The 72,089-nt window shown below is 38.3% G+C and overlaps 1 protein-coding gene and 1 pseudogene across 4 annotated transcripts; both read right to left on the bottom strand.

The window, feature by feature from the left end:
- Positions 1-8,394: 8,394 nt before the first annotated feature.
- LOC102512139 lies at positions 8,395-9,388 on the bottom strand (annotated as a pseudogene).
- A 3,138-nt stretch (positions 9,389-12,526) lies between these two features.
- On the bottom strand, positions 12,527-54,819 carry VGLL3 (vestigial like family member 3). 4 transcript variants are annotated; one of them, XM_032477481.1, is made up of 4 exons: positions 54,017-54,819; positions 42,042-42,330; positions 32,954-33,490; positions 12,527-16,520 (listed from the first exon to the last, which is right to left on the bottom strand). In XM_032477481.1, the coding sequence occupies exons 1-4, from the start codon at positions 54,140-54,142 to the stop codon at positions 16,477-16,479; spliced, it is 996 nt and encodes a 331-aa protein (XP_032333372.1). In that variant the 5' UTR covers positions 54,143-54,819; the 3' UTR covers positions 12,527-16,476. The 4 variants fall into 4 exon arrangements, with proteins under 4 accessions (XP_032333372.1, XP_032333368.1, XP_032333378.1 ...); XM_032477477.1 differs by having other exon boundaries at positions 42,042-42,327; positions 54,017-54,452; XM_032477487.1 differs by having other exon boundaries at positions 42,042-42,159; positions 54,017-54,192.
- Positions 54,820-72,089: the final 17,270 nt, after the last annotated feature.

A 72,089-nucleotide genomic window follows, 5' to 3' on the forward strand; every position in this document is an offset into this window, starting at 1 on the left:
GTAGAGACCAAGGCTGAATAAACCTGTTATGTCTATAGAGATGTGTGTCTGTAACTTTATCAACTGTGTGGGACATAATTAGTGATAGGAATACTATAAATTTTTCTTTAATTCTACATTTCTATTTTCCAATGATTGAGTAATTCAAACCAGCACAGTGGAACACGTGGGATGAGCAAAATATCTTAATTATACACATGTTTGAATATTGGCTCCTTGAAGGACAGGCTGTGTTAAAAATAAAAATTCCAGGATGTCGAATTCCTAAGGGAATTGTCTCTCTTTTGCTTTTTTTTTTCCCCCCTTAAGATTACACAAACACCAATGGTATTTGTTGCAGAGATTCTTTGGAGTTTTTCTTTGTTCCACTGTGTTCAACATTGTTATTACTGAGTTTTTATAGTCCAGTCTTCCACTGACATCTGAAGAATTGTCAAGAAATCTTTTTTCAAATTAGATTATGCTTTCCAAAATACTCTAGCTCCAGGAAAATGTTAATTCTGATGTCTGAATAGGTTATAGCATTATATTAAAAAAAAAATACATGTAGAATCAGAGAGCTTCTAGAACTAGAAGAAGTCTTAGAGATTGTCCGGTTTTATTTTCCCTATTTTACAGATGAGGAAACACAGCAAGAATATTTAGTCATTTTTTCCAGAAGCACATAGGTTGTTAGTAACAGAACTAGGTCAGGAATCTTTTCTTTTTCAGATACTTTAAGAAAGCATTCTTTCAGGAATATTTCATTATACACTAAGACTTCATTTTTTTTTTTTTGAGCATGTGATATGGTTCTGCTTCATGGTCATAAATACTTGCAAACATCACATAGTCTTTTATTATTCTTAAGAAAAAAAAAAGACTGCTTTATCCAGGGGTATCTCATTCTTCACTTTTCTCAGCTTCAGGTTATTTGCACATAAATTCTTCAGTTCAGAGTCATCTTACAAACTGTTTTTCTCTTGTTTGTCTATGTGGATTCAAATATTTCACTTCTGCCTTCCCCTCTCAATTTGAATCCTTTTCAAGCTTGGCTATTCAACAGGGAACTCTCTAATCATCTTTGAATTTTTATTTTAATAACTGCAACCGATAGGAACCAGAAGCTTAAAATAAATGCAAAGCCAAGAGAGCCCAGGAATAAACTCACATATTTATGGTCAATTAATCTATGACAAAGGAGGCAAGAATACAATGGAGAAAAGACAGTCTCTTCAATAAGTGGTGCTGGGAAAACTGGACAGCTATGTGTAAAAGAATGAAATTAGAACATTCTCTAATACCACATATAAAAATAAACTCAAAATTGATTCAAGATCTAAATGTAAGACCGGAAACCATAAGACTCTGAGATGAAAACATAAGCAGAACACTCTGACATAAATCCTAGCAGTAGTTTTTTGGATCTGTCTCCTAAAGCAAAGGAAATAAAAGCAAAAATAAACAAATGGGACCTAATGAAACCTATAAGATTTGCACAGCAAAGGAAACCATCGACAAAACCAACAGAATGAAAAGGCAACCTACTGAGCGGGAGAAAATATTTGCAAATGATATGACAATAAAGAGCTAATATCTAATGTATACAAACAGCTCTTACAACTCAACATCAAAAAAACAAACAATCCAATTATAAAATGGGCAGAAGACCTGCAGAGACATTTTTCTAAAGAGGACATGCAGATGGCCAACATGCACATGAAAAAATGCTCAAAATCCTAATCAGGGAACGCAAATCAAAAACACAATGAGATATCACCTCACACGTGTCAGAATGGCTATCATCAAAAAGAAGGCAAATAACCAATGTTGGAGAAGATGTGGAAAAAGGGAACCCTCATACAATGTTGGTAGGAATATAAATTGGTGCAGCCATTATGAAAAACAATATGGAGGTTTCTCAAAAAACTAAAAGTAGAACTACCATATGGCCCAGAAATTCCACTCTGGGTAGATACCTAAAAAAACAAAACACAAATTCAAAAAATACACTCTTCCCAATGTTAACAGCAGCATTATTTAAAATTGCCAAGATATAGAAGCAAAATCTAAGTGTCCGTTAACAGATGAATGGATAAAGAAGATGTGATATATACACATACAATAGATTATTACTCAGCCATAAAAAAGAATGAAATTTTGCCACTTGCAACAGCATGGATGGACTTGGGGGTACAATGCTAAGTGAAATAAGTCAGACAGAGAAAGACCAGTTCTGTAAGCTTATCACTTATATGTGGAATCTAAAATATACAACAAACTAGTGAATATAGCAAAAAAGAAATAGACTCACAGATACAGCGAACAAACTAGTGGTTACCTGTGGGGGGAGGGAAGGGGAGAGGGAAACGTACAGGTAGGGGATTAAGAGTAATAAACTATTAGGTCTAAAATAAGCTACAAGGATATGTTGTGCCACACAGAGAATATGGTCAATATCTTAGAAAAACTATAAATGGAGAAAAACCTTTAAAAATTTTGCACCACTATATTGTATACCTCTGACATATAATATTGTACATCAACTATACTTCAACTTAAAAAAATAAGTAGTTGAAAACCACCTCACTAGGCAGGAACATCAGAAGTAGAGAACTGCGTTTTGCAGGTCCTCAATCCACGGCCTTTCAGAAGGAGAAACAGACACAGCCTCTGAGCCAAGACAGGGCACTTACCTGACAACCGGCCCCTTCCTCCTCCTCCTCCTGCTTTGGGTTGTCTTCTCAGGCAATAATCACATCTGCATCTTGAGAAAATACTTTCAAAAGCATCAGCACAGCTCCTTCACTGGCTCCCTCCACACCCAGAGGCAGGAGGGCCTCTACACGCTGGAGAGTCCAACCCTCTAGTCTCTTGTCTCAGGAGAGATTCAGGAACAATGAAGACCCAACTGTGATTTTTTTTTTTCTTTCCTGTCTACAGGTGCTCACCCCTCAAACATCCAAAAATTCTGCTGCAGCAGGAAGCAGGGGGCTGCACCGATCTGCCTCTTCCAAACCCACATAAAGCAGATACTGCTGTCTCCCCTTGGACCAAAGCCGGGACGCAGCTCTCACAGAGTACCCAGTAGCTCTTGTGCTTCCTCCTAGCCGCACCTTAGAATCACCTGGGGCACTTAATTAAAATATCATTGACGCTTCCACCTACATCAAAGACAGATGCTGAGGGGAGGGCACAGGTGATGTTTGTTGTTAATTCTCACCAGGTGATCTTAATGGAAAACCTGATGGGAACCACTTAGCTACACATTTCTCCTGAAGCTTTAAAGTGCCCACAGGTCCCTTGAGGCTCAGGAATCCCCTCTAAGAGGCTACGATTCTGCAGGTTTGTAGTGGGGTCCATGTCATGGCATCTTTAACAAGTTTCTTGCTGTTGCTGGTGTGGCTCTCCCTGGACCCGATTTCAGTAGCACTGAGCTAGAGATGTCACGCCTGGCACACCTGAGTCCTCTGCATGGTGTGAAGGTTTGGGAAGGGAACATCTAGAACCATGGTGTCCCTTGGCCAGCTCCTGGTTTCAGAGCTTATCCTGGAATTGGTGTGGCTGTGTTGTTGTCTAGGGCACATGCTGCAGGCGTGGAGAGAACTATGTGGTGGCTTCAGGGTTGTGTGAAGGGTTGCCCTCAGAATTCTCCCCAAAGTTACCCTTTGTCCTCAAGTCCTTTAGCCCCCTGTCTCCTCAGGGCCCACTTGAGTCACAGGAAGATCCATGGTGTGACCCCCTGCCCACAGGTGAGCAGAGCCTCCGTCCCCAGGAGACTGGAGGTGCGAAGGTGTTGACATCACAGCTGTGCTTGAAAATAAACTAAAGATAAACTGCAGCAGAGGATGGATTCATATTTTATGCTGGGAATGGAGAGAAGCCTTTGTAAATGAGGCCATGAATGTCTGTTTAATGATACACAAAGGAAGCTGTGATACATGCTAAGTAATAAGGGAGATTATAACTGAAAAAAATGCAAAGCCACACAGCAGTGTTCTTGTAAGTCAGATTTCCCCTTTTACTGTTGGGGACATATCTGAGTGGCGTGTGCTGAGAGAGATTTGCCCTGAAGCCAATGAGGCGAAGTCTTCAGAGCCCCTTCCAAAGCCCTGAGATGCATCCTAGCATTCATGTTGACATATGTTTTTGCAAATTTTTTCAAAAATAAGCTATTTTAGCCACAATGCTTTAAGAGCATCCTCCTTTTCACTCAGATGTCCCCATCATACTTTCCCTGTGTCGGGTGGTGGGGATCAAGTTAAGGGAAAATTGAGCTGGTAGCCACCTACTGTTTGGACTTGGATTCAGTGGGATGTATTTACACCACTGTCACACCCTGCCGGGTATAGGTAAGTCATCATATCCCAATGTGTGGATGGCTTCTAGGAACACTCCAGCCCCTGTCTGCGCCCTTTCAAAAGGAGCTGGGAGTATATTACGCTATGGGCAGGTCCTATGAAGGTTCTGTTACCAAGTATAAGAAGGTACTGGAAAAGGAACGTGTTTGAAACGGGACGATAAAACCAAGTTGTTTGAAGAGTACTACGTTATACCATGCTTGCATCTTAAGCAGGTAGTTAATACAAATTACATGGTTTTTCTAAATTTGGTGTTTATGGTATGCATCACATTTTCAAAATTTGTCAGTTGTGTTTCTCATTCTAAACACATATTCACTTTAATACAGAATTTAGTATTCGTTTTGTATTCTTTTCCTTAAAAAGCCCTCCCTCCCCACAACTTCTATGTTTCAGGCCCCACGAATCACAGATCAGTCCCTGGGTGATTAACTTTCCAGAAATAAGCTTCAGGGAAGCCTGATCATGCCTCATTCCAGGAGCCAGAGCTCAGCAGGGCTGGGGCAGGAAAGGCCTATAATGAGCAACCGAAGTCAAAACAGGTGAAAACCTCTTCTGAGACGTGCAATCAATGGATCAACATCAGAGAAGTTGAATTCTGTTGACAAGTCTAAGGGGATCGACATGGGGCCAGGAAACAGACAAGTTCAGAAGCGTCACAGGCCCAGATGTATGTATCTCAAAGAGCGAGGAGCAAGTTTGCATCAAAGAACATTTCCATGAAAAAGCTGGCATTTCTAAGACTTGTTTTTATGAATGTGCACTGCCTAAGAGGAAGGTCGTTTGATCTGTTTCAAACAGTCAGCACAGACACAATGTCCACTGTCCATTGTCAAGGGAAAAGGATTTAACACATACATGACTTCAAGACTGCAATCAAAGTAGGGATTGAAATCACTACTTTGTTTTACTTGTATTAGTTTTCTTAGCATATATAGTTGACCCTGTAGAAAAACTAAATGAAAAGAAAAAAAATATTGTATGTTGTACACACACACACACACACACACACACACACACACACAAATTCCAGGGTTCTGGGAATAGGGAGAATTCTCCTGCTCTGTTATTACGGAATTTGGAAGAAGAAGAAAATGGGGATTATCTTCCTCTTCCATAAGTTTATGATAATCTGATTTCTGATGCAGACATTGGACTAGATTTTTCAATTACTCATCATGATATCTCAGTCATGAAATTAGCTGCCCAGTAATTTAGTTCAGGGAGCACAGCGAATTTGCATTATAAGCAGTTTAGAAGGCGGGCATCCAATCACCCAGAGGAGGGCATTTATACTCTTACATTTTGTATGTGAATGTGAGCAAAGAGTAGGCACTCAATATTCATGTTTTAGTAGACTGAGAGGCAAACTGGCTCAGTGGAAAAGACATGACCTTTGAAGTTACACAGACTGAGCATTCAGTCCTAATTCTGCTTTGGTCAAGCAATCTAAAATCTCTACAACTCAGTTATCTCATCTGTAACATGGGAATTAAACAAATCACCTTGGAAAGGATTCAATTGGGATGACTTTTGTAAAAGTTTCTTGTTACAAATGCCTATTTAATTGAGGCCATTAGTAATTGATACTTGAAATTGTACACTTCTTAAGAAGTCTAGCATTTAACAGGCATTTTTGTGCATTATCTCATTTAATCCACATATCTATATGGATTATAATGTGAGGATTACCACATCTTTTTTACTAATAAGAGCGCTTTTTCCCACATCAAAAAACTAACAATTAGAGTAAGATCAAAACCAAATCTTCTTGCACCTTCTGAGCTTTCTGACAGAGAACCTGCAAATTAAGATATTGTGTGTTTTTAAATGATTTATTCTATCACCTTTAATCCTGACCCAACACACCCTCAGACTGTGAGAAATGAGAATACTTCACAAACATTACCTTAATTATTCAAAAAATCAGGACAAAATGTAACATTGATTCTTTTAGCAGAGGAACTAACAGCACATCCCTAAAGAGATTTAGTGAGTTGACATTTTCAGATGAAAATTACAGTAAGATGTCAATGGAAAGAAGTTATAACTCTTCCAACCCATTATTCACTATTTTAATGAGATTTGAGGTTGACCTGAGTGGAAAAATAACAATGATCCTCCAGACCAGAATATGTTGCATGAATTGATTCTGAAACCCCATGTTACAAGTAATGCTCTACAATTGCAAAAATCTGTCAGAACTCTATTTGGCTCATGAAAGCCACATTACTTTTGTTCACTCTTCTAAAAATCCTCCCCTTTTCTGGCCATTTTTGGTTCCTCCTACTGTCTCTTTTACTCCAGTTGGCTAAGAAATTATTAAAGTATGCTCACAGCAAATACATTCACATGTGACAATAGCAAAAACTCTAAGGGGGTGGGTAGCGTGGTGTACTAAGATTCTTTTCAGGGGGGTTGAATCCTAGCTCTGTTACTTGCAGGACTTACCTGAAGATTTCCTCAATTACCCAAATTACTAAAAAAGAAAAAAAGATTAATTTAAAAATCATAGTATTTACTCAGTGGTGAATGATTTATATACTTTAGCCTTCATAACAACTCTATTAAGTAGTTGGTTTAAATCTATCTTTTTTAATTGAAGTATAATCAGTTCACAATGTTGTGTTAGTTTCTGGTGTACAGTATAGTGGTTCAGTTATATTATGTATATTCCTTTTCATATTCCTTTTCATTATAAGCTATTATAAGGTATCAAATATAGTCCCATATGCTATACGATAGGACATTGTTGTCTATTTTATATATAGTAGTTCATATTAAATATCTTTATCTTGTAAATGGAGCCACTGATTTAAAGTGGCTGAGAAAATTGTCCAAGGACTTACAGTTTCTAAGTAGCACCACTAAAACTTAAATCCCCAGTTTTTTATATTGCTAACCGGCTCCCAAATAACGCTATCTACATGTTACTATTTGTGAGAATTCCTTGAGATAAATTCATATAACGTTCACAGTCCAAAGAGGACTTTTAGTAAAGATCAGTTCCCATCTCTTCGTATCTACTTTTAGTTTTCTCAAAGTAGTTTACATCTTTTATTTCATTGGGACTTCATCTGACAGATGTAGAAATGGAGGAAATTTGGGACTAAATGATATCAACAAATTTCCAGTAGAACCGGTCCTGGGACCTGGGGTTTCTGGTTTCACATTTGCAGCCTTATCTTCTCCAAACATGTCAAAATCCTGCAAGTAGTAACTTTCATTTTTCACTTCTCTTCAGTCCTCCTTCCCTTTTTGGCTTTGGGCAGAAAGGCATATGCTTATTTTCATAAACGGATGAGTGCCTTGATGTTACAGAATATGATAAGACACACTTAAAATGATTAGTCTAATCTTTGGAATCTTCATGGCAGGAAGGCCACTCTCAGCAGGACTTCCTCTCCCAGTGCAATGACAAACCTTAATGGAATCTGGCCTGTGGAGTGTCTGGGTTATGTGCGAGGCTGGTGTTAGAGCAAGTGCAAGCAAGTTCTCCGAAGCTCAGCCTTTACAACACAGCACAACTCAAACATTCCTTCCAGGGACCGCCCACATTTTCCAGTGGGAATCTACTGAAATGATTCTCTTGAAAACAGTGTGGAAGAATGGGGGAAAGGCGTTAAGTATGTGTTTTCAGCCGAGATAGTGGATGGTGAGTGGGTGGAGACTTAAGGGAGAAAATGACAAGCAAAGATGGAAAAAATAACCACGACTGCCACCAAAATATTCTGCTCGAGGATGAGGGGGTATACCCTGCAGCTGTTAGGACTGTTCGGCATACTCTGCATATTTACATATACCAAGTATTTCCAAACAGCCTTGTGTTTGTTTTAAAATCCCACACGGAGATGTCTGGTAAAGCTGTCACTGTGGAAAGCTTATCTTCTTGGTGATGTTTGCAAAACTGTTTTCAAAATTCTGCATATACAATCATAAGAGACAGAAGAGTTGCTGTCATTCCCCATATTATAGAGAAATTGGGACCGGTACATTTACCCATCAGACAACATTCAGAGTAAAACACCATGTTCTAAGGCCACGAAAGCACCTGGTTGGTTGAAGCCAAGTTTTTATTATTACTTTTGATTCAATATCAGATGAAACACCAATCATCACCCAGAAATCCCTGGCTAGTCCTGAAGCCACCAAAGTGTGATTTTCTTAATTACTGTTGACTCTCATCTTTGATTTAGGAGTTGTTTTTTGTAAGAGAAATGATAATAACACTGGATGGATTTCTCCTATAGCCATTTTCTTTTGGAAACATAAAACTCCACACAACTGCACATAGCCCATTTGAAATAGGTCAGCGAATTTCCAGCAGAAGGAATGGGGTAGTTTAAAGCTACATTTTCCTTTTAGCAAGATCCACAAGAAAAGGATAGAGTGTCATGCTTACAGGGGAACAGATTTTGTATTTTTTGGCAAGATATTAAATCCTCTGTTTCTATATTTGGCTCTCTGCAAATAGTCTCTTGTACAAGTGCAAAGCAAAGATCAAGACTGGGGTTCTTCATTCAGCCACAGCCAAACTGGGGAGGGCAAGTAAAACAGTGGGGCTTATGTGTTACTTCTAAGAGAGCCAAGCTCATTTATTGATCAACAGCATCCCAGAGTCTAGGTTCCTACTTTACACATTAAATATATCAAAACAAGTTTGCTTTCCGTAACAGGTTTTCCACTGCTTAACTGATAACAGATGTAACGATTCAATCTGGACAGAAATGAAAAAGCTTTACGACGTCAGTGTAGTCATGTACAGATATTGAGTCAAATGGGTAGGAGCAGGTCAAATGAGATGACTGAAGTCTGAGGACATCAGAGAATGGGCATGTATTCCCAAAAAAGGAAGCAAAACAATTAAATGGTAGTTGACTGTCCCCAGAGGAAACACACTTCAGCTAGTAAGAATCCCCACCAGATGTCTTGCTCTCCACCCCCCGGAGTGCCTGTCTGACATAAATACAACGTAACCCTTTGGATTCCAAGACACTCTAATAACCACATAAACGTTTGAAGTAGCAACAAGTATTTCTTTTACGAATGTAGAGGAATCCTACACAAATGACCATTGCAAATGTGGAACATGCCTCTAGTTCCAGTGTTACAATAATCCTCTCAGATTAAAAGGCTAATAAAAATACTGAAATCTAATTGTAATTGTGGTAGGTCGAATAATGGCCCCCCAAAATGTTCACCTCCTAACCCCCAGAAGCTGAGACTATGTTACCTTATGTTTAAAGACTTTGTAGATGTAATTAGGAACTTTGCCATGGGGAAATATCCTAGATTATCCAAGTAGGACCAATGTAATCACAAAGGTCCTTAAACATGTAAGAGGGAGGCAGAAGAGAGGGCAGAGTGATATGGTATGAAAAGGACTTGACCAGCAGTTGCTGGTTTTGGAGCTGGAGGAAAGAAGCCATTAGCCAAGGGCTCCAGAAGCTGGAAACAGGGAAGAAACAGATTAAAGCATCCAGAAGGAATGCAGCTGACACTCTGATTATTGCCCACCGAGTCCGATACTGGATGTTTGACCTACAGAGCCATAAGATAATACATTTATGTTGTTTTAAGCCATTAAGATTGCGGTAACTTTTTATAGCAGCCATAGAAAACACGTTAATACTTGTCTAGTCTAAATATAACAGACAATTAAGAAGCCATATTATTTCACCTGTAATGATGGAGGGTCTACTAACTGAAGGACTAATTTCCAGGCTTGGTATTTTCACATTAAAGATTCACTTACTAAGATGATAGCGAGCCCATGAAGGGAACCTCTAGCTTCCCTTGAAGATGTAAAGTCTTGGACTTCTTTCCAGGTGCTCTCCTTCGATATAAATGAATTGTTAGGAAAGTTTTGCTTTTTCCTACTTACAGCAAGTTCTGTATTAACAAATGTAAAAGCAAAATGACAAAATGCTCCTCTCCCAAAGGGTCCACTGACAGCTTTAGAAGTGTTGTATTAAAAAATTCACAAGCCTCCTGCTGCTGTGTAATTGTTGTAGCCCTTTTCACTTGTCTTCTGTTATAAACACTTGCTTTATAACCATACACTCGTTACTATAACATGTAAATCCTTTGGCTGTAGAAATTAATCTCATTGAAAAAAACCTAAGATATTTTGATTTCTAAAGATAGTTGTAAGTTGCTTAATTGAGTAAGAAGAAAGCAGAGAGCTTTAGTTAATTGTCAAGAAGTGCAGACAAAACCAAATTGCTACATTAAAATATAAACATTAAGTTTACATTAAGTTATTTATTAAACAAATTGAAGATATTTGTTTTTATTACAAAGTCCTCCATCATCTTATATCATCAACACATAGCTATGAGACCTGCCTTTGAAGTGACTGGAAATATGAAAATGTCCCTTCCTCCAAGCCCATGAAAAACAACAAAAAATACATGATTTTTATAACCAGCTTGTAAAGCCAAAAGTGTTATGAATTACATACTTTTGGTAAATTAAAAATGTTAACATAGCTAAGATTAGTTCATTTCTCTTTCCGGACATGTAAAATTAAGATGGCATATAATTGCTCATAAAACTAATGAATCTGAATCTTTTTGTATTTCAAAGTTGTAAGATAATACTTCTATTATTAGTTCTCAGTTTACTTAATCAAGTGACAAATAGAAAGCTCACCATGCTATGTATTTTTTTATAAAAGCCTTTCACCTTATCTAGATTTAAATGATGAAAACAAACTGAATGCATGTTTTCCCATTTAATATGTGCACTTTAAAACAATACAAAGAATTTACATGAAAACCCTTCCCTATATTGTATACCCAGAAAAATGTATGGAATAGTATTTTTAAATCAGATACAATACCCAAGATTGTAAACAGTCTAAGAAATTAAATCAAGTGTGTAAATCATTGTTATTAAATTTTGCCCGAGCCACAGCATAGGAAAAAATGTACATCTCTATTAGTATAAAGAGATATCATTAGAAAAGTTCACATCTTATGCGTATACCAAAGACACTAATTAAAGAATCTTGCATTCTAAAAGAGTTATTCTTAGGTCAAAATTTAGTAGTCCAAAAATCCTTAAAAAGGAAGCGAATTGCTGATGACCCACCATTTTCTAGAAGGGGTCATTGTTTATTTACACAATAGAATTGGTAAATTACACTCAATTAGCATTTCTTGAAACTCTACAAGATTGGGACAATTTTATGGGATCAAATGTGATTTCAAGAGAACACTAGATTGATCAATTACTTGAAACTATAAAAATATTTTTCAAACAAACAAAAAAAGTACAATGGACAGTAAGAAAAGTAAGGCAATTAAGATATTTTAATTATAATGATTATTTCTATACTTTGGGAAAGTGTAGAGGGTGAAATTCCCAGAGAGCACTAAAAGGAAAATAACGTACTGAAAAATTCTGAAAGTCTGCTCTGTGACAAATCTCCATGAACAAGTTACCAGTTAATTAACATTTTGAAGCTACTGGGACTGAGGTTCACTTGCAAGCCTCACCCCTGCCCTACTCTCCAGAGACTTCCACTTTTGAGTGTCTACACAGTCTTCTTCAACATTATTGAACTAAATTTTTAACCTGATTTTTCTAAAATGATTTACATAATAGTTTAATACTTTAATAACAGACTTAAAGGGCTTTTGGGCCATGTGTTTAGAGAAAACATTTTAACTGCTCTCTCCAATCAGCCTTAAATTTTCTGAAAGATGTGTCTTTCATCTTGGAGGGAAAAATAAAAGAAAAAGAAAACCTGAGTCCTTAGGTTCCTGTACATTACAATTGGCAGACTGATTTCAGTCTTAGTTTCCTACAGTTTCAGCTTTTCGGCTATCCTTCTGTCTGCCCTGGCAGTGATCAATCACAGGAATTCTAACAGCCATCAATACCCCTTTGTAACCACAATGGCTCAAGTGAACCCGTTCCATCTTCAGTAACTGACACAGTGTCAACATCTGCTTCCAATGAAGTTGTTTCTTTTTTTCTCAAGTAGAATAAATCTGCTGACTGAGATTGTAAAGGTTTTTTTTTTTCCTCCCCTTTTCATGCGGAAAATTTTTTTCCACAATATTTTGCAATTTTTCCTCCAAAGCAAGTTAAAAAAATAGGATAACTTCAAAAGAGATGTTTTCATTTGAGGTGCTAAGAAGCCCAAAATATAACTAAAAAAATAAAAACTATGGTGATTTCATGAAACTTTTGCTTTAATTTTGGAGAAAAAATAATACACAGGGGCCTGGGTGAATAAATTTTAGAATATGTAAGAAAACTAGGAGTTGGACCTACATACCATAATTTACTTTCCTTCATCAACAGCACACTAAAATATCAGAGATAATTAAGAAATTTACATTTGATCTTCTACACATAGTAGAAGGCAAAGTTTCTCTTGTAACAATTTCTTGCAGAAAAGCACAGTCATATATCTATTGGATTGCTGCAGAAATGGGTATGGAAAATAAAAAGAAGGGATGTTTGGGAGTTCAATTTTATGATCTACTTCTCAGTTGAGAGATAAATGTGGCATCTGTCATTTATTGAACACCTACTATGAGCCAGATGATTGAGCATCTATATATATGATTTCCAACCTTCCCAGCCTGCCAGTTAGGTATTATTATCCTACCATACTCATGAGATAAATGAAGCCCCAGAACATACATCTAATTGTGACTAAGCCAGAGTTCAGAAAATGACCTAATGTCCAAGCCGATGTTCTTTTCCATTAATTCATTCTGCCTCTCTATGCACCCAGCCGTCAGCGCTCTAACATAAATACTTTCCTTTCCCATCACTTAGTGCCACTGCCCCAGTGACTTAATTTGGCAAACATAAGGTAACCAAGAGACACTCAAGGATAGAACACAGTCTCTTGAAACATAGTCTCTGATTGCTATTTGCATAATGAATAACAACTTCCTCAAAGACATGTTTTATGCTGGTGCCTAGAATTTGTTTTTTCTTTTAAAGTATGTTATAACATTAAAGAAACTAATTCCTCGATTATTTGCAATTCATTTGTTCTCATTTGCGATATGTAGAATGATCCTGCCCCATTTGCTCAAAATAATAACGTAAATAATCTTAAAAAGAAAAAGAAAGGAGAAAAATTAAAGGGGAAGGTTAGGAAGGATGGTTAACCTTCTTAAGAAGAAACATTGGTTTTTAAACATTTAGAGCTGCTTTTCAAATAAACAATGAGGAACCAAATAAGCTGTTAGGAACGAATTTGTCATTATCTTGTTGTTTCTTAGCTCATGATAATTTATTGGTCAAAGCATAGATTAGATGTCAAATAAATGAGATGATTTTCTAGGGTCTAGCTCCCTCACAGATCTTTAGAAACCTTGAATAAAGTCTGACTTGTAGAATAACCGAAGGTGGAGTGGTTCCAAATGAAACTGGGGAGGGAGATGGTAGCCCTCAAATAAAGCAGTCTGGAAGCCTCCAAGTTGAATAACATCATTTTGATATGAGAAAACCAGACCCAGAGAGTGGTAGCATTTTAAACTTCAGTTCAGAATATCATGCTAAATTACAACTCATCCTCTTTCATGACTTCTGGTGGTAAGGGTAATACGATCTTAACATTGGGATGCCAGACAATTATACAGACAAGCACTCATTCATTTTTACTGAGATTTTGATCCACTCCTTGTATATGCAAGGATCTGATCCTTGCAATGTGCCAACAACACCTGGGCCTGTTCTCCATGGGGGATTCACTTACAGATCTCTCCTGTGTACAGCAGAACCCAGGTCCCCAATTTTTCTTGGGCCTCCAGAGCCAAGGAATGTTTCAGCATATACTTACCAGTAGTGACACAGGGCAGAATCTAAATTCAGGGTCTGCTCTCTTTCCTTCAGTTCAATTCAGTGGAGAGTAAGGAAGGAACAAAGTTAATGCTTTTCTCCTCTTAACTGGGAAAATCCAATTGAATGATCTGAATGAGATGGAGTACAACACTGTTCTAAGAGGAACTACAAAGGAACTTGAGAGCTTCCAAAGGAAGAGAGGGGAAATAATCCCTAGTGAGTCGTTCCATGGGAGCTACTGAACACCTGTCTTTGAAAATTCAGGCAGACACAAAATCAAACCAACTTCATAGAGTCATTCAACTCAGTGCTCCATAGATTGGGGCAAATTACAAACAATTGTATCAAATCAAATTGCAGATCAAAATGTAGATAATTTAACCAAGCCACTCTCTAGAAATCTAAGTTCATATCATAAGTAAGTGAAAGATACCTTAAGTTTGGACCTCGCATTAGATAAAAATGTGTATACTGTGTTAAGGGGAGTCTGGTTAAGAAGAAGCAAAGTGGTGATGACAATACAACAGAGTATGTAGGTTTGTAACTCTTAGGATGCACCAGGAAAGAAGGCTTATGCATAAAAAATAGAGTTAAGGGAAATATCTGAAAAGTATCTGTGAGAACTCTGCATAGTCAAGCAGAGATTGTTTTGTTCTTAATATCTAAAATGTTCACACACATGAGATATGCAATTTAAGATAGAAGATGGTGATTCACTAAACACTGTATTTCACATGGGTGAGGACGGGGATGGGAAAAAATATAGAAACTTTCTTTTTTAACCAAACTAAAACTTCTATAAAACACTACATTTTTAACATGACCCATCTCTGGAAACAGCTGAAAGACCAGATTTTGCATTGAAAGTCCTTAAAATACCAATAACTGCTATTTTTATAATCTTAATCTTTTATAACAGCAACTTAATGACAATCTCAACTTCTTCTTTAGATCCTAAGGGCCATGTCAAGTTGAATCTTGAGTTCTCAATAATAAATTTCAAATAGCAAACTGTCAATTCATTAACCTACTTTCAGTAATTGTAGTATAAATCCCAATTTAAATTTATTTTGCCCCCAATTTTTTTTCTTAAAAAGAATTAAATCAACTAAAACTAAATTTAAACAAAGACTTACAAAAACCTATGTTTAAAATATTATATATGCAATACATTATTTTTCAATTGACAATGATGGGTAACACTCTCAGAAACAGCCATTGAATTAAAGGCTCTGTGATGTGTCTAGTACATTCCCAAATGTTTTCCCTTCAAACTATCTTCAGGAAAAAAATTCACTTAAAATATGACAAAAATTGCCATGAATGAATAATTATAAATGAGAAAAAGAAGTCACTGGCACTCAAAAGTAGCATGGCTAAATGCATTTTTCCAGTAGTTGGATATAAACTCTGTTTCCAATTATCAAAGTCGGATGGACTGGGAGGGTTATATACTCAAGGAAAATGCTCCATCTAATTGAAAGTTTATGCAAACTTTCTTCCTAGTCAACTTCTAAGTACTCTTTGGGAGAAATCAAAGCAATGAAATAGGCTTTCTTTAGAGTGGTCATTTTAAAACTTCCTTTTCAAGCCATACATGCACCTCAAAGCTAAGTGAGCTAGCATGGAGTTTAATCTTCTCTGAGATTTAATGTAAAACAATACTATACTGGCTTGGCTATGGTGCTACTTTTGTAAAAAGGAGAAACTAACAAACATTTGAGGTAACCTAGAAAGCACAGAGCATATCACAGACATCTTAAAGACAAGCATTTTAAACATTTTTGCCAGTGCTTCTCTGAGAGCTAGTTCTTTAAACAGAACTTAACAATTTTTACAATATTAAAAAAAAACAAAACACATCCCTCAAAATAGCCCACCGATGCTAAGTCAAACTTTCTGTATTTCTACAAAAATAGATGCACATAGAACTACAGAATTGTATTCCTGAAAGAGCATTTTCTTTGTGGTTCATCTTTTCCTGGCAAGGGGACTGGTTCCAAAAGAAAAAAAAAAGTCAAACTGAAACAAAAATTAAACCTTGTATTGATAAAAGCAAGACAAAAAATAAGAGAGTCGCACAGTTGGCAAAGGCTCAGATGAGGGAAGAAATAAACAAAAATGCTTTTCTTCAATGTCTAGGACCCACTCTACTTTCTCAAGAAAAGGCTCCAAACCAAAGTCAGCTGGATAACACTTCCTCTTCTCCTTCCACGTCTACTGCGTTGTGTCCCCTTGCAGAATGACAAACCCTGGCAGCATCTTTTCCCAGTGGGCCCATGGGTTCACGCTCCAACCTGACCTGCTAATACTGTGTGTTTCAGTACCATGGTGATTCCTTGCTCTTGTCTTGATGCTGTAGACCTAGAAGAGGTGACAATGAGAAAGAAGAAAAGCATTCATACTGTAGCACTCAAAAACGGGCATCATCCACAGTGCACTGGATAAAGAGACCAAAAAGACAGTCTAGGCATCTGCGAGGTATGACCTCAGGATGACCTGATCTCTAAGGAAATTCTGTGCCTGAGCTCATAATTTTCAAAAAGTCAACCCACATAGTAGATGACCAAAAAGCTCTAGACTAGAGCAGTGCTATTTGCACAGCACAAATTCTTTGTTTTTTTAATTGAGGTATAGTCAGATATAATGTATCAATTTCTGGTATACAGCATAATGTTCCAGTCATACCTACACATACACATTCTTAACTGTGGTTAAGATTTCGATCTTCCTAGAGTGTGAGTGAATAATAAATAAAATAAAATAATACAAATGAAATCTTATTTCTAATCTCAAAAGGAACTGATATTGCAGGGAAAGGATGTAACCAATCTTTGGGGGCATGTAGGCAGTGCTTCACTTAATAGTTTTCAGCAACCATCACAATGACTCTTGTGGAATAAAGTAGTGACTAAATTTACTTATTTTTATCACTTTTTCCTTCAGAAAATATTTAAGATGGTTTATAAAAATTCCATACCTCATAGCCAGAAAATAAAATTTACAGATAAGTTAAAAAATAGTGACAAGAGAAAAGTATGTGAGCATGAAGGAATTCCAGCTCAAAGCTAAAATGATTAGGAAGAAGTTGATCATAGAGGCGACAGAAAATGTGACTCTGATTTGGTTCTGATACAGTCCGTTGACTAATTTCTGATGTGGGCAATTAGCATAGCATTTTCAGCTTATACCCACTCGGAGTCACTATATTTTTGTCCCACAGCATACTTGTTCAGAAGAGTAAAGACACTGAATAATGGTTGTTTTTAAGTTGTTTAAAACCAAGTACCAAAACAAGAAGAGAAGGCTGTTAAACAAGTGGGTAGAAATGCAGTTTGACTGCTGTTGTGCTAGGATCCCAGGCTGTCTTCTTGATCCTTGATCTAAAAGCTATAGTTGCCTGGGCTGGGTGTCAGATTGAAAGGTTAAAATGAGCCAGGATGGTTTTCAATTGCCACTAAAGTAGCTGCAGTGATTTCATTTCCTGTCCTTCAGCTTGTCAACGGATTTTATAAAACAATGGATGTCATTACAAAACAGACACAATAAGTCAGTCATTGATGGGCGACATTAAGACAATCTACAAAAAAGACTACACAAAGGGAGATGGAACAAACAGAAGGACACACAGAAGCACCTTATAGAACCACAAGGCATGATTTCTGTTTCATAGCACTTGTATAGTGGGAAAAAGCAACACTTCCCTGAATGCAGAAAAATTAGTTCCATCTTAAGTTTTTTTAATGTGTAATGATAGCATTATGCTTAGATACAGAGTCAACAGTTTTCCTTTCCCATTTCAAAAGTAGAACAGGAGGAGAAAGAGGAGAAAGAGGAGGAGGAAGAAGAAATAAAATGATCTGGGGCATATCAATTCACTCTGTTTGCTTTATTCATTTTCAAATAATTGTGGCCAGAATAATTTGCAACCTGACAGAGTCTCTGTTGGGTGACTCTTATAATCTAAACCAGCTTAACTGACAATCTGCTGACTGCATAAATATTTTTTTTCATTATTAATACATTTCATCTTCTGTATGACTCAGTATTTCCACACTTGAAGACTCCATCAATCTATAGAATGTCAGCGCTGCAAGTCATGAATAGTGTTGGACTCATCAAGTGGTTTGAGTGTCTTTTTTTCTTCTTAAATAAAAGCAATTCCTAGTTTGCCTTGCAAAGACAGATGACTCCATCAAAATCATGTTAGCCTTTTTCTGTAGACGAGTATTACATTACTTAACATAGCCCTAAATTTTCCAACCAGAATAAATGGTTGGAATAACTCTCATTATAACTTCATCTTTTCAATATAGTTTTTTGTTCCCAAGTCTTTGCATTACTCCAAAGCAAACCTTAAAAAAATCAATTCATCTATAGCCTGAAACATATTAAATAGCTAATGTGCTCTTTGTGGTTTAGCTTCTTCTTAGTGATGGGACATAAATCAAACTTTGCTTTAATAACCAGGAACCCATATCTGTAAATTTCAAAATAGGGATAAGTAAAGCACAAGAAAATGAACAACTGCAGACAAAAGACACTACTACTAGTAAGCTGTAATGGAAAAGCAGAGCTATGACTTTTTTTGTTAAACATTGTTGAGGGTAGATCAGATTATTTAAGAATCAACCAGTACATGTTGTTTTTCCAGCAAGGGTGAAAGGAGACAAAATCATTAACCCATGATCCTTGTGTGGTCTACATATATCTTTAACCCATGATTCTTAGATGGTCTACAGATATTTAGAGTTTCCCCAAATTTTCTTACTAAAACACAAAATCCACTCTGCTATTATTTTGCTCCTATTTAAGCTTTTTCTTTTTTTTTCCTCCTCACTTCCCTGACTCAAACCTATATGAAATTAGTGTATAACACAGCCTAAAATCTCCCCACTGGCTAGCTGAAATCACCTATGTTTATCTCTTGATAATAGTACCTCAGTTTTAGTTTTATTGTTTAGTTCACGAGATTTTCAATAGAAAGGGAAATAAACATCACAAAGATATTAGCAAACACTTTCTTAGGGCTGAATATGCCAGACATTGTGCTAAGTACTTTATGTGAAATATCCCATTTAAGGCTTCCAACCATGCGATATATTTTTTTAACTTCATTATACAATTGAAAAATTGAGACTAAGAGAGCTTACGTCAGCTATTAAGTGGTAGAACCAGGATTTAAAATGAGGTGGTCTGCTATCAGAGTCAATGGTCTTAACCACAACGTATGTCTCCCCTGTATGGACTATATTGGATGTAAGCTGTCACACTTAGCATATACTCCTGCAATTCCCCAAGTCAGAATTCCTTTGTTAATTCAAGGAAAAGCCAATACATTTTTAATATTCCTTTTTACACTGTTTAGAAACACCCTGGTTTAACAGAACTGATACTAGTATTAATAAAAGAGTTCTCTTAGTGTTTTTCTAAAAACTATACCTTTTCAATGTTTGTCCTAAAACACAGAAAATGATTACACAGTAGTTTGCTATACTTCAGATGAAGACTACTCCAATCATGTAATAGGACATGTCTTATTAATTGAGATTTTTTTTTGTTATGTATCTTTAACATAAGCACCCCTCCTCCCCACCCTCCACAGACTTCCCCAGTGTGAACACGGAATTTGAGAGTCTTGGACTGAGTCAAGAGAAAAGCCCGAAAGGTAACGCAGGCCCACAGACCCAGTTCCTCACTTCAATTCCATCAGCACTAACACCTGACCACTGGAAGAAAGGGCAAAACAAAGCCCGGACCCAGGAATAGAACAAAGGAAGTATGAATATAGGAAGGGCAGAATGATTAAAAGTGAGAGAGAAGTCTTGGTCAAAGAAGAACATAACATGATTTCTCTTTAAAATTTGAAGAATCTGACTATATAACAAGGCATCATAACTCACTCTCTCATTTTCTGTCTGAGATTTTTGGGAAGCTATTGTTTCACAGATTCACTTCTTGAAAAAAGCTCTGGGGATAAGGAAGTCGAGATAGCAACAGGGTGTGTCTAAGTTTAAAAAGCCTGGAAACATCCCTCTTCCTAGTTTCCTTCAACTCCTAGGTCTCTGGTGAAATGATCCTAAAGTTCCCATGGGCCCCGTAACAAGGGTCCAGAAGTCAGTTCAGAGAGAGTTCTGGGCCTGCTGGTGGGTCCCATGGCTATGATGTGGGTACCCCGTGGCAGAAGAAATGGCATAGGCCACCCCAGCTGAGCACCTTGGTGGGATCACAAAGACCGTGAAGCTGAACTCAAGTAAACGTGCCATTGCTGGGGTGGTGGGGCTGGGGGTGAGGGCTCTGGACAGAGAGGGCACAGAGAAACAAGAGTCGGGGGAGGGGATGTGTCTGCAACAGAGGCTAAGCTAGGAATGAACTGACAAGACCAAGTAGCAGACAGCAACCTTCTAATTGACAATTTTCATGACTAACACTGGGAAAGCAGAGGCAATCCGTAGGGAGAGGCTGAGGGAAGAATCCGAGAAGAGGTTTCAACTCTGAGTGGGACATTGTTTTAAACTGAGAGCAGTGAAGATATCATTGGGTGGGACTATGAATACTCAGAATTGATGAGGTTAAGTTTTCTACTATTGGGTAGAAGTAAAGGATACATTGGGTTACTGAAAAAGTTACATGCCAGCACACATGAGTTTTAGGATATATGTGATTATCAGAGTCAAATCCACTAGAAAAAACATGTCCTCCTTCTCAGGAAGCATAAACACTTGACAACACCATTGACTGCAGCTCTTAAGTAAGTTGAATGTGCTTCCAATTAACTTTATTGCTTCAGTTAAAAGAGGTAATGTGGTAACCATCCACTGGGGAACATGCTGTTGATAAAAAGAGAAGAAGAAAAATAGGAACATAAAACCTGGATGTGTGGGTAGAATATTTTATGACTGAAAAGTAAAGAAAGTACTTAAACAAACTTTTCATTTCATAGATATTGAGTCTAGAAACCCTTGTGGATCAGAATGCTTGCTATTAGAGTAAAAGAAGCTAGTAGCTAATTTCTACATTAAAAAAAAAAAAGAATCCTTTGCTTCACCCTGGCTTTTATAAAGAACAGTCATGATTATTACAAATATAAATACATATAACAGTGTTTGGATGCTACATCAAAATAGCCAACCTTCACCAACAACCTGGCATCTAACACTGACACAGGGACCAATGATCACAAACTATGTCAAAAGAGAGACAGTCCTATTATCTTCTCCTCCTTTATAAAGTTATCATTGTTAATGATCAGACAACTACATTTGTTTGTCTGAGCCCTGGGACAATCCATTTAAATGCTAGTTAAGAATTTCTAAACAAGAGCCACATGGGGGTTGCACCTTAACACTAATGAAAAGGGGAAAAAAGAAGAGTGAGAGTTATCCAATTTGGAAATTATCATTTCAGATGAATATCAAGATAAATCATGTTTGACTACCATGGAGATCTCCCTTCATTTGTTTTTCAAACATTTTTTTAACTTCAAAACATTGTAGATCTCTTGTTTAAAAATCAAGTTACAAAGTATTTAGAAAGTAGAAGTTGGACATAATATCCTGTCATCACACAGCATGCTGAGTACAATTCAGCTGTACATACGTACTCATACCACTGTTCATACAGTGTTATCACATGATTATTTCACCAGCAATATTATCTTGGAAAACTATTTCATGTCAGTATATGCAGATCAATCCTTTGGAGGGCTGCACAGTATTCATTCTTCTCTATACAAGAAATTATCCAGTTCTCTATAGACATACATCTTTTGGATAACCCCCCAACACACACACATGTGTGTGTACAAATATACGTGTTATTTATGTGAATAATTTAGTAGATAAAAATTCCTGAAAATATTTTTGTACAGTTGCTGACACCAAAAATATATATACATTTACATTTACGTATTTCATTGTGAGTGGTAAATGTTTCAGAAAGTTTGTACTGATATTCATATTTTTTAATATTTATTATTAGTATTATAGATTAAAAGTATCTAACTGTTTCAATTTGCATGCCTTTCAGTATTAATGAAACTGAAAATTATGTGATTAGGCCATTTCTTCCTGTGTTTTATCTTTGGCCAGTTTTCCATGCTTTTAAGAAAGCAATTTTTTCATTGATTTCTGAATGCTTTTTGTATATTAGGTATACTAGCATTTTTTCTCATGTATTTCCACTATTTTTTGTCAATTTGATGAGCACTAAGTACCTTCACACTCAGTACTTAAATGTTGGACAATAATTCTTTTAAAACTTGTCACAAATAAGATGTATTCTTGAACCAGACCAAAGATTAAATTTGTTAGGACACTTGAATTACAATGATCTTCTTATCATTACAACTTTTACACACTAAAGCAATGATAAAAAGATACCTAACTATGACAACATAATAACTGATTAGCAGACGGAGGTTTTCCAGTGTATAGAGGTGTTTTCTCCAGACACATTTAGCATTGACTTATAATCTCCATGTCATAGTACTGTCAGAAACAATGAAGCGAAAACTGTCTGAACCTGTCTGAATATATTTAAGTTCAGGTTCAAAAGAGCAGTAGAAATTTAAAGCCCACTGAACCTGACGTTACTAGTAGACTGTCATTTACTACATTATTGTAAGAAACACAGCACACACACACCTGAGGCAAACATCTCAGGTGACAAGCAGTTCAGTGGCCAAGTGTTTCCCACTGCTCCTGGCCCAGACAGCAAGCTCCCTTAGCGTATCTCCCCTCTCAGAACCTTCCTCCCTCTGAAGCCACAAACTCATGCACAGAATCTCCAGCCTTCGGCGATACCCGCATTCTCAGACTTGTGCACATACGATGCTCAGCTGGAAGGGAAATTGACAAGCACTTTAAGCATCAGGATATGGGCTTACAAATCTGAACCAGCCATTCTAAAACCCACCTTCTGGACAAGTATCAAATATAAATCATAAGTAGTTTTTGATCATAGTAGCATGTTTTTGATCATAGTAGCATGCTCAAAATTTGAATGTCAGTGTGATAACTGGGGACCAGGAGAGGCAAGATGGCATGTAGACACTGCTCAACCAATTCAGTGACCTCAAGTTCAAAAGCAGATAAAAAGAAACTTTGAAGACAGAGACAAAGAATAAAGGAAAAAGGGAACGGGGAAGAGTGAAACGAAATACCCTCTGTAATTTCTTCTACAGACTCTCCCAGAACTGAAGAGGAGCAAGACCAAAGAAACACTTGGATTGCTTACTGTAACTGAAACCACAAGTTATAATACTCTCAAGAGATTCTAACTATCCAGACATCTGTTGGATAACACATGCAGCCAAACATGCATCTTTAAAGAGGTTTCTAGGTTATGCAGTGACAGTTTTACGATCCAGAAAATAGATAATCCAACTGGAGGAAGAGCTAATCTGGATCCACAGTTTACCCATAAAAACTTAATTAGGGACACAGCACCAACCCAACAAACATCCTACCTGAAACTAGGCGTTTGGTAAGGACTCTAAACGTTTTTTAAATCACTTCAGAACTGCAGAAATACAAAGTAATGTTTATGTCCATTTAGTTTAAGTAATCAATCTCCCATTAAATCAAAACATATTGGAAAATATTCCATAAGAATGAAATATGCTGCATATAGATCAACTCTATACTGACATCAGTCATTCTTCATCTCACTTCTATGTGAGGTGAACACAAGTTGCTCTCTGACATTTTCCAGAACTGTCTGTCCAACCTAAGCAAACATAAATAGGGCTTTAATGATTGTGAAGATGCTAAGTGTCACCTGATACTGCTCAAATGAAGCAGCTATGAAAATAAGCATTATAGCACATGCTTGTGGTTGACGAAAATGATGACGTGAAATCTGCCATGTATCAGCCTGTAACCAAACGAAAAACAGCATGTTTTGTCCCTCCTCAGACTTTTTTTGGTCATCTTTTTGCCAAGGAATTCAGAACATGCTGTCCACAGACAACTGTTTGTGAAACCTTATATTGTTGATAAATAGAACAGTAAGAGAAGAGTTAGGCAACCAGAAAGAGAATAAAGAAAATCTGGAAATTCCACAGGCCATATAGAATTTCTGTCTATAATCTTTGTAGCCCATTTGAAAGTCGATGTAATATTGTCTGGGGACGAATTCTGAAACAGATTTCTTCATTCAAGCCGTTTCTTTTAGATGCATTCCCATATGTGGTATGAGAAATAGGAAAGTATTATTGAAAAGATAATTTGCTGATACAAAATGCACTGACCTCTGAAACAGGTATTTTAATGCTTTGAGTGGTTCTGCATTCGGAGCCATGTAAGAATTAACAAGGAGTGTTTTCAACCTCGATAACTCCCCTCCCAAGCAAGCATCTAAGCTTCTTTGGGGAAGGCATTGTATAGTTTGACAAAGTTCCCAATTGCAACTACAGCTAGTCTATGACAACTTTGAGAAAACAATCCAAAGATAACAGTGTTGCCTAACTTTGCTTGTAATTTTTAAGAAAACATCTCATAAAGCACAGGAATTTATATATATATATATATATATATATATACACACACACACACATATACACACACATATATATATATTTATAGAATTTATATAGCTACCAATAGAAACATATTTACAAAAATGTACATATTTACTGGAATGGAAAATGAATCAGTTCCTAGTTCACAACTTTTAACGATTTAGCATGTATTAATGGAGTTCTGGTGAATCTACTTATATGTATAGCCTAACTTCTTAGTTCTGCACATAAAATTTCCTTTTGATCTATATGAGTGACAAGAACAAACATCTCAACAATACCTAAGCATAATGGGTGAGGATTATTTTTTTTAGTACCCTCTCATTCCACATGGTTAAGTATTCTAGATGGAGAAAACTATGTTGAAAAATGTCAAACACCTATATTTTGATGACCCTTCTAACCCTTGTCTTCTTGATTCTTTTACCTTCCCCTCCCTCATTATCTGCCCAACCAATATAAAAGCACCCAGGCTTCCTCGTATGGCTAATACCAGAAAACGTTACCACTGGGAAATGTAACTCCAACAAATGTCACAGCTTTTCTTCAAGAACAGAAACAAATTAAGTTAGAAATAGGCAGGAAGTGACAGACATTAAAAGCTTGCATCTCAGTTACTCGTGAGGCTTCACATCTCCAGTATGACTTTCTTACTCTGTTTGAAATGCACCGTATTTATTAAGAATAAGGAGAGCTTAAGTTCTGCATCACGTGTCACCATCTAGAAAACACGACCACATGGGTTACTTCATTGGAATCACTCAGCCGTGTCAGAGTAGGGAGTATCATCTCCACGTTGCATCTCACGAAGAGGAGTGGGGAGGTTATGAGACTTGCTCAATGTAACACAGCTAAGTGAGGAGATGGGTCCCAGAATCTATTTTTCGGCCTTCTCCTTTTCCCAGATACATCTCTGGATACGCATTTCCACATTTCTGCAACAATTAACATTCCCTGTATTTATCATCATCTTACGAGTCCCTAAGTTTGGGAGGGGAGGATGAATTATTAGTAAAATCAATCTTTCTCCTTGTCCTTTTCTCTCTCACACGCATACACACACGTATGTATACACATGCATATGTTTTCCTTCTAAATTCCTCCTTCTCCCCTTCTGAAACTTGTATTAGTGACCCTGATACATTCAGCCCCAAAAGGAGACACAAATTGATAAACTCTCTGCTTTCACTGAGCTGTAAGTACATGCACACACCCACCGCAGAGACACACACATACAGGATTTTGTCTTCTTTTTTCAAAAAATATTTTTACTAAAGGAGCATATACATGCACTTCTTCATCTGTTTTGTTTCCTGTCAGCAATACCACAGAAAACATAATTCACTCATAGGTTCCGCCTCTCGATGGCAGTCACCTGATTCCACCTTTCTGCTGCTGTGAATGTCATTACAATAAACATTTTGCACCTACACTGCTCCTTATATCTGTGTGGTAGAGACTCACCAAAGGAAACACGCTGGGCCAAAGCTCCTGAGTATTTTTAACTGTAATGCGTTTCCCAGTTTGTTTTTTAAAAAAGCCTATAATTCTTTAATTTTCTACCAGCAATAGATGAAAAATAGCAGTTTCCCTTAACCAAGGGATTCTCTCACCTATACAGACCCCACATTATGCAATGCATCCTAGAACATTCAGAATCCCCAGAAGGCTTCTGCGCTAGTCCCGTAAGCTAGGAGGAGGACCCGTGAGACAGAATCCCCACGCTCTGGGCATTGTGACAGGGCGGTACTATTCTAAGGATGAAGGGCCAGCAGAGAGCATGGGCAAGACCTACAGGGCTCTGGGAGCAGGGGACTTTCATTCAGGTCCTGCAGAATCTGCTGTGGATACTGGAAACTAACAGCCCTGCTCTGGAATGCATTTCTCCCCAATCGCCATTCTGCTACTTTTCATGCAGCTCTCGGTCTCTGGCTGGGATCTCCTGGCATCTCTCATGCATCTCAAAGATGATGGTTTCCATTACCCTTCTGGTCACGAAACTGTCATTCTGGACATGCGCTTAACACAACTAACGCCATTCCAGGGTGTGTAAATATTTTAACGTATCTTTGGTGTTTTTTTTTTTTTTTCTCTCTCTCAGTGGAAAATTGGCTTATGCCATAAGCCAAAGAAAGAGAAAAAGGTTTGCAGAAAGTATGAAGCAAGCAGTTGTTAATTACTAGAGTCTTTACTGTTACTGAATCATAAGAAACTGTAAAAAAAAAAAAAGAAAGAAAAAAAGGTCCATAGAAAGTATTAGTGTAGAAACATTCTGCCTAGCATTTTCCCCCACAACTATTGCCTTGTGATGTTTTAACTAGCCTGATTGAGATAATGCCCTCAAGGTAAGTATCCAGAAATCTACAAATCTTTATCGACGAACGCAGCTGTCATTGAAATGTCACATTTTTCTAGGGCTGACTTCTATATTAAAATGCATTTAATGTGTCCCCCTGCTGAAATCAAATTATTAAAGGTAAGCTTCTCTGTCTATTCTATTTTATAACACCATTAAATAAAATTTCCTAATTTCCTCATCATTTATAAAAATCATAAATAATGTCAGGAAAGACTTCAATGAATCACCAACCCCCTAGCTTTCATATATGTATTAAATGACTAGCATTTATGTTCCAGGAGAAAGGATGTGGAAGTGGAAAGGAGGAAAAGTGCTTGTAGCTGAGCGTCTATCACATATGTTACTTTGATGTGCTCTCTTCTCTATGATGGAAATATCTTGGAGCCTTAATATTTTATACAACTCATATTTTCCTGTTAATTATTACTGCAGCTCTCGATGATTTCTCTCCAAATTTACCATATCTCTCTTTCATGATAAAGCCTGGAATTGGAGAATCATGTTATCAAGTAAATATTCAATTACCTTAGGTTGGTAACTCTTGGTTTCCCTTAGTCTCTTTTTGTATATGTATATGCTGAGAGAGAGGAACAATTTCTAAGAAGTCATTGTATGTGAAGTTCCACGATTTTAATACCCTTTGTACTCCAAATAAAATTCCAAAATTAGCAACATTAAAAAAACAAAGATGTTAAAATAGTTTAGCAAGGTTATTCTGAGAACTCTCATGCCTGTGTTTTGCCCGGGCTTGTCACCACCAGACCACCGACAAGAAAGCATGGGTCTTGAGATGTGACCTGGAGAAATGGCAGCTTACAGTTTGGATGGAAAAGCAAGTGCTAACCTGATGTCCATCTCCCTTTCATGGAGAGGAACTGCCTCTCCATTTGCTGCTCTAGTACATTAGCTGTTTGTCACCCTGCTCTTTTATTTCCTGTATATGATAAACAAAGATATTTATGTTTCTAATGGATTTCAATATAAAATATCCACATCATATGAAGCAAGACTGACCACAATGATCTTAATTAATGAAGTAGTTTAATTCACCTATTTCAAAAAGATCTTTAAAATTTTTCAAAGGGAACTTTTAAAAATAATTTTGAGCAATAATAATTACAACTTGGATTGCACTAAAATATAGTTTTTGTCACTTATGAATGATGTCCCTTCACAAAACATTCAGATTAGAAATTCAGATTAAACCAGATTTGGATAGATAGATAGATAGATGGTTTACAGGCCTATACCATTACAAATTCAGAAAATCATTTAAGGTGATTCTACTTCTCTATTATCAGACACAAAACGTCTATGAAGAAAAAACAATAGATACGAAGGACACTGGTAGGCTCCTAACTTCCCTAGTGTTGCCCAGGGCTCCCTATTCACTTTCAAATTTAAGAGCTCAGAAACAGTTTTTCCAGATTTCTTCACAGAGTATTTCTACTTGCAGGTTAATAAAGCTCAAGTCTCTTCAGAAGTAATTCAGCGTATGCCTCAACATTGAGAGAATACTAGAAATACAGCTTCCTGAGCCTACGGGAAATTTCACAACCTTCATTTAGCAAATAATTTTTAGACCTATGAGCTATCGTAGTTTAGTTCTTCTCTATGCCCCATTCTATGATACATAATCTTGATTTCCCCAATATCAGAAGATATGTTCATTAGTGAGAGATGAACCAGATGATGTTTGATAACTGGCTATAATCATACACTGGGGCAGAATCATACAGTGATTCACTCATTGAATCTACTACTTAAGCAAATGTATGGTTAATGCTTATATGATAATTTTTTTGAGAAACCAGAAGATACATCAACATATGTTAATTCCCTTTCAGCCCTAGATTTCTTGAAGCTGTGATACAGTGGAGAAAATTGTTTGTTTTTCAATTTTAGGCTACCTAAATGTATCTAAGCAAAAAGAACATGTATACCTCAACTCTAAGCTGTTTATCTATATTGTATATTGAGTTATTGAAACATTCCTCAAAGTAAAAATAAAAATAAATTTATAACAAAATTGGAGCTAAAATAACATGAGGGATCCTAAGAAAAATAAATCTGTGGATCTAGAGATGAAAACAACCTCAAGCCATGAGCAGCTTGTGTTTATAGAAAAAAAGTCACACCACAAAACATGACTCCTTTTCCGTTTGGTAAATTTAAATATAGTGGGTAAAATGGACGTTATAAATAAAGTCAACTTTGTATTTCAGTAAAAAGGCCTCATTAACAAATCTTCACTTGAAAAATTAATTCAAACTGGCTGGGATATGCAACATTGTATGTCCTACATTAGGTAGATTAGTGGTAATAACAGGAAATAAGAATGACAGCATTTCCACAAGATGCATTTTTTTTTAGTTATGGCCACTGACAGATGAATTGTAGGTCAGAATTTACTGAACGTCATCATGAAAAAATCTGAGTGCGATAAGAAAAGACACAGTCTTGCATTCATTGATGCATATCTAGTAATACAGTATATCACAACCAGAAATATTTCCACATTTAACTCTTTTCTTCCTAACATGCAAAGGGGCCCTGTACAATACTCTGAGATTCCTGAAGTTAATCTTCCATATCCTGGGTCCTCCCTTCTTCAGCTCACCCTTCCAGGTATTATCTTCAGCCCCACCTACCCTTCCTAAGGATTCCTCTAACAACAGCTAAATGTTCGGTGAAAGTTACTGACAGAAGTTGGAACCTACACAGCTTTTATTATGGTGAAAAAAACGGGTACAAAACAGTTCCCAAAGCGCATTGCATGAGAAGTTAATAAGTATGCTAAAAACAAAATGTGCCCCAAAGAAAATAAGATTGAAAAATCTCCTATTAAGCAAATTGTAACATGTTTCTTTACTAAAGAATACATAATAGCCTTTTATATGCTAAAGTGAATTCTGATCTCAAAGAGATGTACCTAGCTGACAACATTAACAGATTCACTTCACCATAGACTTCTTTGGTTTTCAGTTAAGCTCCTCTTACCACATTCCGGAACTATTGTTCCCATGGAACCAACAGAACCCAGTTTTGTGACTGCTTTTAAGGAGAGGGGAAAGTGTTATGTGGGATTTTGATAATAGCCTTTTGGTAAAAAATGGGTATTTTCCCAAGGAGGGCAAATACAGATGCCCTACAATCATATCAATACACTGACCATTCCAAGGGCTCTGTATGTAGTATCCATTCAACAGACAGAGTCGTGAGTGATGGCAAACCAGGCATGGCAGGAAAGTAGGGCCAGGACAGGCGAGGTGGGCATGGCATTCTGGGAGCAAAATTTAAGGAGGTATGTACTTGCACACCCCAGAAAGTGAGTCTCTCTTTAAATTTTGTGCGGAGGCACCTTACTCTCCTCACCCCAGTTTGGGCCCTTCAGAAAAGATGGACTGTCTCACTTCACTCTTGTAGAAGGATTTTTGCCTACCAAACCTCAGAACTCTATTCTATTACTCTATTACCATATTCTGTAGTCAACTTTTAAAAATTAACTACAGATAGAGTCAATGCTCTTTGAAATATTTTTAAGAGCTAGAGAGGTATGCAAAATAAAAAGTGAGGTTCTCTCAACTCCATAATCCTGCTTGGTACACACCCAAGAGAACTGGAAACCTACGTTCACACACAAATTGGTACATGAGCGTTCATTACAGCATGATGATTATTAGCCAAAAAGCAGAAACAAACCAACTAATGAATGAATAAACCAAATGTGGGCTAGCCATACAGGGGAATAGTATCCACCCCTAAAAAGGAATGAAGTTCTGATACATGCTACACAGATGAATCTTGGAAACACAAGCTAAGTGAAAGAAGGCAGACACAAACGGCCACATACTGTGTGGCTCTGTTTATAGGAAATGTTCACAGTAGAAAAATTCATAGAGGCGGAAAGTAGATTAGAGGTGGGTTGCATAGGTGGAGGAGGAGATTGGGAGTGACTCCTTAGACCTATGCAATTTCTTGTTGAGGTGATGGAAATGGTCTATGATAGACAACGGAGATGCTTATAGAATATTGTCAATATACTAAAACCTACTAAATTGCATGCTACAAATGCATTAGTGTATGATAGTGAAATATATCTCAAACTTTTTAAAGCTAAGATAAGTGAGGGTCTGATCACCTCCCCTTACATAGCTAGAATTTATAAAGTACCTATTTTGCGCAAGGCACATCTGTAAATGTTTTACTTCATTAACTCATTTAATCCTCAAAACCACTCAATGAGACATCTTTTAAAGATAAGAAAGTCAAGGCAACAAGCCAGCTAAATAATTTGCCCAAAGTCCTGCAGCTAGTAAGGGACAGAGCTGGACTTCTAAAACCAGGCAGTCTAGCTTCAAAGTATATGTTGTGCACTAATTATCCGGAGCAATGACCATTAAGAGTTGGGGTATATACTTCCAGGCACACACATGCACATGTCTGTGTGTAGCTAGATAAAAATTATTTGCATGGGATTATATGTACGAGAGGTCAGCAAACTGTAGCCCGTAGACCAAATCAGGCCCACTGTCCGTGGGTTAAGAATGAAAGACTGGATTCTATATTTTTAATTGTTGGAGAAAAAAAGAGATGAAAAAAGAAGAGTCATATTTCATGGCACGAGGTAGCCTGTGGGGGTTAGTCCCATCACATCCTCTCCTCCTAGAGAGGGAAAACCAAGTCCTCTGAGAGTTTAGCAAAGCAGCTTGAACCCAGAGATGAAAATAGAAAGCTGAAATGGGTGAAGCTAGGCAGTGGCCAACACTGGAAAGCTCAGCGGAGAACCAGTTACCCAGGATAAAAAAGCTCCACTTCTGATGGGGTGAACACAACTTGATGCTGAGAACTGATCCCTTTCAGGATGCTTCTCTGCTGTAACCAGCATTCAAATTAATGATCCTGTACATGAAGAATAAAACTAAGAAAAACTATGAAAAGAGTGAGTTTTCTCATCACAAGAATAAAGAAAGAAGAAAAAATTTAAAAAGAAACAAAGAAAGAAAAAAAGAGTGAGTTTCCTTAAACTTCTAGAAAGAAAGTCCTACTCTGTCACAAAGTGTTCCAGGCAAAGAACCTGGGGTTGGAGGTGGATGGAGGTGGCTGACTCTGGAATGTAGATTTTGGGGATATAATCACTGAGACTTGATTCGTCTTTTTAAAACTCTGATGCTTGTGATTTTGTGAACTCAGAACTACTACTACTATTAATATGATCAATCTGGTCCAAAAACCAAGCTCAAACATTTAACACCATGACCCTCAGAGTTAGTGAATTCCAGAGAGGAGCTGAATGCTCTGTGAAGAAATATTTCCCTTACCAAATTTGTCTAAATCTGTTGAGTATAAACTTTTGAGAGTGGGAGGAAAATAACAAAAGGCAAAGGAAGGGAAGGGAAGAGAAATGCATTCCTTTAAAATAAGTTTCCTAATTCTTTTCAAAGACCATGATTCTATTCCATGAACTATTTTCCACCAAGCAGTTCGTTTCATAAATCATAAAGAAGACCCAACAAAAAGGGGAGAAGGAAAAATTACTGAAACATCCTATTTCTGATTCTGTTAGGCATTACCCATCACACATAGAGAGCACACAGACACCGAAGATTTAAAGAATGTGCTTAAATCGTTGTAAACATAAGGTACCAGAGCCTCCAGTTCAAAGAAACAGATTACTCGCTGAAGAAATGGGAGAAAAGTTCTGAGACCTCTCTCAGGTCGTCACGCCAGTTTCTGTCGGAATGCAGGAATTATGGCAAAGCGGTTAGTTTTATAAACATATGGGCAGAGCTCAACTTTACCTGTCAGAGAAAAAAAATAATTCCAAGTATTTAAAACCTCCTCCATTTGTACACATTTCTTTCATTACTTTTTCTTCTCTTTATGGAAAGGAGGAAAGCCTCCGGCTCGGCTCACCTGTATCAAACCCCACACTTGGCACTAAGTCCACGGTTCCGTGAAAGGCTCCGGCCCACGCTGAGGTAGCAGTGGTGGCTGTAGTCGGATCGGTCTTTGTGATGTCACACGGGGGAGCAGGAATCCTGGCTGCGCGCACTGATGGCATCAGCAGGGGCCCGTAGGACGGATCCAGGGCGGAGCCAGCAGAAGGGTGGTGGTGGTGGTGGTGGTGGTGGTGGTGGCGGTGGTGCATGTGCGCGTGCGGGTGGTGGTGCCGCAGGTACACGTCATGCACGTGGCTGTAGGATGGGCTCACCTGAGATGCCAGAGGGTAGTGCCAGGACTCGGACACGGGCGGGGGAGGGGCTGGGCCAGTCTGATGCAGGCCGTGTCCTGCCCAGGGGCTGGGGTCGGCGGCGGGAAAGGTGCCAGGGGGCGCGGTGACCTGGAAGTCGGGATGAACTCCCCCCAGACAAGGTGCAGGAGAGGGCTGGTAAGAGCTGGTCCAAAAGGAAGTCGGGAAACTACTCCGCTGGCTGGAGAGAGCTGAGCTGTCTGAGAAGACAGAAAAATAAATTATTTACATAAGACTCAGTTCGGGGATAGACTTGCCTTTACTTGTCCAATATTTCACAAGCAGGCTAATTAGTCTGCACTTTCTCCCCACACAGAGGTAAATCGATACCCGTAAATCTCTGCGCTTCAGAGCCAAGACAAGGCGCAAGGGTCCAGGTGCTGAAGGAGTCCCCCCCTTTGTTTGCTTAGCTTATGTCGTCCCGTCTAGGCTGAGGTTTGCAGGGCTGGGACTGGAAAGCTTCGTTTCCTCCTTTGTGTCTTGCTGCCATGAGGTCTGAGCAGAGGTCGTGGGTACATCCATCGCAGGTAAAAAAAGCGTATGCCGTAGATGTGATTCCGGTAGGTTGGGCATGACTTTTACCAACTTCTTTTAAAGGCAAAGACAGTTTTCATTGAAACTAAACATTTTCATGCCAAAAGTAACAATGAGAAGTGATATGCTTAATGAGGCTCGGCAACTCTCATTTTCCATCAAGAAGAGTGTATTCCAAGCTTATATTTTTGGTAGAAGTCTGGGAGTTTCTGGACTGAAAATAATAATAGTTCACATTTAATGACCAACAGTAGGTCAGGGGCCTTTCAAGGATGATCTCATTGGATCCTTACTCAGGTCTTATGAGGTAGGAGTTACTGTTATTATCCCCATTTTAGAGATGTGGAAATTGAGGCAGGGAAGAAACCCCAGACTTCACAGCTGGCAGGTGGGAGACTGGGCTTTGAAGACCAGGAGTCTACCTGGAAAGCTGACACTTCCTAACTTTGCCACAAGACAGAACACCTGTAACTAGAATCTGAACATCCAGAATTTGGTGGAGACTCTGTGGAAGTCATAAGTGGAGGAGATTCAAGTAAGGGTCATGGGTTTGAGGACGTGTTGATGGAAGGGGAAATCACATCAAAGAATAGCACTTGGAGCTAAATAGGCAAGAGAATGAACCAATCCCCAGTTTTGCCTCATTTCAATTTCTTCACTCAGTCGTTATATTTATGGATGACCTACTATGTATGAAACACGGGGCGATCAGGGATGACAGGAGAGATGCCACTTTTAATCACAACCTGGCAGGCGACAGGTCAGTAAACAGACCAGAGCAGTGTGACTTGGTTGGTGCTCTCGCAAGGGGAAACAGAGAGGGCACCGAAGCTGCCTAAGAAAGTACTTGCCAAATTGAAAGAGTGAGTAGGGCTAGCTTTATTTGTGAAGAGGTGGACAAGAGTGTTTTCAGGCTAATGAAAAAGTATGTTAAAAGGGCCAAAAATTACATACACCCACAAAGTAGCATTTGAGGGACAAAAAAAGAGTTCATTGGGCAGGTGGTGGCAAATGGTTAGACTCTGGTCCAGAAGGACCCAGATGGGTATGGCCTTGCCAGTGTGCTCTAAATGTGGGTGCTGTCCTGAGGAGGTCCAGTGAGCTTAGAAAGGTTTAGCAGGGTTTAAATCCAGGGGGAGATGGAGAGTCAGATCTGTGTTGAGAAAGATGGATAACTCCACGGATAGCCTGTTGCCTGCAGTGCAGAGTAACTGGGAAGCACTGGCCTGGGGGTCTGGAGTCTTAGCCAGAGAGTGAGTGCCAGCAATTACCCTATCCCATTGTAGGACCCCCACTTGACCTGCTGACCTCTCCAGGGCTCAGTATCTTCCAATCAAATATCTGGTGGCCCTATACTTCTAACCATTCTGTGCAGCGTCCTCTGATTTATTTCAATCTATAGATAAAGATAAGGTGGCTCAGGACATTAGTCACAAATGTGCAGTAAAATAGTATTTTTATACTGGATTCCCCATAAAAGAACCTTGCTAGATCTTTCCATGGAAGGAAGGCTATCCTAAATCCTGTGAAAGAAAAGCATGTAAAAGTCTGACCTGTCCACGTTCTCACTTCATAAACTTGGAGGACACAGTTTTCTTGCCTCAGGGAAAGTATAGATAACTTGACTTAGTCCCCACATATGTAACGTGACTAACATAATTAGGAAGTCACCATGGTGTTCAGTTATTTCCTTTCTCCAGCTTCCCTGCAGGCTGCGGCATTAGCACTACAAGCTCTTCCACACTCTCCCCATCCGCCCTCCCCCAGAGCTGTCATTCACCCTACTCAGCCTATGCTCAGACAGCTATTCAGTGTCTCATGGTCAAGTCTCTCCCCACCACTGAAACTCCATGGATGTCAAAATACTTGGGGAAATCTAGGTGATGATGTTCTTCAAGAGGTGAAGGATGGAACACCACCCTATTCTTCAAACCTTCCAACAGTTCTGGCAAACTTTGAATGACTTGGTTTTGTTGACAATCACAATCTATCAAAATAGCACTTAACTCAAGCTTACTGGCATTGAGGCAAATATGTTTTATTTAAGAACTGTCTTCCTTTCACATGTGAAACACAGCTGCTAATGACAAGAAGGAAAACTGTGTAAGCTATAGGAATAAAATGTAATTTGCCATAGACAATGGCCATGTGTACAATATTTCTACCATACCCACAGTGAAATCTATCAATGTTGAAAGTTTAAAACTCATTGCAAAGAGTATATGGAGGCTCCTTATATCACATAGTGGAGTTTTGCCACAACCAATCTGCCACTTTCCTCTCACAGATCTTCATCTTTGGTAACATACTCTTCATTCTACTCATAACTTTTATCTCTGATGGGGCCAGAATCTCATTGTGAAAACAGCTGAACCCAAGCCACAGGTGTGTGCCAGAGATAGAGTTCTCCTTTTTAATGTCCCCCATTAAAATGTCAAGAGTACAGAGAATATATGTCAGTTCCCTGAGTACTTTCCTTTTGTCTCTTTTCATTTGAATGTACATGGACCCAATTTTATTTTACAGATGCTTATGCATGTTGGATATGCATGCACAAATGTGAATAATGATTCCTTACCAAAAATATTATTCCTACTAATGATGTACTGTGATTAATGAACATATTATCATTGAGAGTAGAAATCTATGTTTAAAAATGCACCCCATAGAAGCTGAACAAAGCTTTAAAATGCTCCAGGGAAAAATAAAATTAGAAGCAACTTAATATTTTCCCAGTTGGCATGCCTTCTGAGATTAATACAAACTTTGCAGAGATCTATGCAGCCCTTTTCAAAAATAATGTTGCATTCTACATGTTCAAAAAAAAGATATTGAGTAGAAAATATGTTTATGGATAAGTCTACACTTTAAAACCACTGTTTGGGTATCTTGATTGTTAAAAGAGGAAATTCTTGATACAAAGAAACAGATGATACTCTTTATTTCATGACTGGGAATCAGTATGCTTATTTCATATGTATGTAAATTTTTTTCATTACATGACTCTTTGCTTACAAGTGTTTAATCACAGCCACATTTTTTGGATGAAAAAGCTTATGAAAAACTGCACACGCTATTTCCATGCAATATTACTTTTCCGCAATTCAGAACTATGTGATATTAACACTCCATGGTGACTTTGGGCTCAGTGGTACTGGATATTAGGATGATATTTACACTGAGCCTAACATATACAAAAAGTCTAAATATACTTTAGTTCAGTTTGCATTTGGGATTTAAAAATATTGCACATACACACCCTATTTCTCAACAAAAAGAAAAAAGAAAAAAATCAATTGTCCAATAAAACCCATCCAGAGCCTATCCAGTAATCTCACTGTGTGATTTATAGCAGAAATATGTCTTAGAAAACATAAGAGTTTAACATGGAACATCAAGTAGTTATTTCAACTTCATAGTAGCTGGGATAATTTTTATATTAACCCTCAATGCCTATGAATAAAAAATCTAAGGGCAAGTAATCTATGAAAGAGAAAATTCAACATATAGTTAAAAATTACATATTTTATTACCTTATTTTGAAAAAGATGAAAACTATATTAAAAGGAAAAATGGGCCAATAAAATGTTGTAGAACCTCCGTCTTATCTTAAAAATCTCCAGAAAACATATTCTTAGAATAAATATTGATTTAAAACATCAAAAATTAAAGATAATATTTACCTTTTTATTAACCTCAGTGAAAAAAATGCTACTCCATTCTCAACCTAGGGGGCCTTCTCTATAATTTTAATTCCCTTCCTCTTGTTCATAAAATAAATCATTGGGTCAGAGGTGAAATGCAATGTGTTCCAGTGCTTTCTGTCTCTTAGGAATTAAGCATCACCATTATGTTCAAAGATTGCCCTCCAGTTATTTTGTTCTAGAGTTGCTCAAAATGGACCTTGTGACTCTGAAAGAGTTTCAAGGGGTGATGTCAGATGCCCATACTCCTTGGAGGCAGGACGATGAGATAAACCAGGCCTCACTTCCCTCCCACGTGTTTGTTCTAAACTTCCCAGCAGCGATGGCTTCCAGTGCCTCCTAGAGATGGAGCCCAGCTCCCTCCTTCCCAGTCTCAGCCAGCCCAGGAGACAGGCCCTCCTTGCCCTTCCTCCTCTTTGCTGTCTAAGTTCTGCTCATTTTGAGAAGACTTTCTTATGAGAATGAGTTGCTGCAAGCAGACACTCTGTAGATACATCAAGCAGAAAATATTTACTTTGCAACTATAGCAAGGAAAAAGATATCAAGTTTACCATTTAGCATAGTTTTTAAAGTCAGTGACGTATCTTGACTTAACTACTCCCTTTTCCTACACACACACACACACACACACACACATACACACACACACACACTTTTTGTAATAGTATTTGGGCCCTGAGATCAATGAATAGACATATTTGAAGTCAATGCTTATATTTGCATGGGTTAAGGAGACAATCAGATTCATTAGGTTTTCTTAACTGAGAAGCTCTATTCAATCCCTGTTAGAAGATACAGTGGGAGAAATAGCTGGTGTGATGCTGTCGAATAGAGTACAAATATTTCCTGTCAATTGTTTGCCTAACAGCTGTAAAACACCTAAAGAGGACTTTCCTAACTCCATCAAGACACAAACTCAAAGTATGACCAATATTCCATCAGCTGACACTCTTATTATTTGCCTAAAGATTTACAGTGGAATTATATTCTGCAGTCAAACATAATTCAGTTTTAAATGCCTTTGAAATACTGTAGCAATTGTGCAGCATTGTAAAAACCTCATGTCATAAATTAGACACTTTAATTTAATACAGCTGGTCAGCAGCTCCTCATAAAAGATTATTGCCATGGCCATCAAAATTGTCAATAACCTTGAGTACCTATTATGTCCAAGACACTGTTTTTGCCAGGAATAGAAACTTCCAGAAAACAGTGTTTCTGAATAAGGACCCAAGGTTGGTTTTCTAGGTGCCAGGTGAGTGGAAACTTACTTAAGGAAGAGAGAAAAGGCATCTGACCTTCAGTTAGCACCTTGCATCAAGCCCTGTGTCAAATTATTCATATATATTATCAAAAAAATCTTATAATAACCCTAGGAGATGGGTATCAATAAACATATTATAGCTGAAGTTAAACTCAGAGAGATTTTTAAGTATTTAATCCAAGATCACACTGCAACCAGGCAGTGATAAGATCCAAACTGGAACCCAAAACAAACACAATCCAAAGCCTGCATTATCCAAACCTGTGTTGCTTTGGCAATTGACAGTAACTCTCTCCACTAGACATGAGAATCTCAATTTATCATGGCCCTCTTTAAGATATTATTTTCTAAATCTTTAACTGCATTCTGTGGCTCTCCTATGAATCCTATCCAAGTTACATCTGTTTATCTAAAAACACTAATTCATAACTGGAAACAACTATGGCAAAGTTCTGTTCACAAAGGGAAAGTAAATAATATATTTGCAATCACAAAACTTCACAGAGACAACATTTCAACAATCACTTAATTCAACCCTCCTATTTTATAAATAAGAAAATTGTCTCCAATGATTTCATATAATTTATTACTAATAAATTCTCCATTAAGGACTTTTTTGGTTTTCTAATCCTGGGTGCGTGATATGAACTTGGTTCATCTACTTTAATCATGTAACCATTTGATTCATTTTTATACCATATTTTTCATATAGAAATCCACTATTCTGAATATTGAGGAAATTGATGTGCAATAACTAGATACAATATATCTAGTCTCAGTGGAAGAGGGAGAAATGGAAATTGAAGAGCTTGCTGTGTTTGCCTGGGCTACTCTGATAAATTAAACTGACATACAAAGCTCTGAAAATTCTGATCTCTACCTATGCCTCTTCTTTTGTCTCCACTCACACCAGTATTTTTTGTTTCTCATTGAATATTTAAGTTCAGTCCTTCCTCAGGGCCTTTGCACTGGCTTTCCCCCTTGCCTTGAATAATTTCTCCCTAGAAATTTGTGTGATGAGAAGCTCTCTTATTTCCTTCTGGTCTGTGCTCAAATGTAATAGTCTTAGAGAGACCATCTATCATCATCCTAAGTAAAACAATACCTTGTATTTCATTATATATGTATAATATATAATTATATGTATTTTTATATATAGGAATGCATATATAGTGGAAGCCTGTCTCTTCCACTAGAAAGCTCCACAAGTGTATAAGCTTAGATGCTCCTGTTCACTGATATAGTCCCACTACCCAGAACACAGAAGGACCTTAATAAACACTTGCTTTGTAAGTCAATGAAAGGAACAGGAGATAGACTTGAAGGCCAAGTTTAAGATAATACCAAGAAAATTCTAATAATAGTTGCTAAAACATTTCCATGATTCATCCTTCCTAAACTGAAATTTGACATCTTTCCAAAGGTCTTCTCTATTCAGTCATGCAGATTTGGGGAAAAAAACTGAATTGTAGAGTTTTTGCATTTACACACCACCTCACTTAATACTATTCTGGTTATGACACCTTCGACAATCACTCTCACATCTAGCTATAATTTGGGGCTTTTGTTCCTATATTCCAAGTTAAATGGTGACTAGGTTACTTACGCCAGAATGCTAAAAGGCACTGCATTTATTACTCTCCTGGAACTGATTATCCTGATAGAATTTCTTATTGACATATCAAACTGTTTATTAAAGCCAGCCAATTCACTGAAGTTTTTCTATTTTCACCCTCCCCAGGTTATAAAAGTATTCACCATGTGCTATCAAATAGGACATTCGTTGGTCCCATTAGCATCTTAGGCTTCTAAGAACTAAGTGCTCAGTTCTTGTGAGAAGTTCATAATTACTCTTCAAATAAGCGGTTATGCCTCCCAATTCACCCCTATCGAGGGCTGGGTCATTTGAGTATGGATTTCACCTTCCTCTTTACGGTTGCTCTCTATGTTAATGTTCATATTTACTAGAAGGAAGGAGGAAAGAAGAGAGGGGAGGTGAAGGGAGAGAAGAAGTGGGGAAGGAACGGAAGGAGAGAAAGGCAGGCGGAGAGGCAGGCAAGAAGGTACCATTCTTCTGATACTGACAGGGGACCAACCACTCATCACCTCTCACCTGCCCCCTACCACAGGTGACCTACCACAGGTGGCCAGCCTTTCCTCATCATAGGATCACCTGGGCCACTTGTTACAGTGTGATTCCCAGATCCTCCCTCCGTAGCCTCTGAGTCAACAGGTCCAGAGTCAGGGAGAGGGGGCGGGGAGGGGCCGGGCGGCAGGTAATCTGTGACCTGAACAGCGCTAAGTCAATGGTTATCATACTTGAGCTTGCATCTGAATCTCTGGGAGGGCTGGTGAAAACACAGATGACTCTACCCTGGAGTTCCTGACTCTGTAGGTCTGGGGATTTTTCATTTCTAATCAGCTCTCACATGATGCCCACGTTCCTAGTCTGGGAAACCACATTTTGAGAACTATTTTACTTGATGCCTCTTATAGCCAGGCCAGTTCAGAAGAAACATTGGTAACACATTTCTCTAAAACTACCACTGGAATGATGTATTATTTTTTCTCTAATGTAATTATCACACTTAAGTTGTCACCCAGCCATTTTCTGCGAGTCAGAAATCAGATTCAAACACACCTCTGTGGACTCTTTATAGAAGGCAAAAAGGAGAGGATGCTCAATCTACCACTTTCTTTTACTGAGGAGGAAAAAATAATTAGCCTAAACCAGGCAGATACAGTCAATAATCTCTCGGTTATACACTCCAAAGAGTTAACACCACAACAAAGCAACACAGAAAACTCTTAAGAGAACACAGAAGGATGTATTCCGGGGTCAGACTCAGATCTCTGCTATGTCACCACGTAGCACCTAGTGGAATGAGCAAGGGCGAATTTTTAAAAGCTGATCCAGGCACGCCTATTATTTAGAGATCCAAATTGGGCCATCGGGGCTTAAGGAATGATGCTTCACGGCTCAATCCTGCCACTATAAACCCAGGCCGGTTGCATCACTACTTTCCATGAGGAATTTAAGGGGTGTGACTGCATCCTTTCCAACCCTGCATTCCACATGTGACAAAACTGATCCAGCTGTTTGTCTGAAAGAAATTCCTCGCTGTCCTTAAAAATTAAAAAGCAAGTGGATATCCGTCCTCTGGGGGCAAGTCTCCAGCTGGAACCTGGTACAGGCGGTTGCGAAACAGAGACAGTGCCCTGGAGGGCATCTGCTTTTCGAATTCTTACCTCGCCATAAGGGGGTTAGCCCCATCTTGCTTTTTGAAATGGCAGATTCTGGATGGAGGGTGCTGGCTTGGCCCAAAGCTCTTGAGAAGTGTTCATCCACTACTGACCCAATGTCTCCCTGGAAATAAGTGAAAAGGACACAGCGAGAGTTAAGGTACTCCATCTCGGCAGGCTGGTCTTTCTCCTCCTCCTCCTCCTCCTCATCCTCCTCCTCCTCCTCCTCCTCTTGTTTGCTGGGAAGGGTGACTTCCAGAGAGTCCTGCATCTTGCTGTATACCGCTAACTTCTTCTGGGATGGAATAAACAAAACACAGTATCAAAGACAGTTTGTAACAAAGCATTAACTAGTTAACTTTTTACTTTAAAAAATTATCTAAATATTAACATATGTTCTCAGACTGATTCTTCATTTGCTTTACTCCACCCCTCCACCCCCAAAACCAGCTTTCTCCTTCCCACCCTGAGGGAGAAAAAAAGTCTGTTATTTCAAATTTGGTGGAAAAAAAAGTCCATTATCCAATGGTACCTTTTCAGAGTGTGAAAGACAGGTTGTTTTTCTTTCTCTTAATCTAGATATACCAAAAGGTGAATGTCTTGTAAAAAAAGAAAGTGACAGGTTTCTTCCACGTTTGTCCCCATTTTCTATTTTAAAGATTTCACATACAGCAACATTAAAGTTGGGGACAGGGAGGGCTGGAGATGGACGGCCCAACAGCTGGGGGAGGGGTGGGGAAGAAAAGAGCTTTTCATAAATGAAACGTACTAAAATAAAAACAGGAATGTAGCATCTTATAAAAGGATTTGGCAGATGTGCTGAACTCATTTCTCAAAAATCACACTAAAATGACAAAATAAGTCTGTGTGAAGATCCATTTTGCATGGCACATATTTTTCAGATGTTCCACTTGCCACCATTATCATAAAAGGGGAAAAAAAAGCTATTATTATGGATTATGGACAATAATACAAAATACGAGCAATGGGCAGTACGGCTTTCAAATAAAAAAGAAAACGTTTTGATAGCTGCAAAATATTTTCAAAACAGACGATCATAGCTATAATCATTTATATTATGGCTAGTAAAGCTCTTACATTTATTACCCCATTTAATCTTTACAATTCTGTAATGTGGTTATTATTACTCTCCATATTCTAAAGATGAAGAAACTAAAGCACAGAGAAGTGAAAGAACTTGCCAAAGGTCACAGAGTATATAAGTGGTGGACCCAGAAGGCATGATAAAAATATGCAGATGGGCATATGCACGCGCACGTATGTGTCAGAGGAGTGCAGGAGAGGGACATCTCGTCTGGGGAAAAACAATCACCAAAACATTACGTTTTGTATTCTTTTTCTAGGTGGTGAGCTTGTCAGTTAATTGTCATTTTCTTATTCCTGCTTTTCACTATTTCCAAAAAAATTTTTTTCCTTGAGCACGTATCACTTTCACAATCAACAATTTCAGTATAAATTACATATAAGAAATAATGCTAAAAATGATAAAACTCATGATCTCAATGACAAAATGAGCATCCTAGCATCTGTATACCTACAAAACCTGACCGTTTGTCATATCATTTTTCTTATTTCAGAAAGAAATGCATGCTGGGAAATGAATGTGAGTAGAGAAAAGGAAATCATTTCAGAATACTCAGTGAGCCCATAGTTTGGAAAATGTTATCAAAACACATAATCCAGACTCTTAATGTTTCTAGTGGTAATTACTAGCTTCAAAATCTATAGCCCCAAATTATAAATGCATCATTGAATAAACTGTACCCTTTCTCCCAGCAATGAGTATGTTGTTCTTGTGTGAGGTAGGATCTGAAATGTTCAGGCGTATTACGAGCTGTTGGTTATGATTTTTATATATATTGCTTTTTATTTAAAACTTGTGTCAATACGGTTATCGCTTCTTGATGAATAGATAATTCATTCCCTGTAAGTGAACTTGCCTTGTTGATGAATAAGTGACTGTAATGACTGAGCAGTTATAAAATTCTTACAATCTGTTTTTCGCAGATTTGACCATGTTTATATTTAACTTCAATAGTAGAAACACCATAGTAACATAGGTTAACATATGTATAAAATGAGAGGGTGGAACTAACTGACCTCGAAAGTTACTCCTGGCTTTAAATTCCATTATAAAATTAAATGAATATCGTGACTTATTAGTCAAATTACAGCACTGTTTCTCCGTGCACATATGCACTTATGAAAGTTACACCGTTTTAAGCATTTGCACACACTCTGTCAAACACGCTGGTGTATGAGAAAGAAGCACTGGTTTTATACAGGAAAAAAATTAAAACTGATCTACTGAGTAGCTTGACTGCCACAAGTGTTCAGTAATATCTATGAAACTGGTATCTTCTTCCTGTTAATGACGAACACAGCATCTCTCTGTGAGAGTTGGGCTTTGCACCTACTTGGTTTCATTTGTTTAATTCTAATATTTATGCCTTCAATGAAAGTGCCCGGGCTATGTTAATTACCCACAGAAAGGCAATGTTTTTATTTTATCCCAATTAGCAATTAATTCTTAGAGAAAATAAAATTAATTAAAATTATATATATGTGAATGATTTGAAAACTGCAAATCAAATACAAAGAGAGCCTACACTTGTATGCAAATGTAGCACTGTATTATGATCAATAATGGTAGTAATAAAATTATCTTAATTTTTACATTGATGATAGCTGAATTTAAACTAAAGATTCTTGATCTATTTAAAAGGTTTCACAATTTTCTAAATGCTATGTGGTTTCATGTTTTTATTTTTTTGACCAATTGTTGAATGGTTGGATACAAATAAATTAATCTAAAGGTTACACATTTTTCACTGTGAAATGGGGAAAAATAAGCAAAACCTTCCTTATACCGAAATACCTTTTAGTAATGTATTTTCTAAATGTCAATTCTGTCAATGGATGTATTGATTTTCTCTAATGTTAATACTTAATATATGTAATACATATATAGACATATATGCATTTTGATAAGCATATATTGAAATATTTCTTTTTGATATGCAAATACCTGTGCTATAATAAAAATATCTGTCTTAGCTATTCTATTTAAATACATTTTTGAGGGTGATTATAAAATACACTTTTTTTCCTCTCTCTCAGCTCTTTAAGGAAGGTCTTCTACTAATTAAATAAATTTGCTTGGAGACGACTAAACAAATAAAGAAGGAGCTTGTGATGTATCTACCAAAGGGCAGGACATAAGGCAAATTTACCATTCTCTCTTGCACTTTTTTCAAATAAAATTGCATCAATTTTCACAAATTTTAGTGGACCACTTTAAATATTTACATTTACAACACACAGGTGCATTTATGGCCTCACCATCAATCAATATCACTGGTTACAATAAGAACTCTAAAGTATCCAAATGGCCTGATAGCTTCCTAAAATGCCAACACCGAATTTACACACATATTTTTAGACATCAAGTGTGAGCAAGGAGAAAACGGGAACACAGAATTTAAACAGCGGTCGATTGATTTGCTGACATTCACACCATCCTAATATTCTTCCCCACAGACCTTAAGCCTCAATTACTTTCTTTTATCTGTGCTTTGGTGATTGTAAATCAATTCTTTGTCTTTTCTTTTTTTTAAACTAAGTATATTCAATATATACACTGTGGCCATACTCTGTCTTCACTTGGTGTTTGTTCCTTGGAATGAAATTTCCCTAGTGTTACCTTCGTTTTTGAAAATAATGTATAAAATTCAAACTGTTGAAAATAAACCTCAAATCATCAGAACCTAGATTTCCTGAATCAGGGCTGAAAAGCAATTTAGTTCATATTTTTCTCAAAATGCACCATCACTCCCTAAATATAGCCAAATCTGTCAGAAGTATTCACGCTTTTCTTACTAGACACTTAAGAATTGTTAACAAAAATAAAGGAGTCATCAGAAGGGATTTCAAAAGCTCCAAGTTGGTTTATTTAATGCACCTTAACTGTTCATCTCCTATCGCAGAGTAATGACAGGTTTTCTCCAGGTAAAAGGAAACGAGGAACAAGTTAACAGCCAACAAGTTGAAACTAACTCGCAAAGCTGTGAAAGCAGCAGTGTCAAGGAGTCAGCCAAGGCAGTGCGAACCAGACCCGACCACCTCCAAGCCTGCCATCAGCACAACAGAAACAAACTCGCACAGGAATGTGCAGGGGAAAGGATTTGTCTGACAAGAGAAGACTCCGCGTCAGGAGCCAAATACCGCTAACTCCCCAAGGCTTAAGCTTACAAAATGCCAAATGATTACTGTGCATATGTGGAAACTGTTTTCCTAAGGAAACAAAAGAATTTTAGTGAATCATTGGATATTTGGAAATTTTTTTTTCATTTCTACTGGCTCTGTTCTCTAAATGCAACGATTCTTTCATGCTGAAAGACACGCTTCAAGTCTACAAGAAAAAACTACTAGCCCAGAATAAAGGTTTCTGAATTGTGAAGTCCATAAAGCAGCACATTGCTCTCCGAGCATATGTTTCTGAACTTATTTGAATGACAGATTTTAAATATATTTCAGGGAGACCTGAGGTTTTGGTCCTTAGCCTGTTGGAAGGAGGAGGAATCAGGTGGACTGGAGGGCAGGTCAGGATAAGGGAGAAAGGCCACCGACCTTTTATATATTTTATTTCCCTGACTCTCATACACAGATATTTTGTCCAAAAAATATTCTCACTTTATATATGCAAAAACCGATTTACTTGGCCAGGATCATCTAACTAGTAAATGGCAGAGATGGGATTAGAACCCATTTCTGTCTGACTACAAAGCATCTGTCACGGAAACAGACTAAAGAAAATAAGCATATATAAAATACTTAGTTTAACTGAATAAACAAACAGAAGCCCACAGGCAGCCCGGCACCACATGCTAAGGAAAGTCTAAAGTTATTTATAACAAACATTTAAAAATTAGGGATGTAAACACAGAGATATGGCTATTAAATAATGTTGTGCTCTTCAAAATACATGTGTATCGAGATAAAACTGTCCTTCTATACCTAGAAATGTGTCATCCCCCTGACAAGTCAGACACATAATACAATTAATTGCCTACCGTTTTTCTGGAAACTCTATTTTGGAAATGTGAGCAGAACCAGTTTGTGAGACACAGTCACACCCCGAGATTCTGTGTTTGATTGCTTTTTTTTTTTTTTTGGTTTTTATTTTTCTTAACAGTAGGAGGAGCAAACCAAAAAGAATATTAGCTATTTCTGAGTACACTTGCCTCTCGATGATTTTGGTCATTATCAAAAATCAAAACCATCCCCTGGAAGGATGAAAATTTTCCAGTTTTGACGATGTTCAAAAAAAAAAATGTGCCACAGGCTGAGAGAGAATTTCAAAATTTGCATTCCCAAAATGTTTTAAGTAATGATCACATCGTGAGGGTATGTGCTCTCTTTCAAACTGACTACTTTGAATGAAACAACAGTTTCTGATGTATAAATTTCTGGTATGTTTATATAATCCTATTACTAGATTTAGGGTATGATTTCATTTTTAAAAATGTATCTGTTGTTCATCGAATTGTCAATTAATTCCTATTTCGTTTCAGTCACTGTGCAAAGACTTGGAGCCACAAAAATGAGTCAGAGCCGTGGAGAGAAGGCTGTGAGGAAAATGGTAAAGAAAGTGAACCTCAGGGTTTATCTATGTGGCTAATTATCTTATTCCTCCAAGTAGCTAATATTCAAAGATTTTAAAAATGAGATAAGTAAGAAGGTAACATGAGGTAAACTACTAATTGCTTTCCTTGTTTCTAAAGAAGCCCACATGGGAAGGGAAACCAGTGGAAAGAGAACTTTACCAAAGTTCTCTTTGGGACGGGTAAGAGGATTTGACCAAAACTAGTCCATGAATCTGGGTAAGGCACCAAAACCTCTGGCCTTCAGCTTCCTCTTCTGACAATGAGGAATGTTGACTTGATTATCTCAGAGGTCTCATCCAGCTCTGTGTCCTAATAAACATGTGGAGCTCCAGACAAATTCACACTTAATTTTGTTTCTTAAATTGGCTGCCTCTTCTGATTTTGCAGGACACTGGCCAACAAAACCTTACAGACCATTGAAGGCTAATTCAGTTGCAGACATAGGTCATTTAGCCCAATTCCTAGGAATTAGTTTTGGTCCTCCCTTTATCTATTTTCACAGTAACAAGAAGGGAGGCATCATTCAAGTGTCCCCCCGACTCCATCCCCCAAGGACAAGCATTTTGGCACACCAAAACAATAAGAGGAAGGGACACCTGTTCACTTTAGGCCATCTTTCCTTTCTTCTTTCCTTTGTTTTTCCTCTGCTAAACTATAAGACAAGTGAAGAATAGTTCAGTTACCCCAGTTCAGACCACGCTTGTAAATTACTGGCATAAATCTGGAGTCCACTGAAATATCTATAAACATGGCATTTATGACTTGCTTCCAGCAGCAGATGTTTGGGGCTAAGGGTTCAAGGCACTCTTAGGATCTTCCTAAATGAATAGTTAGAGCAGAAAGCCAGCTGCTTACGGAGGTGCTTTTTGAAAGATTCAGTGCAAAGTTTTGACCAAAACTATTTCCTTCACCGTTTCTGCCCGAGTCTGAAATTCAAGTCTTAGAGAGTTTTTATTTCTTGAATGAAAATGTTTTTCTAGAGATAACACCTTAAATTGTTATCTGTTACTAAATGTATCCATTTGGAGATTACCTTTTGAAAGCTAGCAGGAATTACGGTCTATGGAAACAGAATTCAAGTTAAGTGGCCAGGTTTTAGAACGACAGTCGCTTAACTCTCAAGTTTGCTTTAGGATCTGCCCTAGGGATCATGAGCATAATATTCTTAGTCTCATTGAAAATGCCCTTTGCACAGAAAGATACAAGACAGCGTCTCTTCTGTAGTTGCCCAGGGAGGCACCATGCAGGACGGTTCTACCCTCTGATCATGCTCATCTCTTTTGTTATGAGTCATGTCTCGGTCATCTCCAACTTTGTGAGATGTGAGACTTCGGCGAGTGCTGGGTGAAGCAGGACTTCCTTGCATTTAATGAAAATGCCCTTCACTTAGGTTTCCAAAGAGCACTACCTTGTCCTGGCGTTGGGTTCCCTAGTGAATGGAGCCTCTCTACACATGATTTTATGGATTTCAAGCCTGCCCTTACTATCGGTATTGTAATCTCCATTCTGGTTGACTGCCAGAGACAGCAGTTTGGTTTAGTTATTTTAAAGTTGAATTTTCCCTCTAGCTTCGAATTTTCTGGCTGGAAAGTTACGGGGAGCATAAAACTATGAGGCACTTTCAGCTTTAAGTCTCTACAGTCAAGTTAGTTTGTGCAGTATAGAATTGGAGGGGCTGTTCTTTCTCAAAGAAGTCCTGTATGAATTCTTTTAAAGCCACTTAAGTCTTTGCTTACAGTCGCAAGAAAATGAGATCCTCCACCTCAAATCAGTGGACTGTGTATTGAAACTACTTAGAATATAATTGTATTCTTTCCTCTTAATGAATCTCAACTTATGTTGGACTCACAATGATACATGAGGCACTTAGAACTGACTGTTAATACCACTTCCTGCGTATTATTTAAAAATAAATAAATGTTCATTTGCTAAGTGGATATTCTGCTTCATCCACAAAGGACGCAACATGGATGGCAAAAATCATTAGCATAATACAAATGCTTGCAAAAGGACTTTGGAATGCCTCAACTAAAAACGTACACTACCAAGGACTGGGAAAGAATTTCAAGCTCCGAGGCCAAAGAATCTACTGCATATTAATCTTCTTTATCAAAGAGTTGATTTGGAGCAATGAAGACAAAAATAAGCCTATTGTGCAATAGCAAAAAAAAAAAAAAAAAAAATCCTGGGAGATTGCATGGTATGGTGAAAAGGTGCTACACTGGGGGTCAGGGGATCCCGTGGTCCTATTTTTGTCACCAATTAGCTTTGAAATTTTTAACCTGACATTTCAGCTCCATAAACATCCATTTCCTCATTTGTAAAAGGAGGGGTTGAAGCATGTTTTTCCAGGGTTTTTTTCCCCTAACAAACAGAATCTCAGAGAGATTGTATGACCTAACCAAGGTGGCAGAGTCCAGAGAAAAGAGTGAAAAAATGCCTTCCAAACTTATGACTGAAGTTCTGCCTCCCAAGGGCTTTTCATTCTTTTAAGTGAAAGCATGCATGCAGATTCACCCAGCTGTCACCCTTGAAGATGGCAGAGTAAATACACTCTAACTTATATGACATCCAAAGTGTGACTGTTCAAAACCCCTAAGCACAATTAGAGAACTGGGGATTGTTCTCATCTGTGAACTGCATAGTTCTGAAAGCTTTGCTTTAAGTATCTTCCTAATGTTAACATTATGACTATCTGCGGGGAGGGAGATTTTAGACAACAACAGATTGTATTTAAGATAAGATATCCATGGAGTATGAAGGGAATCTATGATTTCATATTATTTCCCTCAATTTTTTCTGAACATATTTCAAATTTTTTTCTCCTTCTTGCCTACCGTCACTGTTGGAATACAAGTGCATTCCTTCCTGCACATGTTCTGCAGTGTCATCATGCCTTTGGAGCACATGCAGAGATACTGAGTCAAGGGTTCTCCAGAGGAGATGGTAGGGACTGATGTATTAAGGCCATGCCATGAGGAGATGGTGGCCACATGGACCTGGGAACTTAGCATCCCTCAGCAAATTCTGCCTCTATAAGGCACATTGTAAGATTTATGCACAGCCATGCAATTTCTAAGAATTAACGTCAAGGAATATAAAATTTACTCTTCAGATATATTTACATATTACTTTGATTCACTTAGTCTATTGTATGCCTAAATAACACATTGCAATGCAGCCTGATGTATATGCAGTTCACTGTTTTTTTAAGACACTAAACTATTACCCACCAACAACGTATAGAATATGTTCAATTAAAAAGTGCAACTTAAAACTTCCAGTGTAGGGGGGAGGGTAGAGCTCAGTGGCACAGCATGTGCTTAGCATGCACGAGGTCCTGGGTTCAATCCCTAGTACCTACATTAAAAAAAAATTTTTTTTCCAGTATACATTTTGCTTCTAGGGAAAAAGCTGAGAGTACATATGCCCAGAGTTTGAAGTTCCACAACTTTTCAAAAAGAATTTTCTGCTATATAATCATTAAGAGGGAAAATGTACCTATGTTTAAAATCCATCATAATAAGCCATTATTACATAGTAAGTTACAAGGACTTCAGAGCAATATAGATTTGAGAAAAAAAATCAGTTCAAAGATACACTACAATAATTAAAAATAGAGAAGTAATATAAAACTTTAATGCTCTTTTCTAACTTTTTATACATGGCCATTAAACTTTCTCTATAACTCTCACTTTTTCTGCTTCTTGTCCTCAACAAGTCAACTTTCCAAATGCAGTAGGACTTGTAGCCCTTATTTTTGTCTCCCAGGCAAGATGCTATTAGGGGTCACTTCCCATGTACGGAGAAAACAATCTTCATGGATAATAATGATAAAACCTTATGGAATGCAAAAACAACCAAAATATGTATTCTCAGATGACTACATTTGGGCCAAGTCAATATTAGTCCCACTTCACCCACGCACCGCATAGTCTAAAAACACTGTCAGCCTGATAAGAATTTCCTGATTTACTCTTTTTTCCAATAGAAAATATAGGTCATCAAAATAAACTCCCGACAGTAAAAGAACAGTGGTTTCCCTACTGTCTTTTTATTTTGCTAGCCAGTTATAGTCAAATAGTTTCTTTACTTGACAAAAAAAAAAAAAAAAAAAAAAGTAATCGTGAACAAGCCAGTGTAGTAAAAGAAACATGAAGATTTCAAGCACAGTTCTCCAGTAAGTTTTTAAGGTCAACTCTGCCTAACACCCACTTTATAAATATCTGCAGAAGCCCAAAGTATAGCAGATGTTGGTTACTATATACTAATTTGTGCCACTCGTCAAGGTGGACAATTCAGATGAAAAAGTCAGCTCATTTTTGTTTCTTGATAGTCTTAGCAAAAGAATGCAATTTGGGAACTGAGGTGGCGGGCTATTACAAAAGTTAGATAAAGTGTGAGTTATTTTTTATTAAAAATGAAATTTTATGATTAGTTATTTATAATTTTTCAGATGCTGTATTTTATTTTCTAGCTCCAAAAAAAAGCATTCTCATTCTAACCCCCACCAGAGAGTCATATTTTAATGGAATTATTTTCACAACTCTAGAAAATAAAACCTTATTCACGACTCCTGCTAATTTAAGTTATTTTTAAGGGGAAAATACTTTTTTGAATGTTTAGTAAAGTTTGAGTCTGTTGCTCGTCCACATTCCAATTGATAATTGAAGGCCTCTCTAGTCTCTGAGATGGAAGAGGGGGGAGAAGAAAAGGGTGGTTCTTCTGGGACAGAGTGTTCATAAAACACATAAAATGGACATCTAGCATCTCTTTGCCTCACTTGCCTGACTTGTCCCTAAATGGTTTTTTTCCATTACTTATATCTTTTATATTTAAAGCCAAAGAAAAACAAATAGTATAAAGAAAATGTTTCAACCTGTCACCCTTGATCACAAATTGCAAAATGCTTTCCCATTCCCCTCCCTAAAAGTAATCTTGCTTTTTGCAAAAGCAAGAAAGTAGGGGTCCTTCCTCTTTTGCCCTAGTTAGTCCTGGTTAAGCTCACACTGTTTAGTAGATAAATCTAGAGTATGTACCCTTTCAGAATCAGCTGAATTTCAGTCCATAAGTTTTAAACAGAAATTATCATTTCTTTCCAAAGTGTAGCACAATAGAGACAGAGGTAGAGGAAATAAAGAAATTAAACAGTCAGATTAATTAAAAAGCCAAACCCTGAAGACCACGATAAAACCTATGATTTTAAAGAAACAAGCAAAAAACTCAATTCTATGAATGTTAGTTTCAGAACCATATCTAGATCCCTGATTGGTGTCTCCACCTCAGAGTGTATAAATCATATTTTTGTAAGTCTCACCAAATCAACCCACCTTAATTCAAGAATCTGAGGACCCTACTTTGGTACAGCCTCTGGCCACGTGCTCCCATATGTGTTTTATGTAGCACTAACTAAGCCTTGACACACACTCTGTTGGCGTTTAGAGAGGAATGTCCAGAGGTGCCTGGTGCTAACTTTCCCAGAACCCTCTCCTCCCTTCTAAAGGAACTCTATCGTCTCCCTAGTTCCTGAACCCTTTTTATCAGACAGCATTCAGTTACTCTTGGCGTGGTGAAGACCCAGCATCCAGTGATCCAAGGCTACCTCTTGTATGGGAGAGGAAAGGGTTCCATCCAACAGACAGAACTATATATAATACCTCTGTGCTTTGATGGAAATTAAAAATGAACGAGGAATTCTGGGATCAATCTCTGTTGTCTATGTCACAGTACGGGAAGAAGACAGATATTACAGAGAACTTCTAGAAAAATTTGATAGATATTACACTAAACCCATGTTCCACCAGAAAATTCCCAGAAAAGTCATTTTTTGAGCTCACCGTCCAGGTAGCCTCCCCTATGTCAGTGACACATTTCATCCTCTTAATTAAGAAAACCCCGAAAGACTCTACCTTTTCGACGGAAAGTACTTGGTTTAAAGGAAGTTTACTCACATACTCCTAAAACAGATTCCCTTGGTGAGCTTCAGAGAACTGAGCCTTAAGAGCTGGGGTGGCTGTGAGACATAGCCTCTGAGCTCCGATGACAACAGCTCACTGAAGCCCCCAGCCAGGCAATGCCTCTCTTCGAATCCCCACCCGTCCACCTGGCTGCTGGTCCCTTCCCGAAGCCTCGTCTGTCTCTTCTCTTCTGACGGCTTTCGGCTCAAGGGCGCTCCCGCATGTCTCAGAGCATCCCCGCGCCACCCGTCCCAGAGGGACGTCGCGGGAGCCCCAGACCGATACTCTCGGTGCCCCTCGCCCCCGCCCCCGGCAGGCTGCCCGGTCGGTGACTCACCTGCTGGCCAGGTTGGGGCGCCGGGTGGTAATAGGCTGTGGGGCAGGTTGCAGCTGCCACAGGGTTGGGCAGATACTGGGGCGCTCCATACGGCTGGGGGTGATACATCACCTCCGCACAACTCATGGCAGCCGGGGCAGCGGCGGCCCCGAAGCTGCCGCCACCGCTCTGTGCGCTCGCGCGATGGGCGCCGCCGCCGCCGCCGCCGCAGCTGCCGCCTCTGTCGCAGCTCCAGCTGCTACTGCGGCGAAGGCGGGTCCTCGGCGGCCGCGGGCTCCGCGCGAGGCGCGGGCTCGGGAGGGGTTGGCAATCAGCGGGGGCCCATGCGCGGGCACCCTCATCTTCAGCCCCTCCGGGTGTCCCCTGGCCTGCGCTTACATAGCGACTCGTGAACGCAGTGGCCCGCCGCGCGGCAGGGTCATGACAGAGCGGCGCTCCGGCGAGGGCAGCGGCGCCCACGGCAGCGCCAGCCGCAGCCGCAGCCGCAGCCCCGGCCCGGGTCGGGCAGACCTGGGGAGCCGGGCTCGGTTTGCATATACACAATGCACGCCAGGGGCTCGTCCTATCACCGGCTCTCCGGGCTGGGAGAGGACCGGGAATGCGGGGGCAGAGAGAGGGGGCCGGCAGGGGAGGGGTGGGGGAGCACCTCGCCTCCCCGGGCTCTGACGCGGAGGTCGGCGAAGTTCCTCCAACTCGGTCCGCGGCGGGCGGGTCGCCCAGCAGGGGGACCCGGAGGAGGGCCGGCCGCGGATTGGAGCGAAGTTGGAAGCCCTCTCCGCCTCCCGGCCGTGGGGTGGTGGTGGGAGGGAATGGTATGCGAGAGGCTCCACGCCCTTAAAGCTCCTCGGATTCCCACCCTCTCTCCTGTCACCTGGCCGTCAGGGCGAGGGCTTCCCAGACCCAAGCTTTTATGGGGAACACCAACGTAGAGGCCAAGGCTAAACGAAGGTCAAGTGACTAACAGATAAAATAGAGCAGGCACAAAATAAACTGGGATTAGCTCCTGCATTAAGCATCACCGTATAAGTGAAAGTTAACTTCCTTGCAAGTGCGCACACGCCAAGAATGCAACACGGCTTTCTCCAAGCAAGCTCCGCTTTAAATTTCCACCTTCATGGTATGACATCCTTGCGGGATGTCAACCTCTTCTGGCTTTTTCAGCCTGGTTTCCAAAGAGCGATGGACATTAACAAGGATTAAACCCATCCAGCTATTATTTAAAGGTTTATTTATTTGCAAGTGGCTTACAACTGTCACTAAAATAAAATGAAAAATGAAAAAGAAAATCTGTTCCTAGGAATATAATTGTATTTCGATATAACCAGGTAAAATAGACAAAATTATACTTACTTTGTAAATAAGCAAACTTTCCGAACTTTAACAGTATATCTCTCCCCCTGTGTATGACACGGAACACTTTCTTTTGTTTTCACGGAGACTATTCTTTGATGAGAAGTTAATCTGGATGTCAAATGACGTTGTTATGGGCTGAATTGTGCTCCCCCCAATTCATGTGTCAAAGCCTAACCCCCGTTGTCACTATCTGGAGACAAAGCCTGTCAGGAGGTAATTAAGGTTAAATGAGGTCATAAAGATGGGCCCTAGGACTGGTGTCCTTATGAGCAGAGGAAGGGATATCAAAGATCTCTCTGCTTTGGTATAGAGGACAGGCCTTGTGACACTCAGTGAGAGGCCTTAGTCTACAAGCCAGGAAGAGAGGCCTCACCAGAAACTAACCCTGAGGGTCCTCTGATCTTGGAATTTCAGCATCCAGAACTGCGACAAAGTAATTTCTGCATTTAAGCCACCCAGTCTATGGTATTTTGTTATGGGAGTCCAAGTAGACTGATACAGACGGTATATTACTCATGTATTGTTTATATTGTTAATCTTTATATAAATGTGTATGTGGATATGCATAATAACTACACAGACACACACATAAATGCGTAGATACGCACACCCTCACTCCTACACTCAAATATACAAACTGTAATAATTGTATAGGAACTCTTTGTTACTCATAGCAGTTCCTATTAACTCACTCATTCTTTCATCCATGGAATATTAAAAATATATTTATTCAGGGGCTATCACAGTTTAGACTTTGGCCTCTTTGTAATGGAGGAGTATTCCTATCAGTTAAGAAATATACACACTTATTTAAAATGTTTATTATTTCCTTTTCTCAAATTGACAACCACTGGTCATTACCCATCTTCTGTGTTCCAGATTCATCTACTCAGCTTCTGTCCGGATGGCTTCACGCAGAAATTCCATAGGAACCTCGGTCATACTAGCCCTAATCCTTTCCCTGTAGCCCCAACCTGATCCTCTTCTTTTAATCTCCACGTCAGGTATTGAAACTCCTACCCTAGTTGCTGCACTGGAAATCTGGGCATCACCCAGCACGCCGTTCTTCTCACAATCGCCATATCTGGTCTTGGAGTCCATACGATTCGAACTTTTATCTCCACTGACTCTCTACTGTCATCTCTTTATCTCTGTTGCTATGACCCTCAGTTCACTCAGCGTCTCTCACCTGGATTCCTGCAGGAGGCTCCTACCTGCTTTGTAGGTGCCAAGTTGAACCCTCTTCTGATCCATTTTTCATAATTTATCCTCCTGTTCTTTTCCATCCCGGCCACGGCAAACCCGTCAAAGTGATGACCTTTGTCCCTCTTTTAAAAAATTTGATGGTAGCTCCCTACAGTCCACAGTCCCAAATCTTTCACATTCAAATTTTGGCCCCTACTTGTGCACCGTCTCCTGCAACTGTCTATTCAGCCACCTGAACTGAGACCTCCCTTTCCAGGAAGGAGCATGGTCACTTAACACCTCTAACATTATCTTCAGATAATTTAATATATCTGTGGGTGATTAATTTTTTTGTACAATTACATGCTCAGTATGTCACCTCCACTACACTGCAGTGGAGAACATTTGTATTGTGTACATCTAATATTTAGAAGTTGTTCAGTCTATATTTATTGACTTAGAGAATAAAGGCAGAACTAGATCCAACATGTCCATACCCCTAATTTCTGCATCTTCCTTGTGCCCCACACAGCTTCTATCTAGTATGTTGCAAATGCTTACTGTATGACAAAGATGTAGTTCTTGGATACTAATGTCATGGACTCAAAAGTCTGGAAGTGTTTGGCAAAATCTTCCTATAATACAATATCTTGGTTTTGCTAACTGCCTTCATTTCCATATGGCTCTAATGGATGAAAATGAGAAAGTAAAGATCAATTCTGCCCAGAATGAGAATCTAGAAGGACAGAGAAGAGGGAGGACATAACTGTCAAAGGCTAGAGTCTTTGTTTGCTCATTAATAAAAAGTAGGCTAATTCCTATTAAGCAAAGCTGGAGTTCTGATAGGAGAGCTGATGTGCCTGACTTCCCCCAGGTAGATGTTTTGGGTTTTAGAATAGAAAAGAATCAAAAAGGTCACGTGGTCTAAAACATCTTCTTTCAAAGATGCACAAGGAAGTGATCTAATTAAAGTCTCTTAGGGAACTGGAGGCAGAACTAAAACCAAAGCCTCAGGTCTCTTGACTCTTAGTTCTGTTCCTTATCATCCCACGATAAGGATACAGAAACAATCACATACATATATTAGACGCATGCGTATGTTATATGAGGGTGTGCCTACATGCACCCATTTATACATATTCATCTATGCATATAAGAAGAGGCCTCTGATTAGATCACCCTTTGGTGACCTGGAGTTGTGGATAAGGAGTGGAGGGGAATGTAGGCCAATTGCATTTGACAATAGTGACTCACCCAACCCAGAGAATTCAGTCTGACCACTGGTGTACTCATTTTCATGTCTATTATGCAGGGATGTCACAATTACTTGCGATAACGTAGTAATGGAGTAGAAGTTGATTCTTTGCACTTCTGAGCGAAAGTTCCTCAAAGATGACTCATGTACCTTTTCATCCTGCCCCTCTCACGCTTCTCTGTCTGTCCTCTGGCTCAGTGGTGTGGAACTCATGCCTACCCAGCCAGTGTTTATCCTCCTACTCTTTTCTATCCCAGCCACTGTGATTCTAATAGAATCCCTACATGACCTTGAATATTCCCAACTCTTCTGAGTCAGGAGTTTACAGTCACTACATTTTTGACCCTGCCCACCAAATTTCCCAGAATATTTCCAAATTTTCCAGCTGGAATTTAGGGAGGTGAACTCACCAAAGCAGTTTTATTTGTCAGGGTAACTTGAAGTGGATCTTCCCAATATCTCTTGGGATAAAATAGAGCAAAGAGGGGGGAAGCTTTCTGTTTTTGAGAGATGACAACCAGGCTTGTCTTTAACTTGGGGTTATAGTGTCAGAGCACATAGGGGACCTGCAGTTCACAGGTTGGACATCTCAATCTGTGCATCCAAACCATCTTCCCAGGATACCACACAGCTGATCTTGGCCATCCTTCTGGCCTCAGCTGAACCCACTGATAATGCAGCACAGTCTAGGAATCATGGCTCTGAAGAAGTGGACTTGGGTCATCTGTGCAGGAAATTCCCAGGTCTTGAGTACAAAAACATGGTTGTTCTAGACAGAACAGTGCCTATGAATATGTTTAACTTATATGACACAAGGGAGTTAAAATTGCATTTGGAATTAAGGTTACTAGTGAGTAGATTTTAAGGTAGAAAAATTATCCTGGATTATCTAGGTAAGCCCAATGCGAGTAATCACAAGGGTCCTTTTAAGAGGGGAGGCAGGAGGCAGAAGAGTCAGTGTCATATTGATGTGATGTTAGAAAGATTCTGTAAGCCATCACTGACTCTGAAGATGGAAAGGAGCCAGGAGCCAAGACATGCAGGCAGCCTCTAGAAGCCAGAAAGGCCAGAAAGTGGGCTCCCCTGGAGACTCCAGAAGGAGTACAGCCCTGCCAACAATGCCATTTTGGACTTCACACCCCTAGAACTATAAGAAAATAAATTTGCACCAGTTTATGTCAGTGAGTTTGTGGTCATTTGTTACAGCAGCACTGGGAAGCTAATCAATAGCAGAATGGGGAGGGGAGCTGGAACGGAGGACTTGGGGATGTCCCCTTGGCCCAACAGATTCCTACAAGGAGAGACACAAGAGGAGGAAGACCAGTGAGAGGTTCTCTAAAGCTCAGAGGCCAAGGAGGGGCTCTGGCTGCCTGGATCTAAGGGTGGTGCTAATAACACGAATGGAATAGATGTGAAAGCAGAAGGTCAAAAGGCACGTGTAAAGCAATACAACCACTTTACTCAGTTGTCCTTAGGATCACCTGTCTTCAGTGGGCCCTTCCGCAATGCCTGGCAACTTTACTCTGTCCCTCTGGTTCGCTCACCCTCGTCCTCTTGTAAGCTCTGTCTCCTGTCTTCTCCACCATCACAAACTCCACAGACTCACTTCCTCCTCTTTCTCCCTTTCTATTCACTGTTCCACCCATTTGCAATCAGATTTTTGCCTCATCACCGCACCAAAATTCATTAAGGTCACAAGTAGTGGTCACGTTAAAAAGTTCGAACTTCATGTTTTTAACTTCATCCTAATTGATGCTTCATAAATTTTGATGCTGTGGGTTAATGCCTCCTTAAAGTTACCTCTTCTCTTGACATCCTACCATGATGTTCCTCTTTGCTAATCTGTCTCCTTACACTTTGGCTATTCTTTCTCAGTTTCCTTTGCCAAATCCTCCTCTACTTAAACTCTAAATATCAAGTTTCTTAGTCTTAGTCCTGGATAATTTTCTCATCTTAAGAGATCTCATCCATCTACAGATCACCTCTATATGCAAGTAACTTACAAAAATTATCATCCAGCCCAGAGCCCAAGCCTTATAGAGTGGAAATAAATTTTATCTGGGGTTCTAAAGTCAATAAATAAAGCAAATGAAACTTTGCCCAACATATTACTGAAAATTTCTTCAAACCCCCACAATGAACTGGATATACATGTACTGTGCCTCATAAGTTCAACACAGACGATTTAACCTCTAGCGTCAAAAAGACTGCCTTTTCTTGGGTTGATCATCAGATGAAATGTTGGTTCACGTTTAGGAGCCAAGTCTTCTTTAAAAAATGTTTTTGCTAATCATTTCATGATGTATGTAAGTCACATCATTATGTTGTACACTTTAAACTTATACCATGTTTTATGTCAATTATGTCTCAGTAAAACTGGGGAGAAATTGAATAGCATGTGATATTATCAGAAACATGACCTTAGTTTCAGGAAACAGAGACTTGAATTGAGTCCAGAAGAGTGGCCAGAGTAGACAGGAGGACAGGCTAGCAAGCCATGTAGGAGATGGCGATTAGAGAAGTCACCTGGTAGCTGACCTCTTGACCAGGAGGACAGAGGCTGGCGGTGCTGTGGGGTGACTAGTAAAATCAGTCACAACTGGGCCCTCAGGTACTCACACAAAGAATGAAAGGAGCACAACCTTGGCTTCAGACAAAGCTCTGAACTTCAGTTTTCTCATATCCAAGTGGAGATATAGTTATATTTAGGGGGCTTCTGTAAGCATTAATAAATGATTTATCTAAAACTCATATGGGAACACCTGTCCTTCTCAAACTATTCCAAAAAATTTCAGTGCAAGGGACACTTCCCAAATCATTCTATGAGGCCAGGATCACCCTGATACCAAAACCAAAGATACCACACAAAAAAGAAAATTACAGGCCAGCATCATTGATGAACATAGGTGCATTTTAAATCTGTCTCCTAATGCAAAAGAAACAAAAGTGAAAAAAATCAACAAATGGGAGCTAATCAAACTTAAAAGTTTTTGCGCAGCAAAGGAAACCATCAACAAATGAAAAGACCACCTACTGAATGGAAAAAAAAATTTGCAAATGATATGACAAATCAGGGGTTAATATCCAAAATATGTAAACAACCCATACAACTCAATATCAAAAAACCAAACAACCCAATTAAAAAATGGGCAGAAGACCTGAATAGATATTTTTCTACAGAAGGCGTACAGATGACCAACATGCACATAAAAAGATGCTCAACACTGCTAATCATCAGAGAAATGGGAGTCAAAATCACACTGAGATGTCATCTCATAGCTGTCCCAATGGCTATCATCAGAAAGACCACAGATAACAAATTCTGTGCAGAATGTGAGAAAAGGAAATCATTGTATGCTACTGATGGGAATGTAAATTGGTGCAGCTACTGTGGAAAACACTATGGCAGTTTCTCAAAAAACTAAATATGATCCAGTAATTCCACTCCTGGGCATATATCTGAAAAAAACAAAAACATTAATTTGAAAAGTTATATAAACCTCAATGCTCATAGTAGCATTATTTATAATTGCCAAGATATGAAGCAACCTAAGTAGCCATCAACAGATGACTGGTAAAGATGTGGTATGCATACACAACGGAATATCATTCAACCGAAAGAAGGATGGAATCTTGCTACATTTGCAACAACATGTATGGATCTGGAGAGTATCATGCTTAATTAAGTAAGTCAGAGAAAGATAAATACTCTGTTATTGCTTATATGTGGAATCTAAAAAAATAAAACAAATTAAAAAAAAGAACTCATAGGGGAGAAACTGACCCATACTAAACTTCAAAGTGTTAGTGTATTTCCCTGTCACAAACTTCCCTAAGCAAGTTGTGAAACAGACAGCTTTCACATATGGTACAAGATCTATTATAGAACAACAAAAACTTAAAAAAAAACATAATTTGGGGGTCTTTTAAAAATTTTTTTGTACTGAAGTATAATTGAGTTACAATGTTCTGTTGGTTTCTGGTATACTGTGTAGTGATTCAGTTATACATACATACAAATATATATATATTCTTTTTCAGATTCTTTTCCATCACAAGTTATTACAAGATGTTGAATGTAATTCCCTGTGCTATACAGTGGGACCTTGTCACTTATCTATTTTATGTACAGCAGTTTGTATATGCTTATCCCAAACTCCTAATTTATCCCTCCCTCTCAACACCCTTTTCCCCTTTGGTAACCAAATGTTTGTTTTCTATGTCTGTGAGTCTGTTTCTGTTTTGTAAATAAGTACATCTGTATCGTTTTTTAGATTCTGCATAAAAGTGATATCATATGATATTTGTCTTTCTCTGTCTGACTTCACTTAGTATCATAATCTCTAGGTCCATCCATGTTGCTGCAAATAGCATTACTTCATTCTATTTTATGGCTGAGTAGTACTCCATCATATAAATATGCCACACCTTCTTTATCCAATCATCTTTCCATGGACATTTAAGTTGCTTCCATGTCTTGGCTATTGTGAATAGTGCTGCTATGAATACTGAGGTGTGTATATCTTTCTAAATTAGAGTTCTCTCTGGATATATGCCCAGGAGTGGGATTGCTAGATCATATGGTAACTCTATTTATAGTTTTTTTGAGGAATCTCCATACTGTTTTCCACAGTGGCTGCACCAAGTTACATTCCCACCAACAGTGTAGGAGGGTTCAATTTGGGGGTCTTCTCAAGAGTTCTGATCTAAAAACACACAATCTTCCTGGGCATATGTCCAGAAGGAACCCTACTTCAGGATGACACCTGCACCCCAATGTTCATAGCAGCATTATTTACAATAGCCAAGACATGGAAACAGCCTAAATGTCCATCAACAGATGACTGGATAAAGAAGATGTGGCATATTTATACAATGGAATACTACTCAGCCATAAAAACTGACAACATAATGCCATTTGCAGCAACATGGATGCTCCTGGAGAATGTCATTCTAAGTGAAGTAAGCCAGAAAGAGAAAGAAAAATACCATATGAGATCGCTCATGTGTGGAATCTAAAAAAATAAAAAATCAAAAAAACAACAACAACAAAGAAGAAATACAAAACAGAAATAGACTCACAGACATAGAATACAAACTTATGGTTGCCAAGGGGGTGGGGGGTGGGAAGAGATAGACTGGGATTTCAAAACTGTAGAATAGATAAACAAGATTATATTGTATAGCACAGGGAAATATATACAAGATCTTATGGTAGCTCACAGAGAAAAAAATGTGACAATGAATATATATATGTTCATGTATAACTGAAAAATTGTGTTCTACACTGGAATTTGACACAACATTGTAAGATGATTATAAATCAATAAAAAATGTTTAAAAAAAAAACAAAAAAACCCACACAATCTAGTCCTGTGAAATCAAGGACAATCTAGGATGCAGGACCTGTGAGAGTTATGCACAGCACATGCCTGTTATGTTTTGCATTATTCTGTTCTCTTCAGCCTGGTGAGATTTAATGGGTAAGCTTGTAAGAGTCAGCGTGTTCTCTCTGCAGAGTGTTTTAAAAACATCCATGCAAGAATTTCTTAGGCAGCATTTCTTACAGAGATATTATTTGTGCTCCAATTCAAGGCAGTTTTTTTTTTCCAGATGATTTTCAGTATCTAGTAAAGTGCCACTTCTCTGTCTTATTTATTTCTCTTATGATATGTTTAGGTTAGAGCCCACTGCAAATTACACGTTGATCTCATATAAAGACACCACAGATGAAGTTGCATCTATGTTTTAATTAATAATAAGGCTATTTTTAATCATAGTTTGTTTAATCCAAAGTGAGATCTTAAGGATCTCCAATGGACCCAGCAGAGACATACAGCAAATGTATGTTGGAGGTTCATTGCAACCCTCTCTTAGTACCTCCATTTATCATTAGAATTATTCCTGAAACATCCTGCTTTCTCTGTAGAATTGGTTGAGTTTTTTTTTTTAATTTTTTTTTCCGTTAATAATTTTGGCTGGAATTGTAAGATTTTTATACTACTCCTTATTTGTATATTTATAGAAAGGAATCCACATTGGGGACACTGAGATGAGATGAAGAGTTACCAAGACACTTCTTAGCTGGCATTAACAAATCAGCAAAGAGTATGTGCTTAACCATGAAAGAGGATCATTCGTCCTCATGGAAGATAGTGGCAGAACATTAGTTCAATGTGTACCTTGAATCTGTTGTTTGTTTCTTTGCTAGTTGTCCTGGTAGTGATGGCTGATCTGGGCTAATCTAACTACATTCTATCTGTCAGCCTCTGACAAGTGGAACATATTCATATGATGTCTGGCCTGGTCTGGGTGCAGTTCAGTCCATGGAATGGAACAAAGCTAAACAGGCCAGGAGGGACTAAAGCCTTGATCTTGGCATTATTAGCACTGCGTTCTAACCCACCGGGCTAACTAACCACAGACAAAGACCAATTGGATTAATACATCACAGCAGCCAGCATAATCTGGTTTGAATTTATTTCTCATTTTTAATACATTAGTTTTATGATTTGATTTAAATATTTTAGAATAAATGAAGCCAAGGGCCCACGTTGCTGTCATTCAGAAGAGAGAAGGCAGGGAAGAAACACTGTCCCCTATGACTTCCCATCATCACTGGGCACAAGGGGACACTACAGGCTGCACTCTCACTGGGACACTGAGAGCAAATCATGATGTCTATAGGTAATTTATGTCTACTAAGCAAAAAAGAGCCTTTGTATCTAAGGAAAACGTCTTGGACCACGTTAAAGGCCAATGACTTTTAAGAAACAAAAAATTACTCTTCTGTTTAGTTATTTGCTTTTTGCCAGATTCTCACACATTGTTTTTATTCCGTGCATCCAAATGTATATAGACATCTTCAAGTCCTAAAAGCAATTTAGCTGCATCCCAGCTGCCCACTTCATTCTTCTTGTACACCTAGGGCATCAGGGAGGATGTCTTAACATTATTGTCCCTGTGGCCATAGATGCCTGGTGTATATTCAAAATCCCACTTACTTCCAGGGTGCATTGTAAGTAGCACTTCTAGGAAGTACATCTTAACATTTGAAAATTGACTTCATTTATAACCATTATAATTTATATGGCCTGCACCTTATATTTGGTGACTTGATTGCATGCACTTCTTCTTCTTCTTCATTTTGCCCTGATCATTTCAATTATCATAATTGCCTTCCTCATGAAAAGATTAAAAAAATTAATTCCATGAGGGAAGAGGCAGAGTTAAGTATTTCTTTGGTGCTTCACACAGCACCAAAAGTAGGTACAGTGCAACTCTGCTTAGGTTAATTTGAATTGAATGACTCTATGTGTTAAGTGAATGTCGTGGATTGTCGTTCTGTAAATGTTCTTGCTTTGATCTCTTTAAACACCAAATAGAAACACAGATTCTAAGGATTTTTTTATGTGAACGTTAGACAGAAAATATACCTTTTATAAATTTTTAACCTAATTTTCATATTTTTGTAGAATAATGTCAAATTATTGGCTATGATGAGTAATACTTTTAATAATACTTTTTTTACTTTCTAAGGATTTTAACATAAGTCTCTTTAGTATTGCATACTGTAGTACAACTGAAAAATACAAAATCCATTGGGATTTCAGAAGATATATATCATCTCCAGTAACTATAAATTATAGTAGCTCATCCTTCGTATGATGGTGTCCAGAGAGATTACAAAATCAAGTCCATCCTGGTGGTATAATTAGGTATAGGTTTCCTGAAATTGTCTAATAATAACAGAAATTTTATCAGGATAAGGGAACTAAGAAACAGTAATAATAGTAATAATAATCAGAGTTAACCTTTATATAGTGCCTGCTTTGTGTCTGGCAGGTCTTAAGCTTTTTACATATACAACTCATTTAATCCTCCCAACAGCCTGAGGAGGTAAGCACAATAATCACCTCCATTATGCAGATTAAGAAATCAAAGCACCAAGTGGTTAAATGATGTGCTCAATGTTATTCGTCCAGGCAATCTGTCTCAAAGGTGTGATGGAGAAAGTTGACATGTAATTTTGGCAGTTCTGAATAGTTCTACCCATTCTATCATAGGAAGACACTGATTCTTGTCTGTAACTTTTTCTTAATAGCTGAACAGACAACATTCCCCTCTAATGATACCAATGATGTTCTGTACTCTAGACAGCAGTGGTCTTCACCAGAGGGACAAATGCCTGAGCGACAACAACCTGTCCTCCATATAAACCACCTTCCTAATGGGACAAAGCAATGAAAATAAAACAGGACCTCTATTGCCTTAATACTTGTCCAGTTTCCTTACTTATAGTATCCAAATATAAGTTGTATTCTTTCTTAAAAGTGAATAACTGAAATAATGGTATATCTGCTGCCAATTTTGTGGGATTCAATCTCATAAATTCTCAAGGACTGAACTGTTTGTTTATACTTTCCCTGGAAGCACACCATGTTCTTTATGGATAATCACAAATGTTTTTTTTTAAATCTACAAGTAATTTCAGAGCATTTGATAATCGGGTCATGACATAATCAACTTCAGATATGCTACAAGTATGAGGAACTTGATATGAACAGATGGGAGAGATAAAGTTATTCTTGGGTGATGTGAGATGCAATATTGAATAGTAAATGCTTCTTCCAGCTCAGAAAATGTGCAAAAATTAGCCATTAACTAAAGCACTGCTCCTCGAGATGTGGTCCATGGTCCAGTAGGATCAGTATCATCTGGGAGCTTGTTAGAAGTAGAAAAGCTGAGGCCCCAGCCCAAACCTCCTGAATCTGAAACTGCATTGTGATAAAATCTTCCAGGTGATTCCTCTGCATGCTGAACTAGAATGTCTCTCTACACCCAATATCAAAATGTAACATCAAATCTTGCCGAATCTTAAGACCACAGTCACCGGGTAGAAACAGACAAATGGTGATATAATATATTCATGGCAACTTCTATGTTACAAAATCATGTCTCAGGCATTTACTTTGTTGAATATCCTCATTCTGCCTATGCGAAAGTCAGAATATGTTTTTTTTTTTTCATGATAAAACTGTTGGAAGGAGAGAAATTCTCATGGGGCCAAACATACAGAGAAGATAACTTAAACCTAGGTCTTCTAAATCCAAATCCAGTACTTGTCCATTCACAATAAGCCATCTATAGTTGTCAAAACATTTTAAAGTTGGGCCCATAGAAATGCAAGAATTTGGCCATATTCTTCTAAGACACAATGTATTTCCAATGATAAATTTCAGTCCTTCTGGAGACAGAAGTTAATCTTAGTCAGGTGCAAGTTAACCCAGTCACTTCAGGATTTTTTTTACAACTTTTTCTGGATACACTCAATGATTTCAGGTTAAATTTGACATTTCAGATTGTTCCCTTCTAATCCTACCTGAAATGATATTAAGCTCTTTGGTGGGGGGCTTTGGAGGGAGGGGGCTGGGGAGTGGTGCATTTGTGGCACTACGCCATGGAGGAGGGCCCGTAGTTGCCTGGCGTTCTCAGTCCTGACACCCTACCTAGCCATCTCTACCCACTTCCCATGCTGTGGCAGCATTCTTGGAAGGCCGTTTCCTCTCTCAGCATGCCAGAGAGACGGCAGACGCCCGGGTATTCTAGCTTTTCTTTTTCTTCCTTTCTTCATTTCTTTCTTTCTTTGTTTCTTCCTTCCTTCCTTCCTGTCTTCCCTTTATTCCTTACTTCCTTCCTGTCTTTCTTTCTTTTTATTGACGTATAGTCAGTTTACAATGTTGTGTCAATATCTGGTGTACAGCATAACATTTCCGTCGTACATAAACATACATATATTCCTTTTCATATTCTTTCTCATTATAGGTTATACAAGATGTTGAATATAGTTCCCTGTGCTATACAGTATAAACTTGTTGTTTATCTATTTTATATACAGTAGTTAGTATCTGCAAATCCTGAACTCCCAATTTATCCCTTCCCATTCCCCTTTTCCCTCCTGGTAATCATAAGTTTGTTCTTTATGTCTGTGAGTCTGTTTCTGTTTTGTAGATAAGTTCATCTGCATTTTTTTTTTTTTTTAGATTTTGTCTTTTCAAATTCCACTTAGGCCTGCCTTCTTCTGTTCCTCCTTCCTTTTTGGGAACTGACTTTAAAGGTGAGGGTGGGAGGGGAGTGGACGGAGCACCGAAACCCACTCTCATATGCCTTCACCAGTGTCTCATGTGCTGGCTTCTCCTACCACAGGTCCCTGTTTCTCCTAGCCCAGGACTTCTTATCTCATCAAAGGCAGGAAAAACTTGATCTTCTAGTATTCTTGTGTGGCTTTTTTCAAAGCTTTAAAGTGAAGACTTTGACACCTCTGTTGTCTAGTCTCCATAGCTGCCACTCTACTGGATGCAATGTCTGCCTGAAGTCTAGTGACCTGAATGGGGGAGAGGTGACAAGATGAAATGGAACAAGGCAGGCCAGCATTCGTCAATACTTAAAAATACTGTCCTTCCTGGTGTCCCATAATTCTCAGGAGATAATGTGAAAGACTAGACACATTGGCCTTTCTAGAGTTTAAATCATGGGAAATTAGGCTCTCTCTAATCTGTTGGTCTGACAATATCTGAATATATATTCAATATATTCAGTTCTCAGTGATAGCTTTAAATGTTATTGACAACCTAAGGGATGTCCATACGAAAACAGCCAAAATGGTAAGCCTTTCTGAGAATGACTTCATGTGAGGTCTGATTATGGGAATTATGATTATTTAGGCTAGAAAGTAGAGATCAACGGGAAATAAAAATTTCAATGTCTATCATATCACATGGAAAACAGCAAACTTCTGTTGTTGTTGTTGTTATTATTGTTATGTTTTGCTCAAAAGGAAAAATTGAAATCAATGAATTAAGTTTAAAAAATCAAATTTTAGTTCAAATTAAGTATGTCAGTGACAACACTGGCATTTTTGTTTTACTCCTGGATAGAACATTACATATGAGCCCCGATTCCTGAGACATCACTTGAAAGAGAAAGCCACAAGGAAGGTAAGATTCCTAACCCATATTGAATGGTGGTGTGAGAGAGAAATAAACTTTTTATTGTATAATGCCATTCACTAATATTTTGTGATTTTTATGTCATCACAATGTATTCTAGCTTGGCTAATACTTAAGGAAGAACTTCCAAAGAAAGAAGTTCAGCAATGGACTAGATTTCCAGGCAGAAGTACAGATCCTATTATGGAAATTGTCAAGCAGTAAACAAAACACATTTATTAATTAATGTATTCATAAGTTATTTATGCACTTATTAAACTATATATCCAATGAGCACATAATATGTTCCAGTTATTCTACAATGCACTGGAGGAAAAGCAGGAGGAAAAGCAAGATCAGCATGACCTCTCAGCATTAGCTAGTAGTTTTTTTTTTAATTGAAGTATTGTCAATTACAATGTATCAATTCCTGATGTACAGCATAATGTCCCAGTCATACATATACATCCATATATTTGTTTTCTTACTCTTTTTCATTATAGTTTACTACAAGATATTGATTATAGTTCCCTGTGCTATACAGAAGCAACTTTTTGTTTACCTGTTTTATATGTAGTAGTTAGTATCTGCAAATCTCAGACTCCCAATTTATCCCTTCCACCTCCTCTCCCTTGGTAACCATAAGATTGTTTACTATGTCTGTGAGTCTGTTCTGTTTTGTAGATAAGTTCATTAGTGTCTTTTTTTTTTTCTCTTTTTTTAGATTCAACATAAGAATGATATCATATAGTATTTTTTTTTTTTTCTCTTTCTGGCTTTAGTTAGAATGGCGATCTCCCGGTCCATCCATGTTGCTACAAATGGCATTATTTTATTCTTTTTATGGCTGAGTAGTATTCCATTGTATAAATATACCACAGCTTCTTTATCCAGTCATTTGTAATAGTTTTGATTAGATGATTCTTGTGTTTGCTTCCAAGTCTGTTTTTAGTGCCAATTCAATAAATTAATAGAAGATTGCCACCAACCACATCTTACTGTACAATGTTCCTGTGACACTTAGCCATCCTTATTTTTTTCTACATACACCAGAATATGCATGTCTGTGTGCATTTTGTGTGTTCATAGAGATATGTTTTATACTTCTGATAATTCACCTAATGATTGTCAGGAATTGGGAAGAATCTGAGATTTTATCCAACTGACAAGTTAACTTGGATGCTAGCAGAAGGTAAAAGACTCTTGGATCAGAAACAAAATATATTTATTATTCACAGTAATGGCTGTAGCCAAAATATTAGCATTTGTACTGATGGCCTGAGTCCCATTTTCTACAAGGAGGAATGACGGGTTCTAGGGAACACAAGCACATGCACTGGGTGGCATTACAGAAAAGGAATCTCAAATTCAGGAAACAGCAGTCTTTCAGAATTGGCAGCAAGCAAGCCTGACCATGCTTTGTCCCAGAAAGAGGCATCATTTTTTTTTTTAATGGCTACCAAACAAAAAGTCCTCTGCTCTGGAGGGAGACACTATCTCTATCTTCCAAGGTTGTTCTCTATGTAAACAACTCTGAAAAGATCATCAGGACAAAGAGCTGTCACTGCTTCTGCTCACAAGCCATGCAGGAACACTAGTGGTCCAGAGAGAATTGTCCTGCAGTAAGGATACCCACTAGATTACAAGGTGCCATGAACCAAAACTAAACCCATCTTTTTCATCACTGTTTTTAATTCCTAGCACAGTGCCTGGGGCACAGTAAAAGGCGATAACACTTATTGAGGCCAATCTTATCATATTCCAGGACTGTTTAAACACTGTGTGTGTTAACATACTTAATTCTAGCAACTACTTTAAGGTAGTTAACAAATATTCCCTGCATTTTGCATCTGAGGAAACTGAAGCCAAAAGAGTTTAGCAACTCATGTAAGATCGTACAGCTAGCAAATGGTGGAGCTTAAATATGTATTTCTTGAAATGAGTTGAGTGAATGAACGGAAAAATAACTTTGAAAACAGAAAAGAAGCATCTGCAATTATATGCATCAAGCTACATACCAGGTTGCAGTTTTGAGTTTGAGCACAGCACAGTTTGTCCCAGGACTCACATGCTACTAAAACCCAACTAAAATCAGAGGCTAATGCATATTGTTATATATCTGTTGATTTCTGTAACTGCAATCTGCTCACAGACTTCATGTAAGTCTGTGCTATAACATGTCTAATTGAAGCTTTACTGTCGAGGTTTAATTTGCCTGACTTGGCCAGACTTCATGGTAAAAGGCTAATTCTCTCTCTAAAAAAATGAAAATTTATTTCATACTTATTGTTCTTAGCAGTATGTTCATTGGCAGAACATTAAAAACAAGTGGAATTGCTCTGTTTTATTAACTGTGGAATAAATGTACAATGGAAAAACTAGCTCATGACTGAAACAGAGAGAAGTCATTTCTGTGCTATGTAGCTGTCCCTGGGTGTAGACAGGACTGTTGCTACACAAAGTACATACCACGCTATGCCTTGATTTTTGTTTTTCAAAAAAACTGTGATCTGTTTTTTAAAATTTCTAATTTCCCTCTTCATGGAATTATCTCTTTTGTCTAGATTGTAAACATAAATTGACAGGTACTGGGTAGAAGAAGACTGAAAAATACGTATTACTGTGTATCAACAGGATATATATGGAGACCTAGGTGAGAGAAGGGAGGAAAAAGTTTGGAAACTCAGGAAAAAAAGGTACCCATAATTCCACACACAAACGTAGATCCATTGTCACGTTATTTGTGTATTATTGGATGATCATCAAATATTTATTTTAAATGATCCATCAATAAAGTCACACAACACATATTTATTGAACACCTACTTACTATGCACCAGACACTGTTTAAGATGCCTGGGATACAGTGATGCACAAAATGAAACTGACAACTATTTCTGCTGTCCCATTCTAGAGATGGCTTTTTAGGTAGTATATATCAAATTTTGAAAACTACTTTATAAACATACAAACATTTTCTCATCTTACTCTTTGGTTTTTATAACCATCATTTTTACGGACTGAAATTTCTTACCTGAATAGCTAAGGACGTAAACAACTTTAATGCGGTTACTATTTTCGCTGTTTTCATTTTTTGGTTGGTTAGCAAATAACCCCGTAATGAACGTCTTGACAGATTGATTTTTCCTCCACGTTTTATACAAGTATATTCTTTCTGCTTATATTTCCCTGGGACCTGTGCATGCCATCTTTGGACACCATTCTGCTCTTGTTTTGTCCAAGAGTCTTCTTCAACACACTGAATTTTCTGCCAGCGGAACCATCATTGAAT

Source organism: Camelus ferus, chromosome 1, assembly GCF_009834535.1.
Source record: "Camelus ferus isolate YT-003-E chromosome 1, BCGSAC_Cfer_1.0, whole genome shotgun sequence".
In the NCBI taxonomy this organism is placed as follows: domain Eukaryota; kingdom Metazoa; phylum Chordata; class Mammalia; order Artiodactyla; family Camelidae; genus Camelus; species Camelus ferus.

What these genes read in the sequence shown, in the direction of transcription:
- VGLL3 (XM_032477481.1), bottom strand. Translation starts at nt 54,142, where the DNA reads ATGAGTTGTGCGGAGGTGATGTATCACCCCCAGCCGTATGGAGCGCCC. An exon ending in CGCCCCAACCTGGCCAGCAG is followed by an intron (nt 42,331 to 54,016) that starts GTGAGTCACCGA and finishes ATTCCATCCCAG; the next exon opens with AAGAAGTTAGCGGTATACAG. An exon ending in GCTAACCCCCTTATGGCGAG is followed by an intron (nt 33,491 to 42,041) that starts GTAAGAATTCGA and finishes CTGTCTTCTCAG; the next exon opens with ACAGCTCAGCTCTCTCCAGC.